Source organism: Triticum aestivum, chromosome 7A (assembly GCF_018294505.1).
Source record: "Triticum aestivum cultivar Chinese Spring chromosome 7A, IWGSC CS RefSeq v2.1, whole genome shotgun sequence".
Taxonomy (NCBI): Eukaryota; Viridiplantae; Streptophyta; class Magnoliopsida; order Poales; family Poaceae; genus Triticum; species Triticum aestivum.
Genome location: NC_057812.1, coordinates 611437172 through 611509260, shown reverse-complemented (window position 1 = coordinate 611509260; position 72089 = coordinate 611437172).

Below are 72089 nucleotides of genomic sequence, written 5' to 3'. Positions count from 1 at the left end.
TTGCAATTGCTTCAATGACTGAGATTATATTTTGTCAGAGCCCAATAAGGTTTATGATTTATACTTTTGCATTGTGAATAGATCATCACTCGAACATAAGTAATCATATGACAAAATCTATATATGTTGCTGTTATGAGAATAATCATGATGCCTTCATGTCCGTATTTTATTTTTATCGATGCCTCTACCTCTAAACATGAGGACATATTTATTGTTATCGGCTTTTCCCTTGAGGACAAGCGAGGTCTAAGCTTGGGGGAGTTGATACATCTATTTTGCATCATGCTTTTATATCGATATTTATTGCATTATGGACTATTATTTCACTTTATGTCACAATACTTATGGCTATTCTCTCTTATTTTACAAGGTTTACATAAGGAGGGAGAATGCCGGCAGCTGGAATTCTGGGCTAGAAAAGGAGCAAATATTAGAGACCTATTCTGCGCAACTCCAAAAGTCCTGAAACTCCACGGAACATCTTAAAATAAATAAAGAAAAATCCTCGCCAAAGATGAAGGCCAGGGGGCCCACACCCTACTCATGAGGGTGGGGGGCGCGCCCCCCTCCTGGGGCGCGCCCCCCTACCTCGGGGCCCCCCTGGTGGGTCTCCGACGTCCATCTTCTGCTATATGAAGTCCTTCGATGAGAAAGAATTCAGAAGGAACTTTTTGGGACGAGACTCCACCGCCACGAGGCGGAACCTTGGCAGAACCAATCTAGAGCTCCGGCAGAGCTGTTCTGCCGGGGATACTTCCCTCCGGGAGGCGAAATCATCACCAACGTCATCACCAACACTCCTCTCATCGGGGGAGGGCAATCTCCATCAACATCTTCACCAGCACCATCTCATCGCCAAACCCTAGTTCATCTCTTGTATCCAATTCTTTTCTCAAAGTCTGGGATTGGTGCTAGTAGGTTGGTAGTAGTGTTGATTACTCCTTGTAGTTGATGCTAGTTGGTTTATTTGGTGGAATATCATATGTTCAGATCCTATATGCATATTATTACCCCTCTGATTATGAACATGAATATGCTTTGTGAGTAATTACGTTCGTTCCTGAGGACAAGGGAGAAGTCTTGCTATTAGTAGTCATATGAATTTGGTATTCCTTTGATATTTTGATAAGATGTATGTTGTCTAGCCTCTAGTGGTGTTATGCGAACGTGGACTACATAACACTTCACCATTATTTGGGCCTAGAGGAAGGCATTGGGAAGTAATAAGTAGATGATGGGTTGCTAGAGTGACAGAAGCTTAAACCCTAGATTATGCGTTGCTTCGTAAGGGGCAGATTTGGATCCATATGTTTCATGCTATGGTAGGTTTAACTTAATACTTTTGTTGTAGTTGCGGATGCTTGCAATAAAGGTTAATAATAAGTGGGATGCTTGTTCCAGTAAGAACAACACCCAAGCACCGGTCCACCCACATATCAAATTATCAAAGTATCGAACGCGAATCATATGAACGTGATGAATACTAGCTTGACGATATTCCCATGTGTCCTCGGGAGCGATTTTCCTATTATAAGAGTTTGTTCCGGCTTGTCCTTTGCTACAAAAGGATTGGGCCACCTTGCTGCACTTTACTTACTTTTGTTACTTGTTGCTCGTTACAACTTATCCTATCACAAAATTATCTGTTACCACTTATTTCAGTACTTGCAGAGAATACCTTGCTGAAAACCGCTTATCATTTCCTTCTACTCCTCATTGGGTTCGACACTCTTACTTATCGAAAGGACTACGATAGATCCCCTATACTCGCGGGTCATCAAGACTCTTTTCTGGCGCCATTGCCAGGGAGTGTAGCGCCTTTGGTAGGTGGAATTTGGTAAGGAAAAATTTATATAGTGTGCTGAAATTTACTGTCACTTGTTACTATGGAAAGTAATTCTCCGAGGGGCTTGTTCGGGGTATCTTCACCCCGTCCCCCTCATGCTATATTATCATTGATATCTTTTATGATTGGGAGCACTCATTAAAATATGACATGCTAAAAAGTTGATGTTGGACAAGGAATACAACGTAATGAGTTATGTCTTTCTTATATCTAAGATAAAGTATGTTGTCATGGATCCTCTAACTTGTTGAGCTTGCCTTTCCCCCTCATGCTAGCCAAATTCTCAGCACCAAGTAGAAATACTACTTGTGCTTCCAAAATCCCTAAACCAGTTTTGCCATGAGAGTCCACCATATCTACCTATGGATTGAGTAAGATCCTTCAAGTAAGTTGTCATCGGTGCAAAGAAATAAAAATTGCTCTAAATATGTATGATTGATTGGTGTGGGAGAAATAAGCTTTATACGATCTTGTGGTGTGGAAGTAATAAAAGCGATGGACTGCATAATAAAGGTTCATATCACAAGGGGCAATATAAAGTGACATTCTTTCGCATTGAGATTTTGTGCATCCAACCATAAAAGCGCATGGCAACCTCTTCTTCCCTCAGCAAAGGGCCTATCTTTTATTATTATCTTCTACCTTATGCAAGAGTCACGGTGATCTTTACCTTTCCTTTTTCATTTTATCCTTTGGCAAGCTCAGCATGTTGGAAAGAACATGATATATATATCTAATTGGATATAGGGAAGCATGAATTATTATTGTTGACATTACCCTTGAGGTAAAAGGTTGTGGGGTAAAACTATAAGCCCCTATCTTTCTCTGTGTTCGATTAAAACTTCATAACCACAAGTATTGCGTGAGTGTTAGCAATTATGAAGGACTAAATGATAGTTGAGTATGTGGACTTGCTTTTTAGCTCTGACATAGACTCTTTCCAATGTTATGATAAATTGCAATTGCTTCAATGACTGAGATTATAGTTTGTCAGAGCCCAATAAGGTTTATGATTTATACTTTTGCATTGTGAATAGATCATCACTCGAACATAAGTAATCATATGACAAAATCTATATATGTTGTTGTTATGAGAATAATCATGATGCCTTCATGTCCATATTTTATTTTTATCGACGCCTCTACCTCTAAACATGAGGACATATTTATTGTTATCGGCTTTTTGCTTGAGGACAAGACAGGTCTAAGCTTGGGGGAGTTGATACATCTATTTTGCATCATGCTTTTATATCGATATTTATTGCATTATGGACTATTATTTCACTTTATGTCGCAATACTTATGGCTATTCTCTCTTATTTTACAAGGTTTACGTAAGGAGGGAGAATGCCGGCAGCTGGAATTCTGGGCTAGAAAAGGAGCAAATATTAGAGACCTATTCTGCGCAACTCCAAAAGTCCTGAAACTCCACGGAACATCTTAAAATAAATAAAGAAAAATCCTCGCAAAAGATGAAGGCCAGGGAGCCCACACCCTGCTCATGAGGGTGGGGGGCGCGCCCCCCTCCTAGGGCACGCCCCCCTACCTCGGGGGCCCCCTGGTGGGTCTCCGACGTCCATCTTCTGCTATATGAAGTCTTTCGATGAGAAAGAATTCAGAAGGAACTTTTTGGGACGAGACTCCACCGCCACGAGGCGGAACCTTGGCGGAACCAATCTAGAGCTCCGGCAGACCTGTTCTGCCGGGGATACTTCCCTCTAGGAGGGCGAAATCCTCACCAATGTCATCACCAACACTCCTCTCATTGGGGGAGGTCAATCTCCATCAACATCTTCACCAGCACCATCTCATCGCCAAACCCTAGTTCATCTCTTGTATCCAATTCTTGTCTCAAAGTCCAGGATTGGTGCTAGTAGGTTGGTAGTAGTGTTGATTACTCCTTGTAGTTGATGCTAGTTGGTTTATTTGGTGGAAGATCATATGTTCAGATCCTATATGCATATTATTACCCCTCTGATTATGAACATGAATATGCTTTGTGAGTAATTACGTTCGTTCCTGAGGACAAGGGAGAATTCTTGCTATTAGTAGTCATGTGAATTTGGTATTCGTTTGATATTTTGATAAGATGTATGTTGTCTAGCCTCTAGTGGTGTTATGTGAACGTCGACTACATAACACTTCACCATTATTTGGGCCTAGAGGAAGGCATTGGGAAGTAATAAGTAGATGATGGGTTGCTAGAGTGACAGAAGCTTAAACCCTAGTTTATGCGTTGCTTCGTAAGGGGCTGATTTGGATCCATATGTTTCATGCTATGGTTAGGTTTACCTTAATACTTTTGTTGTAGTTGCGGATGCTTGCAATAAAGGTTAATAATAAGTGGGATGCTTGTTCAAGTAAGAACAACACCCAAGCACCGGTCCACCCACATATCAAATTATCAAAGTATCGAATGCGAATCATATGAACATGATGATAACTAGCTTGACGATATTCCCATGTGTCCTCGGGAGCGATTTTCTTATTATAAGAGTTTGTTCCGGCTTGTCCTTTGCTACAAAAGGATTGGGCCACCTTTCTGCACTTTATTTACTTTTGTTACTTGTTGCTCGTTACCACTTATCCTATCACAAAACTATCTGTTACCACTTATTTCAGTACTTGCAGAGAATACCTTGCTGAAAACCGCTTATCATTTCCTTCTGCTCCTCGTTGGGTTCGACACTCTTACTTATCGAAAGGACTACAATAGATCCCCTATACTTTTGGGTCATCAAGACTCTTTTATGGCACCGTTGCCAGGGAGTGTAGCGCCTTTGGTAGGTGGAATTTGGTAAGGAAAAATTTATATAGTGTGCTGAAATTTACTGTCACTTGTTACTATGGAAAGTAATTCTCTAAGGGGCTTGTTCGAGGTATCTTCACCCCGTCCCCCTCATGCTATATTATCATTGACATCTTTTATGATTGGGAGCACTCATTAAAATATGACATGCTAAAGAGTTGATGTTGGACAAGGAATACAACGTAATGAGTTATGTCTTTCTTATATCTGAGATAAAGTATGTTGTCATGGATCCTCTAACTTGTTGAGCTTGCCTTTCCCCCTCATGCTATCCAAATTATCAGCACCAAGTAGAAATACTACTTGTGCTTCCAAAATCCCTAAACCAGTTTTGCCATGAGAGTCCACCATATCTACCTATGGATTGAGTAAGATCCTTCAAGTATGTTGTCATCGGTGCAAAGAAATAAAAATTGCTCTAAATATGTATGATTGATTGGTGTGGGAGAAATAAGCTTTATACGATCTTGTGATGTGGAAGTAATAAAAGCGACGGACTGCATAATAAAGGTTCATATCACAAGGGGCAATATAAAGTGACATTCTTTCGCATTGAGATTTTATGCATCCAACCATAAAAGCGCATGGCAACCTCTTCTTCCCTCTGCGAAGGGCCTATCTTTTATTATTATCTTCTACCTTATGCAAGAGTCACGGTGATCTTTACCTTTCCTTTTTCATTTTATCCTTTGGCAAGCTCAGCATGTTGGAAAGAACATGATATATATATCTAATTGGATATAGGGGAGCATGAATTATTATTGTTGACATTACCCTTGAGGTAAAAGGTTGTGGGGTAAAACTATAAGCCCCTATCTTTCTCTGTGTCTGATTAAAACTTCATAACCACAAGTATTGCGTGAGTGTTAGCAATTATGAAGGACTAAATGATAGTTGAGTATGTGGACTTGCTTTTTAGCTCTGACATAGACTCTTTCCGATGTTATGATAAATTGCAATTGCTTCAATGACTGAGATTATAGTTTGTCAGAGCCCAATAAGGTTTATGATTTATACTTTTGCATTGTGAATAGATCATCACTCAAACATAAGTAATCATATGACAAAATCTATATATGTTGCTGTTATGAGAATAATCATGATGCCTTCATGTCCGTATTTTATTTTTATCGATGCCTCTACCTCTAAACATTAGGACATATTTATTGTTATCGGCTTTTCGCTTGAGGACAAGCGAGGTCTAAGCTTGGGGGATTTGATACATCCATTTTGCATCATGCTTTTATATCGATATTTATTGCATTATGGACTGTTATTTCACTTTATGTCACAATACTTATGGCTATTCTCTCTTATTTTACAAGGTTTACATAAGGAGGGAGAATGCCGGTAGCTGGAATTCTGGGCTAGAAAAGGAGCAAATATTAGAGACCTATTATGCGCAACTCCAAAAGTCCTGAAACTCCACGGAACATCTTAAAATAAATAAAGAAAAATCCTCGCCAAAGATGAAGGCCAGGGGGCCCACACCCTGCACATGAGGGTGGGGGCGCGCCCCCCTCCTAGGACGCGCCCCCCCCTACCTCGGGGGCCCCCTGGTGGGTCTCCGACGTCCATCTTCTGCTATATGAAGTCTTTCGATGAGAAAAAATTCAGAAGGAACTTTTCGGGACGAGACTCCGCCGCCACGAGGCGGAACCTTGGCGGAACCAATCTAGAGCTCCGGCAGAGCTATTCTGCCGGGGATACTTCCCTCTGGGAGGGCGAAATCATCACCAACGTCATCACAAACACTCCTCTCATTGGGGGAGGGCAATCTCCATCAACATCGTCACCAGCACCATCTCATCGCCAAACCCTAGTTCATCTCTTGTATCCAATTCTTGTCTCAAAGTCCGGGATTGGTGCTAGTAGGTTGGTAGTAGTGTTGATTACTCCTTGTAGTTGATGCTAGTTGTTTTATTTGGTGGAAGATCATATGTTCAGATCCTATATGCATATTATTACCCCTCTGATTATGAACATGAATATGCTTTGTGAGTAATTACGTTCGTTCCTGAGGACAAGGGAGAAGTCTTGCTATTAGTAGTCATGTGAATTTGGTATTCGTTTTATATTTTGATAAGATGTATGTTGTCTAGCCTCTAGTGCTGTTATGTGAACGTTGACTACATAACACTTCACCATTATTTGGGCCTAGAGGAAGGCATTGGGAAGTAATAAGTAGATGATGGGTTGCTAGAGTGACAGAAGCTTAAACCCTAGTTTATGCGTTGCTTCGTAAGGGGCTGATTTGGATCCATATGTTTCATGGTATGGTTAGGTTTACCTTAATACTTTTGTTGTAGTTGCGGATGCTTGCAATAGAGGTTAATCATAAGTGGGATGCTTGTTCAAGTAAGAATAGCACCCAAGCACCGGTCCACCCACATATCAAATTATCAAAGTATCGAACGCGAATCATATGAACATGATGAATACTAGCTTGACGATATTCCCATGTGTCCTCGGGAGCGATTTTCCTATTATAAGAGTTTGTTCCGGCTTGTCCTTTGCTACAAAAGGATTGGGCCACCTTGCTGCACTTTATTTACTTTTGTTACTTGTTGCTCGTTACAACTTATCCTATCACAAAACTATCTGTTACCACTTATTTCAGTACTTGCAGAGAATACCTTGCTGAAAACCGCTTATCATTTCCTTCTGCTCCTCGTTGGGTTCGACACTCTTACTTATCGAAAGGACTACGATAGATCCCCTATACTTGTGGGTCATCAAGACTCTTTTCTGGCGTCGTTGCCAGGGAGTGTAGCGCCTTTGGTAGGTGGAATTTGGTAAGGAAAAATTTATATAGTGTGCTGAAATTTACTGTCACTTGTTACTATGGAAAGTAATTCTCTGAGGGCTTGTTCGGGGTATCTTCACCCCGTCCAGTAGGGCAAAGAGTTGCTCCTCAACCTACTGAACCTATTGAAAATGAAATTCCTTATGAGTGTCCTTCGGGTATGATAGAAAAACTGCTAGCTAACCGTTTTACAGGAGATGGAACAAAGAATCCTGATGAGCACTTAATATATGTAGATGAAGTTTGTTGATTATTTAAGCTTGCAGGTATACCCGATGATGTTGCTAAGAAGAAGGTCTTCCCTTTATATTTGAAGGGATACGCATTGATATGGAATAGGCTATGTGATGATATGAGATCATGGGCCTATAAAAGATTGAAGCTGGAATTTCATCAAAAGTATTACCCTATGCATCTTGTTCATCGTGATCGCAAGTATATATATAATTTCTGGCCTTGCGAAGGAGAAAGCATCGCTCAAGCTTGGGGGAGGCTTAAATCAATGTTATATTCATGCCCCAATCATGAGCTCTCAAGAGAAATAATTATGCAAAGTTTTTATGCTCGGCTTTCTGAAAACAATCGCACCTTGCTCGATACTTCTTATGTTCACTCTTTTATTATGAAGACTATTGAATTCAGATGGAATTTATTGGATAGAATTAAACGCAACTCTGAAGATTGGGACCTCGACAAAGGTAAGGAGTCAGGTATGACACCTAAGTTTGACTGTGTTAAATCTTTTATGGACACCGATATTTTCCGTAATTTTAGCACTAAATACGGACTTGACTCTGAGATAGTAGCTTCTTTCTATGAATCTTTTGCTACTTATGTTGATCTCCCTAAGGAGAAGTGGTTTAAATATCATCCTCCCATAGAAGTAAAAGTAGTTGCACCTATTAAATTTGAAGAAAAGACTGTCACTTATAATGATCCTATTGTTCCTACTTCTTATATTGAGAAACCACCTTTCCCTGTTAGAATAAAGGATCATGCTAAAGCTTCAACTGTTGTTCGTAAAAGCAATATTAGAACTTATACACCTCCTGAGCAAGTTAAAATAGAGCCTAATATTGCTATTGTTAAAGATCTCTTGTCTGATAATATTGATGGGCATGTTATTCAGTTCGAAGGTGAAACTGCTAGAATTGCTAAACCTTGTGATAAAGATAAACATAGACCTGTGGTAGGCGTGCCTGTTATTTCTGTTAAAATAGGAGATCATTGTTATCATGGCTTATGTGATATGGGTGCTAGTGCTAGTGTTATACCTCATGACTTATACAAAGAAATTAAGAATGAAACTGCACCTGTTGAGTTAGAAGATATTGATGTCACAATTAAACTTGCCAATAGAGATATTATTTCACCAATTGGAATTGTTATAGATATTGAAGTCTTGTGTGGGAAAACTAAATATCCTGCTGATTTTCTTGTTCTTACTTCTCCGCAAGATAGCTTTTGTCCCATTATATTTGGTAGACCCTTCTTAAATGCTATCAATGCTACCATAGACTGCACTAAGAATGTTGTTACTGTTGGCTTGGATGATATGGTTCATGAGTTTAATTTCTCTAAATTTAGTAAACAACATCGTGAGGAAGAATTACCTAGTAAGGATGAAATTATTGGTCTTGCTTGTATTGCAGTACCTCCTAGTGATCCTTTAGAACACTATTTGCTAGACCATGAAAATGATATGTTCATGAATGAAAGAAGGGAAATAGATGAAGTATTCTTTAAACAGGAACCTATTCTGCATCACAATTTGCCTGTTGAAATTTTAGGGGATCCTCCTCCACCCAAGGGTGATCCCGTGTTTGAGCTTAAACCTTTGCCTGATAATCTTTAATATGCTTATCTTGATGAAAAGAAGATATATCCTGTTATTATTAGTGCTAACCTTTCAGAGCATGAAGAAGAAAGATTATTGAAAACTCTGAAGAAGCACCATGCTGCTATTGGATATACTCTTGATGATCTTAAGGGCATTAGTCCCACTCTATGTAAACATAAAATAAATTTGGAAGCAGATGCCAAACCAGTTCGTGATCCTCAAAGACGTCTAAATCCTAAAATGAAAGAAGTGGTAAGAAAAGAAATACTAAAGCTTCTGGAGGCAGGTATAATCTATCCCGTTGCTGATAGGGAGTGGGTAAGTCATGTCCATTGTGTCCCTAAGAAGGGAGGTATTACTGTTGTTCCTAATGATAAAGATGAATTGATTCCACAAAGAATTATCATAGGTTATAGGATGGTAATTGATTTCCGCAAATTAAATAAAGCTACTAAGAAAGATCATTACCCCTTACCTTTTATTGATCAAATACTAGAAAGATTATGCAAACATACACACTATTTCTTTCTAGATGGTTATTCTGGTTTCTCTCAAATACCTGTGTCGGCTAGAGATCAATCAAAGACTACTTTTACATGCCCTTTTGGTACTTTTGTGTCACACCCTAGCTGGTTCATGCATTAGAGTGTTGCATCATGTCTACTTCCACAGAAACTTGAAATGGGGATGACAGAACCCCCAGCACCCACCTGGAAACAACTAGGGTTTACTAAAATTATTTCCAATGAACCCAAAATGCCCTTCACAAAATGTTCATCATTTTTGGGTTGGGCTAAAACCCCTGGAAAAAATGGTGCACTTTTTTCTAGGACATTCTGGATTCTTTGAATTAAATCATAAGTATTTGAATTTGGGCATTTAAATGCTATAAAATATTTTAAATGCCCAAATAATTCTGGATTTAAGTGAGGGCTGTTAGGAATAATCCCAACAGAGCCCACAATTATTTTCAGGATTTTAGTAAGTGCCTAAGTATTTTTAATAAAGCCCTAAAGTTACAAAAAATTAGAAAAAGAAAACAAACAGGAAAAGAGAGAAAGAAAAAGCTTACCTGGCGCCCACCCAGCAGGCCCACCTGTCGGCCCAGCCCAGCCAACGCTCCAGCGAGCTGCTTGGCTTGGCCAGGCTGGCAGGCAGTTGCTCGACGCCGGCACCAGCGCGTGCCATGCAGCCGCCCGCCTCCCTACTTCCCCCCCACGTCGCGCACCGACCCCCCTAGACATGTCCATTCCCCCAGCGTCTTTCCCTCGCTCCCCTCCGCCATGGCCGACGCAGCCGCCGTCGTTCCGCCGCCGTAACGGTGCCCACCGTCGTCAACGCGCCGCTCCACCGTGTCCTGAAGCTCCGCCACTCCCTCCTCGACCGTCCCACCGAGCCACGCCCCGCCGGAGGCCCCTGAGCATCTTCACCGAGCTCGTCTTCAACCTCCTGCCGGCCAGATCGCCTCCGCCGCCCCGCTTGCTCCGGCTCGTCCCCGACCTCGCCGTCAACTCCGTCGCAACCGCCGTGAGCTTAGCCACCTTCCTATCCTATCCACTCTCCTTCTCGTGCACCACAGCGAGCACACGGAGTTCACCCGCACGCGCCGCCGTGGAGCTCGTCGTCGACGAGGCTCCGGCCATGCCACGGCCACGCCACTTAGTCCACTAACTTCACCACATCCCAGGAGCACAACGCACCACGCCCGTGCCTCGCCTTGCCTCCAAGTGACGGGTCCGAGCTCACCCAAGCTCCGGCCGCCGCCAAACTCGTCGTCAGCGCCGTTTCCGGTGACCCCGAGCCCAACCACCGCACCAACCACCGCGACTCGCTCCCAGCTATCCATAGAGCCCAACGGCGCCCCGAACGGTGCCCTGTAGGTGAAACCAGCACCTGCACCGCCGCGTTTGGCCTCGCCGGCGGCTAAACCCCGGTAAGTTGACCCCGATGACCCCGTTTGACCACTGGTGGGCCCAGTTTGACCCCCCCTGGGTCAATGACAGGTAGGGCCTAGCCCTGCTGACTAATTAGGATTAGTATTAACTAATATCTAGTTAAACTAATCACATTGACACGCGGGACCCACTGTCAGGTTTGACCTGGACCGTCCCGTTGACCACTGATGTCACCCTAACACACTGCTGACGCAATAACTAATTTCTGGATTTATTTTTATACAAAAAATTCCAGAAATTGTTGCAAACTTCAAAAATTCATAGAAATTATTCTGTAACTCCAAATGCAAAGATTTATATATGAATTTTGATCAGAAAAATTCAATCTATCCATTGGTAATGGTTTCATGCATGAAAGAAGAAGTTAACCTTGTTGTTTAAGCAAAATAATATAATGCTCTAAAATGGCTATGTTAAATGAACTAACATTTGAATCTTTGATTCAAATGAGTTCATTCCTTTCTGTTTTAGCTTGCACTAGGCCAAGACACATTCATATTGCCATGTCATAGCATGCATCATATTGTTGCATATCGTCATGTATTGATTATGTTCGGTGTGTTTTTCGTGGTAGGTTCTGTCTCCGAGGATAACCTCGAATATCCGTCTGAAGGGTAGTACCCTACTACCACTACATCAGGCAAGCAGCCCCATTGATCATATCAATACAATCCCATGTTCTCGCCTCTGCTCTCATTTACTGCATTAAGACAACATCGTTTCAAACTACTGTGTGCTATGGTAGTTGAACCCTTAACCTCTGCATGACCTGTCATTGCCACAGTAACTAGATGAAACCCACTAGCATGTGTAGGAGTTGATTGAGCCATGTTTGTGTTTCCTACCTTCCTATGCCTGCTATGCTTAGAGTTGTGTCAGGTCTGGTTCATCTGGGTGATGGGCTAGAGTGAAATGATTATGTCGGTAATGTGAGGGATGTGTTGAACATGTTTTGGTAAAGGTATCCATGAGAGGCCATGTAGGAGTACATGGTGGGTTGTTTCATTGAGGCCGTCCCTAAGAACTGAGATCTGTATGTGTGATTTAAGATTCAGTTACTACCATACATTGGGCCCGAAACCAATGGACCTCTCGGCTTCTTAATCACCCTAGTACTCTGTCCAGGAGTTGCAATTAGTTTCTGGTGTTTGTAGGTTATGTGTTGGCGGTCGTGCATAGCGCTGACCCTAGGGGTGGGCTATGTTGCGGTAGATACACCATGGCACGGTGTACCGAGTCACCCGTTTGGTGTCTCGGGAACCCTGTTCACATCGTTCGGGGCCGTATGTGGAAACCTCGGCCGGACTCCCTGCGGATGGAACCTGGATAGGCCATAAACCTAGACTAGAGACTTGAGTGTTTAGGTAGGCCGTGGCCGACACCCTCGTTGGGCTTCGGCTTGAAGGTTGCCGAGTACATGTCGTGTAAACGGCGGTAAGTGGTGAGAGCATGTATGAAGAAGTACACCCCTGCAGGGTTAACATCATCTATTCGAATAGCCGCGTCCGTGGTAAAGGACTACTTGGTTACCTATACAGTTCATAGACAAGTTAATGGATACTACTAAAAGACTCAAGATAAATGTGAGTACCGAGGATGGCTCTCTCGTAGGATGACAAGGGAGGATCCCCGGTGGAGTATTGTGTTGGTGATTAGTTGACTCGTGTGCGAAAACTATTTTACTAGTGGTGTCCCATAGGATAGCTTAGCCAAGAGTCAAAGTTGGCTTGCTGCAATAACTCCACCACCTTCTTGAGAATGAGCATGTATAGTAGGTTCTGATGTAAGACTTGATGAGTACCTTTGTACTCATGTTTGCTTAATTACTGTTTTCAGACGACAACACCGCCCCCTTCGATGGGTTTTATGTAGATCTCGACGTCGATGAGTGACTTGCCACCCAGGTAGTGATCCTGGCCATGGAGGGCCCTATGTAGATAGACAGGCTTCGAGAGGCCTTCTTTCTTTCTAGTGTATGTACTCAGACTAAGTTGCTTCCACATGTGCTTGTATGATTGTATGACTTGAGTGTCGGGTCGTGTGACCCCTACCTGTATGAATATGTTATGTATGGCTCCTCGGAGCCTTTTTAAATAAAGTACTTGAGTTGTAGAGTTTTGTTGTGATGCCATGTTGTATGTACTCATATCGGGCATATTGTGTGTATGATTGAAATGCTTGGTATGAGTGGGACCCGACAATCTAGTTGTTTATCCTTGGCAGCCTCTCATATGGGGAAATGTAGTCTAGTGCTTCCTGAGCGATAGTAGTCCGCTACAGCCCGGTTCACCGGAGTCCTGCTAGCCCAGCACTACTGCTCTGGACACTTGACTGGCCGGCATGTGTTTCACTTCGTTCCTGTGTCTGTCCCTTCGGGGAAATGTCACGCGGTGACATCCGGAGTCCTGCCTAGCCTGCTACAGCCCGGGTTACCGGAGTCCTGTTAGCCCAGTGCGACAGCCTGGATTCACACGTTGATGACCGACATGCTCGATGTGATTCATGTATGCCTGTCCCCATATGTCTGTGCCGCTTTGGGTTCTCGACTAGCCATGTCAGCCCAGGTTCTCTATCATATGGATGCTAGCGACACTATCATATATGTGAGCCAAAAGGCGCAAACGGTCCCGGGCCATGGTAAGGCGACACCCGTGGGGATACCGTGCGTGAGGCCGCAATGTGATATGAGGTGTTACCGGCTAGATCGATGTGACTTGGAATCGGGGTCCTGACATTTTGCTTATAGATGTATGCCTTTTGGTTTATGTAATGCACCTGCTACCTTTCAAAGATGCCTGATGGCTATATTCTCTGACTTTTGTGAAAAGATTTGTGAGGTTTTCATGGACGACTTTTTCGTCTATGGTTCCTCTTTTGATGATTGCTTGAGCAATCTTGATCGAGTTTTGCATAGATGTGAAGAAACTAATCTTGTCTTGAATTGGGAAAAGTGCCACTTTATGGTTAATGAAGGTATTGTCTTGGGGCACAAATTTTCTGAAAGAGGTATTGAAGTTGATAAAGCCAAGGTTGATTCTATTGAAAAGATTCCATGTCCCAAGGACATCAAAGGTATAAGAAGTTTCCTTGGTCACGCCAGATTTTATAGGAGGTCATTATGGACTTCTCAAAAATTTCTCGGTCCTTGACTAATTTTTTGCAAAAAGATATACCATTTGTTTGATGATGATTGTGTAGAAGAATTTGAAATACTTAAGAAAGCATTAGTCTCTGCACCTGTTGTTCAGCCACCTGATTGGAACCTACCCTTTGAAATAATGTGTGATGCTAGTGATTATGCTGTAGGTGCTGTTCTAGGGCAAAGAGTTGATAAGAAATTAAATGTGATTCATTATGCTAGTAAGACTCTAGACAATGCTCAAAGAAATTATGCTACTACTGAAAAAGAGCTTTTAGCAGTTGTATTTGCTTGTGATAAGTTCAGATCTTATATTGTTGATTCTAAAGTAACTATTCAAACTGATCATGCTGCTATTAAATATCTTGTGGAAAAGAAAGATGCTAAACCTAGACTTATTAGATGGGTTCTCTTGCTACAAGAATTTGATTTGCATATTGTCGATAGAAAGGGAGCTGAGAACCCCGTTGCAGACAACTTATCTAGGTTAGAAAATATTCTTGATGACCCACTACCTATTAATGGTAACTTTCCTGATGAACAATTAAATGTTATAAGTACTTCTCGTAGTACTCCATGGTATGCTGATTATGCTAATTATATTGTTGCTAAATTTATACCACCTAGCTTCACATACCAACAAAAGAAAAAGTTTTTCTATGATTTAAGACATTACTTTTGGGATGACCCACATCTTTATCAAGGAGTAGATGGTGTTATTAGACGTTGTGTACCTGAGCATGAACATGAACAGATCCTACGCAAGTGTCATTCCGAGTCTTATGGAGGACACCACGCTGGAGATAGAACTGCACATAAGGTATTGCAATCTGGTTTTTATTGGCCTACTCTCTTCAAGGATGCCCGTAAGTTTGTCTTGTGTTGTGATGAATGTTAAAGAATTGGTAATATTAGTAGACGTCAAGAAATGCCTATGAATTATTCTCTAGTTATTGAACCGTTTGATGTTTGGGGCTTCGATTATATGGGACCTTTTCTTGCCTCTAATGGATACACACATATTCTAGTTGTTGTTGATTACATTACTAAGTGGGTAGAAGCTATTCCAACTAGTAGTGCTGATCATAACACTTCTATTAAAATTCTTAAGGAAGTTATTTTCCCGAGGTTTGGAGTCCCTAGATATTTAATGACTGATGGTGGTTCACACTTTATTCATGGTGCTTTCCATAAAATGCTTGCTAAATATGATGTTAATCATAGAATTGCATATCCTTATCACCCACAGTCTAGTGGTCAAGTAGAGTTGAGCAATAGAGAGCTCAAATTAATTTTGCAAAAGACTGTTAATAGGTCTAGAAAGAATTGGTCTAAGAAACTTGATGATGCGTTATGGGCTTATAGAACTGCATACAAAAATCCTATGGGTATGTCTCCGTATAAAATGGTTTATGGAAAAGCATGTTACTTACCTCTCAAACTAGAACATAAGGCATATTGGGCTATTAAAGAGCTCAACTATGATTTTAAACTTGCCGGTGAAAAGAGGTTATTTGATATTAGCTCACTTGATGAATGGAGAACCCAAGCATATGAAAATGCCAAGTTGTGTAAAGAAAAGGTTAAAAGATGGCATGACAAAAGGATACAAAAGCGTGAGTTTAATGTAGGTGATTATGTATTGCTATACAACTCTCGTTTAAGATTTTTTGCAGGAAAACTTCTCTCTAAATGGGAAGGCCCCTATGTTATCGAAGAGGTCTATCGTTCTGGTGCCATAAAAATCAACAACTTCGAAGGCACAAATCCAAAGGTGGTAAACGGTCAAAGAATTAAACATTATATCTCAGGTAATCCCATAAATGTTGAAACCAATATTATTGAAACCGTAACCCTGGAGGAGTACATAAGGGACACTTTCTGGAGCGTTTCAGACCCCGAAAAGGAATAGGTATGTGGTACGGTAAGTAAACCGACTCCAAAACAATTTTTTAGGCAATATTTCTCCGTTTTGGAATATTTAGAAAAATAGACAAATAAGTAGCAGTCCGGGAAGGACACGAGGGCCCCATGAGGGTGGTGGGCACGCCCTACCCCCTGGGCGCGCCCCCCTACCTCGTGAGCACCTCGTGTGCCTTCCGGACTCCGTTTTCTTGCACGTGACGTATTTTGCTCGGTAAAAATTCATTATATAATCTTCCGGGGGTTTTGACTCCCGTATCACGCAAAAATCTCCTGTTTTTGTTTTCGAGCTGTTGCTGCTGCAGATTAGATCAAGATGTCTTCTCAAGAGTCAATCGGGGAGAGCCGGGTATCTAATCCGGCACCGGAAGTAAGGGCAAACAACGACGCTGACCACTTTGGGCCAGCAACGGAGGAAAGATGGAGGCTGACTTGATGAGAGTAGATGCTATGGAGGATCAAGAAGTCACCTCTCGCCTCCGAGCTGGGTTCACGATGGGGGGACTACAGAGCTCAGCTATTCCAAGCTCGGTTATCCCTTCTAATGTTAGATTTCTTACTTATGAAAATATGAAGAGGAGTGTCACTTGTTCTCCCGCAGCTATGCAACACCCTTGGGTGCAAGGAGCTTTAGCTATCATAGGAAAGCTTCGTAAGGAAATCATGGACCTCAAGCGGCAAGTCAATAAGCTCGAGGAGGAGAACCGTATCCTGAGAGGAATAATCGCCAAGAATATTACACCAACAACAAAGAAGGAGACATGATCACATGGGTATGGGCACTCCCCTTGGCAACTGCCTAGCATGGGGGAGGTGCCCCGGTATCGTATCACAATCACAACTCCTATCTTCACCGTTTTTCTTAGTTCGATCCTATTAGTAGTATCTTGATCTAGTAGAATAAAGTTTATGGCATGATCTAGTTCTGAGTTTTGCTTTATGATCTCTCTATGTAATCGAGTCCGTGAGCTATATATAATAAAGATTAGTGTTGAGTTAAGGGCTTGATTATTTTTCCATGATCTTGGGTGAATAAAAGAAAGAGAAAAGAAAAAAAGTTCATATTGATCTTATTGAGAGCAATGACTTCACATAGAAAGAGTATGATGATTAAAAGTTGTTGGGAGTTGGCAGACATAGCATTGGTCATTGTTGCAATTAATAGGAAGTAATAAGGAAAGAGAGGTTTTCACATATAGATATATTATCATTGACATCTTTTATGATTGGGAGCACTCATTAAAATATGACATGTTAAAGAGTTGATGTTGGACAAGGAAGACAACGTAATGAGTTATGTATTTCTTATATTTGAGATAAAGTATGTTGTCATGGATCCTCTAACTTGTTGAGCTTGCCTTCCCCCTCATGCTAGCCAAATTATCATCACCAAGTAGAAATACTACTTGTGCTTCCAAATATCCTTAAACCAGTTTTGCCATGAGAGTCCACCATATCTACCTATGGATTGAGGAGGATCCTTCAAGTAAGTTGTCATCGGTGCAAAGCAGTAAAAAATTGCTCTAAATATGTATGATTGCTTGGTGTGGGAGAAATAAGCTTTATACGATCTTGTGATGTGGAAGTAATAAAAGCGACGGACTGCATAATAAAGGTTCATATCACAAGGGGCAATATAAAGTGACGTTCTTTCGCATTGAGATTTTATATATCCAACCATAAAAGGGCATGGCAACCTCTGCTTCCCTCTGCGAAGGGCCTATCCTTTATTATTATCTTCTACCTTATGCAAGAGTCATGGTGATCTTCACCTTTTTGTTTTTTATTTTATCCTTTGGCAAGCTCAGCATGTTGGAAAGAACATGATATATATATATCTAATTGGATGTAGGGGAGCATGAACCATTATTGTTGACATTACCTTTGAGGTAAAAGGTTGTGGGGCAAAACTATAAGCCCCTATCTTTCTCTGTGTCCGACTAAAACTCCGTAACCACAAGTATCGCGTGAGTGTTAGCAACTATGGAGGATTAAATGATAGTTGAGTATGTGGACTTGCTTTTTAGCTCTGACATAGACTCTTTCCGATGTTATGATAAATTGCAATTCCTTCAATGACTGAGATTATAGTTTGTCGGAGCCCAATAAGGTTTATGATTTATACTCTTGCATTGTGAATAGATCATCACTTGAACATAAGTAATCATATGACAAAATCTATATATATTGTTGTTATGAGAATAATCATGATGCCTTCATGTCCGAATTTTATTTTTATCGACACCTCTACCTCTAAACATGAGGGCATATTTATTGTTATCAGCTTTTCGCTTGAGGACAAGTGAGTTCTAAGCTTGGGGGAGTTGATACATCCATTCTGCATCATGCTTTTATATCGATATTTATGGCATTATGGACTTTTATTTCACTTTATGTCACAATACTTATGGCTATTCTCCTCGTTGGTTCGACACTCTTACTTATCGAAAGGACTACGATAGATCCCCTATACTTGTGGGTCATCACGAAGCCCTACGACAGTAGCTTCATCATCACCGTCACCACGTCGTGGTGCTTACGAAACTCTCCCTCGGCCTCAACTGGATCAAGAGCACGAGGGACGTCACCGAGCTAAACGTGTGCAGATCGCGGAGGTGCCGTATCTTCGGTGCTAGGATCAGTTGTATCGTGAAGAGGTACGACTACATCAACCGTGTTGTCATAACGCTTCCACTTTCGGTCTACAAAGGTACGTGGACAACACTCTCCCCTCTCGTTGCTATGCATCACCTAGATGGATCTTGCGTGTGCGTAGGAAATTTTTGAAATTACTGCGTTTCCCAACAGTGGCATCCGAGCCAGGTCTATGCGTAGATGTTATATGCACGAGTAGAACACAAAGAGCTATGGGCGATAATAGTCATACTGCTTACCAGTATGTCATACTTTGATTCGGCGGTATTGTTGGATGAAGCGGCTCAGACCGACATTACGTGTACGCTTACGTGAGACTGGTTCTACCGACGTGCTTCGCACACAGGTGGCTAGTGGGTGTCTGTTTCTCCAACTTTAGTTGAATTGAGTGTGACTACGCCCGGTCCTTGTTGAAGGTTAAAACAGCAAACTTGACGAAAAATCATTGTGGTTTGATGCGTAGGTAAGAACGGTTCTTGCTAAGCCCGTAGCAGCCACGTAAAACTTGCAACGACAAAGTAGAGGACGTCTAACTTGTTTTTGCAGGGCATGTTGTGAAGTGATATGGTCAAGACGTGATGAGATATAAATTGTTGTATGAGATGATCATGTTTTGTCAAATTTATCGGCAACTGGCAGGAGCCTTATGGTTGTCTCTTTATTGCATAAGATGCAAGCACCATATAATTGCTTTACTTTATCGCTATGCGATAGCAATATTTGCAAAAGCAATAGTTGGCGAGATGACCATGTGACGACACATTGGTAAAGATCAAGATGATGGAGATCATGGTGTCATGCCGGTGACGATGGAGATCATGATAGTACTTTGGAGATGGAGATCAAAGGCACAAGATGGTAATGGCCATATCATGTCACATATTTTGATTGCATATGATGTTTATCTTTTATGCATCTTCTTTTGCTTAGTACGACGGTAGCATTATGAGATGATCCCTTACTAAAATTTCAAGGTATAAGTTTTCTCCCTGTATGCAGCGTTGCGACAGTTCTTCGTGCTGAGACACCACGTGATGATCGGGTGTGATAAGCTCTACGTTCACATACAAAGGGTGCAAGCTAGTTTTGCAAATACAGAATACTTGGGTTAAACTTGACGAGCCTAGCATATGCAGATATGGCCTCGGAACACTGAGACCAAAAGGTCGAGCGTGAATCATATAGTAGATATGATCAACATAGTGATGTTCACCATTGAAAACTACTCCATATCACGTGATGATTGGACATGGTTTAGTTGATATGGATCACGTGATCACTTAGATGATTAGAGGGATGTCTATGTAAGTGGGAGTTCTTAAGTAATATGATTAATTGAACTTAAATTTATCATGAACTTAGTCCTGATAGTATTTGCATATCTATGTTGTAGATCAATTAATCGCATATAGTTCCCCGTTTTATTTTTGATATGTTCCTAGAGAAAAATAAGTTGAAAGATGATGGTAGCAACGATGCGGACTAGGTCCATGATCTGAGGTTTATCCTCATTGCTGCATAGAAGAATTATGTCCTTGATGCACCGCTAGGTGACGGACCTATTGCAGGAGCAGATCTAGACGTTATGAACGTTTGGCAAAGCTCGATATGATGACTACTTGATAGTTTAGTGTACCATGCTTTACGTCTTAGAACCGGGACATCAAAAATGTTTTGAAATGTCATGGAGCATATGAGATGTTCTAAGAGCTGAAATTGGTATTTCATACTCATGCCCGAGTCAAGAGGTATGAGACCTTTGATGACTACTTTGCCTACAAGATGGAGGAGAATAGCTCAACCAGTGAGCATGTGCTCAGAATATCTGAGTACTCAATCGCTTTAATCAAGTGAGAGTTAATCTTCCAGATAAGATAGTAATTGACAGAGTTCTCTAGTCACTATCACCAAGTTACTGGAACTTCGTGATGAACTATAATATGCAAGGGGTGATGAAAACGATTCCCATGATGAAAACGATTCCCCGAGCTCTTCGTGATGCTGAAATCGGCGAAGGTAGAAATCAAGAAAAGCATCAAGTGTTAATGGTTGACAAGACCACTAGTTTCAAGTAAAAGGGCAAAGGAAAGAAAGGGAACTTCAAGAAGAATGGCAAGCAAAGTTGCCACTCCCATGAAGAAGCCCAAAGCTAGACCCAAGCCTGAAACTGAGTGCTTCTACTGCAAAGGAAATGGTCACTGAAGTGGAACTGCCCTAGATACTTGGCGGATAAGAAGGATGGCATAGTGAACAAAGGTATATTTGATATACATGTTATTGATGTGTACTTTACTAGTGTTTATAGCAAAGCCCTCGGTATTTGATACTAGTTCAGTTACTAAGAGTAGTAACTCGAAATGGGAGTTGCAAAATAAACAGAGACTAGTTAAGGGCGAGGTGATGATGTGCGTTGGAAGTGATTCCAAGGTTGATAAGATCACCATCGCACACTCCCTTTACCTTCGGGATTAGTGTTGAACCTAAAATAAATGTTAATTGGTGTTTGCGTTGAGCACGAATATGATTGGATCATGTTTATTGCAATACGGTTATTCATTTATGTCAAAGAATAATTGTTGTTCTGTTTAAATGAATAAAACCTTCTATGGTCATACACTCAATATAAATGGTTTATTGAATCTCGATCGTAGTGATACACATATTCATAATATTGAAGCCAAAAGATTCAAAGTTAATAATGATAGTGCAACTTATTTGTGGCACTGCCATTTAGGTCATATTGGTGTAAAGCGCATGAAGAAACACAATGCTGATGAGCTATTGGAATCACTTGATTATTAATCACTTGATGCTTGCGAACCATGCCTCATGGGCAAGATGACTAGGACTCCGTTCTCCGGAACAATGGAGTGAGCAACTGACTTATTGGAAATAATACATACTGATGTATGCAGTCCGATGAGTGTTGAGGCTCGCGGCGCGTATCGTTATTTTCTGACCTTCACAGATGATGTATCTACTTGATGAAACATAAGTCTGAAACATTTGAAAAGTTCAAAGAATTTCAGAGTGAAGTGGAAAATCATTGTAACAAGAAAAAGTTTCTACGATCTGATCGCGGAGACGAATATTTGAGTTACGAGTTTGGTCTTCATTCGAAACAATGCAGAATAGTTTCGCAACTCATGCCACCCAGAACACCGCAACGTAATGGTGTGTCCAAAAGTCGTAATCGTACTTTGTTAGATATGGTGCGATCTATGATGTCTCTTACTGATCTACCACTATAGTTTTGGGGTTATGCATTAGAGACAGCTGCATTCACGTTAAAAAGGGCACCATCTAAATCCGTTGAGATGACACCGTATGAACTATGGTTTGGCAAGAAACCAAAGCTGTCATTTCTTAAAGTTTGTGGCTGCGATGCTTGTGTGAAAAAGTTTCAAGCTGATAAGCTCAAACCCAAATCGGAGTAGTGCGTCTTCGTAGGATACCCAAAAGAAACTGATGGGTACACCTTCTATCACAGATCCAAAGGCAAGATATTTTGTTTCTAAGAATGGATCCCTTCTAGAGAAGGAGTTTCTCTCAAAAGAAGTGAGTGGGAGGAAAGTAGAACTTGATGAGGTAATTGTACCTTTGTCAGGACCCCGATTCCAAGTCACATCGATCTAGCCGGTAACACCTCATATCACTTTGCGCCGACAATTGATCACGTGGATCAATCGATGAAGATATTATCTTTCTTCAACATAGATACAAGATATCCCTTAGGGATGAGCGTGGTAGGACAAGCTTTTATCTTCCAACTCTCCAAGTTGTTGTTAAGCTTAACCAACTAGCTCAGGGGTATCCAACACAGATTCCTGGGGAAGAGGGTGGCTACAAGAAACCAACTTGATCACGAACTCAACATAGCGATCAGGTGACAGCCGGGTGATACCTCCGAGAAGATATTCAGAAAATCACGAACCACCGATATGTTATTAAGCTCGAGAACAATCTTGCTTTTCAGGGCAAGACGATATGATCAAGGAGCGAGGGATTATCACAGTCCTAACTCATTGGTCGATGAGTGCACCCGGAAATATGGACTAGGTAGCACGATCAATCTTAGGATGGTGATTTAATTACCAACACGCTAAGAATGAGAGTATTGTCCATTAACTACCAAGCAACAGAGTTGCTAGGAATATTGCTTTCACACATCACGGTTCACTTGTCGGCATTCCGGTTATAATAACACGGAACTGAGGAATGAACAATGATGGCAAGAAGTATTACTGCGTCAAGAATTTATAAGAGGTGGTGCAATTCTCATGAAAGTCCTGACATAAAAGGGGTAATACTCCAGGGTAGAACAGAGCAAAAGCTGGATGGCATTTGATCTGTAGAACACAACTACTTTGACCCAATCCTGGATATGGATGAGGTACTGGAGTTTGTTTCTCCTAGTCATTCTGAAATAGAATGGCTTGACGGACCACAAGAATAATAGGCATCGATGAACACGAATGCACAACTATTCCTGACTATCAATTTATAGATGATGGTCGAAATACAGCTGAGAATGGACAACTCAAGGAGCATATAACATTTTGAGTTGTGGGTTCATGGGTTAGTATGTCGAACGAGTTCAACATTTTTCTTCCAGATAACCCATGCAGAAAGGTAGAACTGGCAGAATCACAATTATGAATGGAGAACTCCTCAGGAGTACTCTAATAGTGATCTTTTGGTTCAAAGAACATCTGCCTTAATGGTTCATGGTATTTGGAAGAAGGAAATACCACGGACCTCGAGGACTATCGCAAAGGTTACTAATATCTTAAGGGAACTAGCAAATACTAACGACATGAAGTAGGGTGAATCTCGGGTTCAAAAACCCAGGAATAGAATATCTACTACTAAATGGCATCACAGGATGCTTTCAAGAATGGTGGCCAGAATCATCACATTGGGGATGTAAAGCATTGCTAGATTACCAGGTGATACTCTAGACACCTAGGGTCATAATAATAGCTCCAACATATATGTCGAGGCAACAGAGTACCTCAACTCACCGATTAGTGTGGATAAACTGGCCCAAAGGAACGTCGGTAACGGAAGAAGGAACTTGCAAATGCATCAAACTAGTTATAAACATGGGATGACTCGGATAGCATAACGGCTGTAATTGCTCAAATTGATTTGAGATATCCTGCGAAATGGTGGCATAACCACTCAGAAGCACAATATCAAGGTTCCGAGACCAACTATGAACACACAGAAGTAGTAGAGACTGAACTGGGCTTGAATCCAACAATCTTAAGAGTCTACAGATTAGTAACACTTGATCCTGATAGAAAGATGAGAAGCCTAGTTCTTAATCCCCATAGAAGAGAAGAGGATGACTCAGATTAGAAGGCCATAGGGTAAAGGAGTAAAAAGAGCCTTACGTTCCCTTCCATAATCAATTCCCTTACATAACTAAAGCATTTCTACACTCGACTTTGTCCAGTTTGGCTTGGTAATCCTACAGGCAGTCAGGCTCTGATACCAAAGCTGTCAGGACCCCGATTCCAAGTCACATCGATCTAGCCGGTAACACCTCATATTACTTTGCGGCCTCATGCACGATATTCCCATGGGTGTCGCCTTACCATGGCCCGGGACCGTTTGCGCCTTTTGACCCACGTATATGATAGTGTCGCTAGCATCCATATGACAGAGAACCCGGGCCGACATGGCTAGTCGTGAACCCAAAGCGGCACTAACCTATGGGGACAGGCATACATGAATCACATCGAGCGTGTCAATCAGCAGCGTGTGAATCCGGACTGTAGCACTGGGCTAACAGGACTCCAGGAACCCAGGCTGTAGCAGGCTAGGCAGGACCTCGGATGTCACCGCGTGACATTTCCCCGAAGGGACAGACACAAGAACGAAGTGAAACACATGTCGGCCAGTCAAGTGTCCTGAGCAGTAGTGCTGGGCTAACAGGACTCCGGTGAACCGGGCTGTAGCGGACTACTATGGCTCATGGAAGCACTAGACTACATTTCCCCATAAGAGAGGCTGCCAAGGATAAACAACTAGATTGTCGAATCCCACACATACCAAGCATTTCAATCATACACACAATATGCTCGATATGTGTAAATACAACATGGCATCACAACATAACTCTACAACTCAAGTATTTATTCATTTGGCTCCGAGGAGCGAGATATTACAAACATGGGTCTCATGACCCAAAAATCATAGCATACAAATCAAACACATGCGGAAGCTTAACATGTCTGAGTACAGACATCTACAAATGGAAAAAAGGCTAAGAAGCCTGACTATCTACCAGATCCTGCTGAGGGCACAATATCGTAGCTGAGGTATCAAGCTAACGTCGAAGTCCATGCGGAACTACTAGCGAGACTGAAGTCTCTCTCTGCAAAACATAAATTAAGCAAACGTGAGTACAAAGGTACTCAGCAAGACTTACATCGGAACTAGCTACATATGCATCGATATCAACAAGGGGGGTGGAGTTTAACTGCAGCAAGCCAGCTTTGACTTAGTAGCTAATCTGAACTACGACTGCAAGCAACTCTTTTGAGGTGGCGCACACGAGTCCACATATTCACCATTCAATACACCACTATGGATCCGCTCCCGTCTCCCTACGAGAAGGCCATCCATAGCACTCACACTTATCTTGCGAGTTTTAGAGTATCCACTTTCACTTGTCTATGAACTGTTATAGGCAACCCAGAAGTCCTTTACCGCGGACACGGCTATTCGAATAGATCATTTATAACCCTGCAGGGGCGTACTTCTTCACACACGCTCTCACCACTTACCACCGTTTACACGACATGTACTCTGCAACCTTCAAGCGGAAGCCCAACGAGGGTGTCGGCCGCGGCCTACCTAAACACTCAAGTCTCTAGTCCAGGTTTATCGCCTATCCATGTTCCATCCGCAGGGAGTCCGGCCGAGGTTTCCACATACGGCCCCGGATGATGTGTACAGGGTTCCGAGACACCAAACAGGCGCCCGGCATGCCCTGCCACGGTGTATCTACTGCATCATAGCCCACCCCTAGGGTCAGCGCTACTGCCGGCCGCCAACACATATCCTATAAACACCAGAAACTAGTTGCAACTCCTGGACAGAGGACAAGGGTGATCAAGAAGCCGAGAGGGTCCATTGGTTTCAGGCCCAATGCATGGTAGTAACTGTTTCATGGATCACAAACACAGAACTCAGTTCCTAAGAACGGTTTCAATGAGACAACCCACCACGTACTCCTACATGGCCTCTCACCGCCACCTTTACCAAATCGTGTTCACACACGTAGCTCTCAACAGTAGGACATGTTTACACACCTCTGATTCATCCCCGGTGAATCAGACCTGACTCAACTCTAAGCAGTAGCAGGCATGACAAACAAACATGAATGAGTAGGCACATCAGGGCTCAAACAACTCCTACTCATGCTAGTGGGTTTCATCTATTTACTGTGGCAATGACAGGTCATGCAGAGGAAAAGGGTTCAACTAACGCAGCATGTAACAATTGAATCGTCATTGTCCAAATGCAGTAAAAGAGAGCAGGAGCGAGAGTGGGGTTGTATTGGAATGAACAAGGGGGTTTTCCTTGCCTGGCACTTCTGAAGATATCATTGGGTCTTCATCAGTGTCAACGATCACAGCGTCGGTACAACGTCTATCGAGAGGGGACAACCACCGGCAACAGAGAATGAGCACAATCAATGCAATGCACAATATGATGCATGATCATGACATGTCAATATGCTGCGTTTTGAGCTAATGCAACTAGCAACATGTTAAATGGAGTTGGTTTGAACCCTAGGTTCAAATTCAAACTCCATATGTGAGAGTTTAAATTCCATTTATGTGAATTGGCCTAAACAGCAGCCATTAGTTGTTCTAACATGCATGAAAATGCCAAAAACAGATTCCTTGAATTTTTCTGATAATTTTTCATATATAAATTATTTCATTCTGAGTTACGGTTGATTTTATATGAATTTTTGAAGTTAGCACTATTTTCTGAAATTACCTGAATAAGAATAAATCGAGAAAAGCCTATTACTGCGTCAGCATTGCGTCATGCTGACCTCAGCAGGTCAACAGGCGCTGGTCCAGGTCAAACCTGACCAGTGGGGCCCATTGGTCAGTGTCACAAGCTGGCTTGGGTCACTGACGGGTGGGGTCGGTCAGGGGCCACGTCAGCCAGGTCAACACTGACGCGTGGGGCCATGGTGATTAGTTGAAACTAACAAGAATTTAAACTATGGTTAACTAAGGGCGTGGGGCCCGTGTGTCAGTGGGTCAGGGGGTAATTAAGTTGGTACTTAGTCCCTAATGACGGTGCCACGTCATCACCACCGGTGTGTGAACGCTGGCGACCAAATCCGCGGCGGGTGTGCACCGGAGTGGCTCGGGTTTCACCTACAGGAGGTTGCTTGGGCCGCGGGCGGTCCCGTTGGAAAGCTGGCACTCGGCCGCATCCAACGGAGGTGGAGGGAGGCCCTGGGGTTGCTGGAGTTGGGCTCAGCGATGAGGTCAAGCGGCGGTGGGGCTCGGGTTCCATGGGCGCAGGGCTGCAGTTTGAGGGCGAGCAAACGGAGGTGCTAGGCAGCACCTAACGGTCATCAGAAACACGCCGGAGCATCTAGTAGGAGCAGAGGGGCTCGGGGGCACGGGGCTCGCCGGCCATGGCGGACGGCGGCTTCGGGTGCTCGCGAGGCAGCGGCTACGGGGTGTGTGCGAAGGAAAAGGCGGAGAGGAGAGGTTCAGTGGCTCACGGTGAGTCTTCAAGTGCAGATGGCGGGGCCGGGGAGGTGTCGGAGTGAGCGGGGCGGCGAGGCGGATCTCCAGCGACCCGAGGAGGATGAAGGGTCGGGGACGGTGCTTCGAGGCGTCCGGCGGGGCGTGGCTCGGTGGAGAGGAAGGGGAGGACGCGGCGGTGCTTCTGGGCTGCTCGAGGGGACGAGGGGGAGGCGATGGCCGCAGTGGTGCTCGTCGTCGACGGCGGGCGCGTTCAGTCCGAGGTGCAGAGGCGAGGGAGAGAGCAGGGGGAGAGTGAGAGAGGTCGGGCAGATCGGGACGACGCCGGAGCGTTCACCCACGCGTCCAGAGGCTCGGCGGCAAGCAGGAGTAGGCGTGGCACCTCGCACGCGTGTGCGCTGTCCCGCCTCTGCCTACTGGCAGAGGTTAGGGATGACTGGCACCATGCCAGGTGGGCTCGGCCAGCACAGATGAGGCCCAGGTGGCGCCATGTTTGTTTCCTTCTCTCTCTCTCTCTTTTATTTAGTTTCTATTTTCTATTTTTCTGTAATTGTTTTGACTTAATTAAAATGCTAAGGCATTTTCAAAAACCCTGAAAATAATTGTGGGCTCTGTATGGAATATTTCCAACAGCCCTCACTTAAGTTCAGAATTATTTGGACATTCAAGATATTATATAGCATTTAATTGTCCAAATTCAAATACGTATGAATTAACTCCAAAATCCAGAAATGTCCTAGAAATGTGTGCATCATTTTTGGAAGAAGTTTTCACCCATTCCAAAATTGATGAACTTTTCTAAAAGCCATTTTGGGTAGATGGGAAAGATTTAATTTGACCCTAGTTGTATTTCACTTGCTGCTAGGGTTTATCAGTCCCCATTTCAAAATTAATAGAAGTTGAAAATGATGCATGGATGCAATGCCACTAATTACAAGAAGATTTCTAGGGCTGTGACAACCTTCTCCTGAATTGGAAAGTAGTTCATCACAGAAATCAGTTTCAGTGATGCCTACACTGATTAGTGAGGAAGTTAATGATGATGATCATGAAACTTCAGATCAAGTTACTACCGAACCTCGTAGGTCAACCAGAGTATGGTCAGCACCAGAGTGGTACAGTAATCCTGTTCTCGAAGTCATGTTACTAGACCATGACGAACCTACGAACTATGAGGAAGCGATGATGAGCCCAAATTCCACGAAATGGCTTTAGGCCAAGAAATCTGAGATGGGATTCATGTATGAGAACAAAGTATGGACTTTGATTGACTTGCCCGATGATCGGCGAGCCATTGAGAATAAATGGATCTTCAAGAGGAAGACGGATGCTCATAGTAGTGTTACGATCTACAATGCTCGGATTGTCGCAAAAGGTTTTCGACAAGTTCAAGGTGTTGACTACGATGAGATTTTCTCACTCGTAGCGATGCTTAAGTTTGTCCGAATCATGTTAGCAAATGCCGCATTTTTATGAAATCTGGCAAATAGATGTCAAAACTACATTCCTTAATGGATTCTTTAAAGAAGAGTTGTATATGATGCAACCAAAAGGTTTTGTCGATCCTAAAGGTGCTAACAAAGTGAGCAAGCTCCAGCGATCCATCTATGGACTAGTGCAAGCATCTCGGAGTTGGAATATATGCTTTGATAAAGTGATCAAAGCAAATGGTTTTATACAAACTTGTGGTGAAGCCTGTATTTACAAGAAAGTGAGTGGGAGCACTACAATATTTCTGATAAGTATATGTGAATGACATAATGTTGATCAGAAATAATGTAGAATTTTCTGGAAAGCATAAAGGAGTGTTTGAAAGGAGTTTTTCAAAGAAAGACCTTGGTGAAGCTACTTACATATTGAGCATCAAGATCTATAGAGATAGATCAAGACGCTTGATATATTTTCAATAGTACATACCTTGACAAAATTTTGAAGTAATTCAAAATGGAACTGTCAAAGAAGGAGTTCTAGCCTGTGTTGCAAGGTGCAAAGTTGAGTAAAGACTCAAAACCCGACCACGGAATAAAATAGAAAGAGAATGAAAAGGCATTCCCGATGCCTCAGTCATTGGTTCTATAAAGTATGCTCTGCTGTGTACCAGACCTATTGTGTACCTCACCATAAATTTGGCAAGAGGGTACAATAGTGATCCAGGAGTGGATCACTGGACAGCGGTCAAAAATATCCTTAGTGGAATAAGGAAATGTTTCTCGGTTATGGAGGTGACAAAGAGTTCGTCGTAAAGAGTTAAGTCGATGCAAGCTTTGACACCGATCTAGATGACTCTAAGTCTCGATCTAGATACATATTGAAAGTGGGAGCAATTAGCTAGAGTAGCTCCGTGCAAAGCATTGTAGACATAGAAAAATTGCAAAATACATACGGCTCTGAGTGTGGCAGACCCGTTGACTAAATTTCTCTCACAAGCAAAGCATGATCACTCTTTGGGTGTTAATCACATAGCGATGTGAACTAGATTATTGACTCTAGTAAACCCTTTGGGTGTTAGTCACATGGATATGTGAACTAATCACATAAAGATGTAAACTATTGATGTTAAATCACATGATGATGTGAACTAGATTATTGACTCTAGTGCAAGTGGGAGATTGAAGGAAATATGCCCTAGAGGCAATAATAAAGTTGCTATTTATATTTCCTTATATCATGATAAATGTTTATTATTCATGCTCGAATTGTATTAACCGAAAATGTACATGTGTGAATACATAGACAAACATAGTGTCCCTAGTATGCCTCTACTTGACTAGCTCGTTAATCAAAGATGGTTAAGTTTCCTAGCCATGGACATGTATTGTCATTTGATGAACAGGATCACATCATTAGAGAATGATGTGATGGACAAGACCCATCCGTTAGCTTAGCATAATGATCATTCAGTTTTATTGCTACTGCTTTCTTCATGACTTATACATGTTCCTCTGACTATGAGATTATGCAACTCCCGAATACCGGAGGAACACTTTGTGTGCTATCAAACGTCACTACGTAACTGGGTGATTATAAAGATGCTCTACAGGTGTCTCTGATGGTGTTTGTTGAGTTGGCATAGATCGAGATTAGAATTTGTCACTCCGTCTATCGGAGAGGTATCTCTGGGCCCTCTTGGCAATGTACATCACTATGAGCTTTACAAGCAGTATGACTAATGAGTTAGTTGCGGGATGGTGCATTACGGAACGAGTAAAGAGACTTGCCGGTAACGAGATTGAACTAGGTATGATGACAAAGGGAACAACGTAGGTTGTTATGCGGTTTGACCGATAAAGATCTTCATAGAATATGTAGGAGCCAATATGAGCATCCAGGTTCCGCTATTGGTTATTGACCGGAGATGTGTCTCGGTCATGTCTACATAGTTCTCGAACCCGTAGGGTCCGCACGCTTAACGTTCAATGATGATTGTATTATGATTTATGTGATTTGATGTACCGAAGGTTGTTCGGAGTCCCGGATGTGAACAAAGACATGACAAGGAGTCTCGAAATGGTCGAGACATAAAGATCGATATATTGGAAGGCTATATTCGGACATCGGAAAGGTTCCGAGTGATTCGGGTATTTTTCGGAGTACCGGAGAGTTACGGGAATTCGCCGGGGAAGTAATGGGCCTTAATGGGCCATACGGGAAAGGAAAGAAGGGCCTCAAGGGGTGGCTACGCGGCCCCCATGGGCTGGTCCGAATTGGACTAGGGAGGGGGCGGCGCCCCCCTCTTTCCTTCTCTCCCTCTTCCCCTTCCTTCTTCTCCTACTCCAACTAGGGAAGGGGGAAACCTACTCCTACTAGGAGTAGGAATCCCCCTTGGGGCGCACCATAGAGAGGGCCGGCCCTCCCCTCGTCCACTCCTTTATATACGGGGGAGGGGGGCACCCCATAGACACACAAGTTGATAGTTGTCTTAGCCGTGTGCAGTCCCCCCCTCCACAGATTTCCACCTCGGTCATATCATTGCAGTGCTTAGGCGAAGCCCTGCGCTGGTAGCTTCATCATCACCATTACCACGCCGTCATGCTGACGAAACTCTCCCTCGGTCTCAACTGGATCAAGAGTACGAGGGACGTCACTGAGCTGAACATGTGCAGATCGCGGAGGTGTCGTTTCTTCGGTGCTAGGATCGGTCGGATCGTGAAGACGTACGACTACATCAACCGCGTTGTCATAACACTTCCGCTTTCGGTCTACGAGGGTACATGGACAACACTCTCCCCTCTCATTGCTATGCATCACCTAGATGGATCTTGCATGTGCGTAGGAATTTTTCTGAAATTACCGCGTTTCCTAACAATTTTTCACTTTTCTAATCTACCTACACGATGCCGGTATACTCCTACACTCCTACAGTCCTCCTAGTTATTTAGTTTCAAAATTTCTGAGTAGCCATCACCCTGAAGGTTCACCGATAGAGAATCATCAAATGCTTTTCACAACTCTTTAGGTATCAGGTCGCTGCAAATGCAATGTTCACCAAATCAAAAACTAACTTCCATATAATATTCTATGGGCAGTCTAGGCCAGGGCTCCTCTGGCCTACCTTCACCAGTCCACCATCTTGGATTAGTTCAAGACTAGCTTCAACCAGTTCATCCTCGATAGATCCTGGAACATTTCTCGGTAAAGTTCGCTCCCCTACTCTTATCATTGCTCTCTGGAACGTGTGGAAAAGAAGGATGCATAGTCTAGGTTAGGGCTATGTCCTGAACGAGAGAGGAGCTCTTTAGGTTCAGGGGCGTGCCTAGGATTTCCAGATTAGGTTATATCCTTCTAGCAACATGATGCATTGTTTTTGACATATAGCTTATAGATTTGTTAAAAGAAACCATAGAGTACTAATTGATCAGCATATTGAATTGTAAGTATATAACTGATCGTAACATTACAACTTCCAGACATATAGTAACATTGTACTGCACTAATTGTTCAACATATCAAGGTGCCAATATCTCAAATAATTTAGAGGATAAAGAATGATAAGAAAGCTTACAAGTTACATGACAACTTTCCCATACTTTGTTTAGGGTTTATAAATGAGTGATGATATTGTCATCCTTAACTCCCCCATTTATTTTGTTTCTTAGCTTGTTATAGCTTCTTTATAAATGATAGTTGCTGCCGAGAGAATCGCATTGTACTATCGCCGACTTACTGCAAAAGCATAATAGCTACTAAATATAGGGGATTTAATTCAAATTGAATGTATCATCATTGACTCGCTGTTTGTCAATTTGTGGACTGGTGCATGCTGGTCTGAAAAGGCGAGGTGCACTGGTTGTTGGAGGCTTGGAGGAGGGCATGTTGGAGGACAAGGAGGAGCTGAGGCAGGGACTGGTCCACGGGTGAGCTTTCTCAACTCATTGCTTGTTGTCGTCGGGTTCAGAGTCTGGTCTACTTTAGACCGAAGCAGGGACTGGAGCTGGTCCACTTTAGACTGAGGGTTTTCTGGTAGGCCGCGGCCATTCTGATCTTTGCGATCGGCAGCGGCCAGGAATCGGGCGATGCAGATGGAAATTTGTTTGGGCTTTTTTCCTTCTTTCGATGGAAACGTTTTTGGCCACTAGGCCACGTCGGAGGGAGGTGGGCTACTACAGCTTAACGGCCGAATTATTGAATACTTTTCAAGCTTAGCCCAATTTTGATAACCCATAATAATGTGCATCATCTTATTTTTTGTACAATGATGCACAGCTAAAATAAAATGTTTAAAGTCACCAATATTATCAGTGCGAATCATAAAATATATGATTTTTATGCATCAGGTGTAGGTATTGAATTTTGTAGAACAATGGGTTGCTTTCCTTAAATGTTCATTTTCCTTGCTGATATAGAAAATGCTCACGTTCTATTTGTCTAGTCAAACATTTTTTATTACATTGCATGATGCCAGGTATCAATGGACTCAATCTTTCTTAAACGGAAGCAAATCAATCATTATCCAAAAGAAAAAAATCTAGTCTAACCTAAATGATCTTGCAATTATTCTATAATATAAATTCAAGACATTTGAGAATCTTCCTAGCTGGAAATGACAAGAAACACACAGTGCGCTGTAAAATCAGATATGGAATTTTCTAAAAGACATGCACTCACAATGTAAGAACATAATCCATTCCAAGTGCAAAACAATGCACATCATTAAGGTATTTCTACTGTAGAACATTCTATTCTGTGAGGAGATAGTTTTAAAATACAATAAGGTAACACAACCACAAAATTTGTTTCCGCAACCAACATTCAGGGCAGACTGAGATAGTTATATACTCCTTTCTCCTTTGTCTCTTCAACTCATCCTAGGTGGTGTTGCATATTGTTTGAAGCATGCCTTCCCTAGTTCACATGCCAATTAAATAAAATAAGTATCAGAGTGACTGGGCATTTAAGCAAGAGTCCAAGGAAAGAAAAAGTGCCATGTAAAACCGCGTATAGATGAAAGAATGGTACTTTTCTTGTATCTTGTAATAGTGCATAAAGATGAAACAATGGTACTATTGTTATATCTTATAATGGAAAATAGGACATTGTTTCTCCTTTTATGACATACTAGCAAACATGCACGTGTGTTCAACGGGAGAAAAGAATCATATGCCACTACCATAATAAGCATGTCTCAAGGACCCCCTCCCCCAGTCCCTGTCCTCTATTTCAATAGTGCCACATCCGTGTCGTCGCTAATCCTCCTTTCTGCCCTTGCCGAAGATGGATGAACTGTCCACCTAATCACTAGTGTCTTCTTGTGTATGGACCGTGACAGTGCAAAGGAATATCTAAGCCAAACTCTTGATCTGGCCGTGAGGGCCACCCTCCGTGAATCCCTCTCCACACATGTTCCATACACCATACCCTGCACCTGGTCCATACACCGCCCCTCATACTTCCGCTCGCTTTTGACTATCACTAATAGGAAAAGGGCTATAGATGGAAATGACACTAATGGCGCACCAGACATGTGGTGCGCCATTACTCTATACTAATGGTGCACCATCTGTTGGTGCGCCATTAGTGTGGAAGACACTAATGGCGCACCAGGCACACGGTGCGCCACTAGTAACAAAATGTTTTTTTCATTTTTTCAAACATACTAATGGCGCGTCTGGGCAGAGTGTGCCATTAGTAGTTAGAACTACTAATGGCGCACCAGCCATAGAGTGCGCCACTACTGTATTTTTTTTACTTTTTTGCAAAACTACTAATAGCGCACCGTTGCATAGTGCGCCATTACTAGTTTAAACTAGTAATGGCGCACTGTGCCACGCTGCGCCATTAGTATAAAAATTATTTTTTTACTTTTTTGCAAAACTACTAATGGCGCATGTCTGTGTGGTGCGCCATTAGTATGTTAGGTTACTAATGGCGCATGTCTCTGTGGTGCGCCATTAGTAACCTGTGACCAGCTAGATATTTTTGGACAGCCACACCTACACACTCACTTTCCCCACTTCATTCCCCCACCTCCTTCTCTAAGCTTGTCGGCTGCCTCCTCCTCCTCACCTCATTTGCACCATAGATTCATCAAAATTAAGTGTTGAAATTACCTTTTTTTGATAGGTAAGTAAGGGGAAAGCTATCTTCATGTTATAGATCTACTTTTTTTCTCCCTAGCTCGCTCCAACAATGTGCACATGCACTTTTTGTGGCCTAGCTAGATCTATGTATGTTTGTGGTGTTGCATATGTTTGTGGTGTTGCATATATGTTTGTGTTTGCAGGTACCGGTATTTTAAATGTGATAGTTGCCAATATTTTGCCAAAATGTTGATTCATTTCCGTTTCGGCGAGAATTTTGGCACTATGCATTCTTTTTGGTCCTATTTTTAGGGAAAGTCATGCCAAATTATTTCTTGGTTCTAAAATATCGTTTTGCTCTACCCCGCAGGCGACCATGGTCTGCACGATGACCGAAGGCATCGTGAATAGATTTTTGAGCTCCGCGAAGGCCGAGATGCTTCAAAAGAACGAGACAAAGATAAGATGTCTGTGTTGAAGATGCAAGCTGAAGAGCCTTATTGCGGACCCGGATTCTAGGTAGGTGCGGGACCACCTGCTCTTGCGTGGTTTCATGGATGGCTATCGGTGGCAAGGTGATGAAGATGACTATGAAGTCATCCGTGGGGGCCGGGCAAGAAATGAGGAAGGGCAGCAAGACAACCACCGCGGCTCGGGCGGGCGAGAAGACGAAGAATCTCCAAGACATGATCATGACGGTGATGCTGTACATAGTCATCATGTAGAAGATGCCGGACATGATGATGAGGAAGATGCCAGAGCAGACGAAGGGCATGATCATGAAGATCTAGATGCCGGAGGAGCAGACGACGATGGACCATCGATGGGCTGGGTGCAGGACCCTCATATTCAAGAGCTGCTTCTCAAGCAGACGGATAACGCAAGAGCTGCCGCTCGAGAGAAAGCCAAGCTGGATCAACTGGAGATAGACGTGGTTACTCCATTGTATGAAGGATGCAGACCCGAGGATACCCGCCTGAAAGTAACCCTCATGGCTTTGAGATGAAGGTAAAACACAAAATGACCGACGCATGCTTCGACGAGAACATGTCATTCTGGCACGAACGTCTTCCCAAGGGGAACAAGTGCCCGACCAGTTTCGAGGAGGCGAAGAAAGTCATGTGTCCTCTGGATTTACAGCACGTGAAATACCATGTGTGCATGAACAATTGCATCATTTATCGGGGCGAGCACGCGGAGTCTACCATATGTCCGGTGTGCGGTGTCACTCGATACAAGAAGAGGAAGAAAGCTCCTCGAAAAGTGGTGTGGTACTTTCTGATCACTCCTCGTCTGCAGCGGTATTTCACGGACCCTAAGGTAGCAAAGCTCCTACGTTGGCGCGCGCATAGGGAGGAGAAGAAGCGAGAAGATGACGCAAATGATCCGGAGATAAATAAAAAAGACAAGATGCTGAGTCACCCTAAGGATGGGAGCCAGTGGCAAGCATTGAACTTCGAACACCCAAAATTTGGGAAGGATCCAAGGAACATCGTGCTGGGAGCGAGCACCGATGGAGTCAATCCGTTTGGCAGCCAGAGAAGCACACATAGCACCTGGCCTGTGTTTGTGTGGATGTACAACCTTCCCCCCTAGTTGTTCATGAAGAGGAAGTACACTCACATGAGTATGCTAATTGAAGGACCAAAACAACCAGGCAACGACATCAATATGTATCTGGGGCTGCTGAAAGAGGAGCTAGACACGTTGTGGAAAATGCCAGCCAATACGTGGGACGCCGCAGAGAAATAATATTTCCCTATGAGAGCCGTACTGCTCACGACGGTGCACGACTATCTCGGTTACAGATATCTCGCGGGGCAGGTGGTCCACGGATTTTCTGGATGCGTCAGGTGCATGGATGACACAACGTATTGCCAGCTAGATAGAGATCCCGGGTCTTCGAAAACCGTGTTCATGGGACATCGAAGGTGGCTTCGCGACGATGACCCGTGGAGGAAACACAAGGATCTGTTCGATGGTGAAACCGAACTCCGAAGACGCCCGCGTACGAGGAGCGACGAGGAAATAGACGGGCTATTGAAAAATTGGAAAGATTGCCTACTGCTGGGAAAGAAGCAAAAGGTGCCAGAGCCGGGAAAGAAGAGAAAGGCGCCAGAGCCGCTACTGAAGGTATGGAAAACGAGGTCTGTTTTCTGGGACTTGCCGTACTGGAAGATCCACCGTGTGCCTCACAGCCTTGATGCCATGCATATCACGAAGAACGTGTGCGAGAGTCTACTTGGTACCCTGCTCAACATGCCAGAGAGGACCAAAGGTGGGCTGAAAGCAAGGGCAGACTTGAAATCAATGGGCAGCAGGCAGGAGCTTCACGCTAATGATGATGATGATGATGAGGCGAAGCAGGACACAGAAAGTTGTCGCAAAGGCAAAAAGGCCAAGAAGACCGGAAATGACTACCCTCCCGCGTGCTTCACTCTAAGTCAGGAGGAGATCGAGCAGTTTTTCACCTGCCTCGTATGAGTAAAACTTCCTTACGGTTACGCGGGGAAGATAAGCAGATACCTAGACCCAGCGAAGCAGAAGTTCAGCGGGATGAAGTCTCACGACTGTCACGTGCTGATGACGCAGATACTTCCAGTTGCAATCCGTGGGATCATGGACGCGCATGTCCGTGAAACGCTATTTGGCCTATGCAACTTTTTTGACGTCATCTCTCGGAAGTCGGTTGTCATGAGGAAACTCAGAAGGCTACAGGAAGAGATCGTGGTGATACTATGCGAGCTTGAGATGTACTTCCCGCCCGCATTCTTCGACATTATGGTGCATCTGCTGGTCCATATCGTGGAGGATATCATCCAACTCGGGCCGACGTTCCTGCACAGCATGATGCCGTTCGAAAGGATGAATGGTGTCATCAAAGGATACATTCGCAACATGTCATGTCCAGAGGGAAGTATAGCCAGGGGCTTTTTGACCGAAGAGTGCATCTCCTAATGCACGAATTATCTAGGCATCGAGAACCCCGTTGGTCTGCCCGTCAACAGGCACCTCGGCAGGCTCGCTGGGTGGGGTCACCGTGAGGGTCTTCGCGAAATGCATGTCGACTTCAAGGGTCAACTCGCCGACTTTGAAAGAGCAAACCTAGTCGCGCTACAACACATAGACGTGGTCGATCCTTGGGTGGTAGAGCACAAAACCTTTATTGAGAAGACGTACAATGATCGAGGACAACAGAGGACGGACGGAGATATAATCAAAGAGCACAACTCATGTTTCACGCGTTGGTTCAAGCAGAAGCTTCTGCCGTACCCTTTACATGAGGATTCTTCCGCGGAAGAACAACTCATATTCGCCTTGTCACAGGGTGCCGAGCACAATCTGATGACCTATGAGGCGTACGATATCAATGGATACACATTCTACACCGAGGACAAGGACATGAAGAGCGATGGTTATCAGAACTCCGGGGTAATGATGGAATCCTACACCGGTAACGACAAAGACAGATACTACGGAAGGATCAAGAAGATCTGGGAGCTGAGCTATGCTAGAGAGAAGGTCCCGATGTTCCATGTCAGATGGGCCAAGAGCGTCCTAAAAGAAGACCAATATTTCACCACCATGGTTATACCCGAAGCCAAATCCAAGACCCGGGCGCAAACGTCACCGCGAAAAATGAGCCATGGGTACTGGCTTCCCAAGTGGACCAATGCTTCTTCATTACCGACCCGTCAAAGCCCTGTTGTGTTGTCGTGAGGAGAGGCAAAAGGAAGATCATCGGAATGGATGGAGTAGCCAATGGGCAAGACTTCGACAAGTACGGCGACCCGAAGATCGAACATGACGACGACGATGAAGTAGCAGCATACACCACAAGAAGAAGCAGGACCACCCTACCTAAAGGACGTCCGTTCCACAGAAGAACTCCATTTGCGAAAAAGAAGGGCAAGAAGATTATGAATAGATAGCTAGCTAAGATCGACTGTATTTAAATCGTAGTCTTCATTTCTCGGTTGTATTTCATGGGCACTTTTTGATATCATGAATATTTTTAAATTTCATGGGCACTTTTTGATATCATGAATATTTTTAAATTTCATGGGCACTTTTTGAATTCATGAATATTTTTTCAAATTTAATGATATTTTTTCATATTCAATATGATAAAATATTGAATATTCATGAGGACACTCGATCTCGATCCCCCTCCATCTCGATCTCGATTCCCCCTCCATCTCGATCTCGATCCCACCCGCGCCTCCTCTCCCCTCTTCATTTTTTAAAAAATAATAATAAAAAGTGTAGACTACAATTGTTGTTAAACAACAATTATTACTGTTTTTATAAAAAAAATATTACTGTTTCATATTCATATTCATTTTCTAAAAAAAATATTACATGCAACAAAAAAAATTACTTATGGCGCACCTCTGGCTGGTGCGCCATTGCTATGTAAAAAAAAGATTACTAATGGCGCACCTCTGCCTGGTGCGCCATTGCTATGTAAAAAAAGATTACTAATGGCGCACCGACCGCAGGTGTGCCATTAGTAAGATTCCCCCCTAGCTAATTCCCTCCCTCTCGCCAGATCCCCTTCGTCCCTCTCCCTCGCCCCCTAGCTAATTCCCCCCGCTGACCAGACCCACGCCGCCGCCGCCCTCGCGCCTCCGTCTCCGTCGCCGCCCCCGCGCCTCCGTCTTCGTCGCCGCCCCCGCGCCTCCGTCTCCGTCGCCGCCCCCGCGCCTCCGTCTCCGTCGCCGCCCCCACGCCGCCTCCATCTCCGTCGCCGCCCCCGCGCCTCCTCATCGTGGTCAGGTAACCCTCCTCCCTCTGCCTCTCTTCTCCTCTCTTCCTCCTCTCTTCTCCTCTCTTCCTCCTCCCTCTGCCTCTCTTCCTCCTCTGCCTCTCTTCTCCTCTCTTCCTCCTCTCCTCTTAGGTAACCCGAACTTAATTTTGTGATGGTGCATTAGGAGGATTAGGAGGCAAGTTGCAGTGCTGGAAGTGGCAAGAAGAAGAGCAGAAAGCATTAGATGCTTGCACTCCTGCTCTTATTTGCTTTTGAAGCAAAGTTTTTTTTCCTAGCTGGAATAACACAGTAAAAAAGAAGTATCTGAACCAGTTGTTGCTTTTTGCTGTGAATGTGCAGGTGTTCTTGGGCTGAGGGAGAGGATAGAGGCACGAGGAGGAGAAGACCACCTGGACCAGAGGTGAGAATGAATGAGCCGGTGTTTAAACCATGGCTAACTTAATTTGTATTTGGGGTTGGAGCTGGGAAAGAGAGACAGAGGGATAGGAGGGGGGAGGGGAAAGAGAAATGTTTATTTTAGGGTTTAATTAGACTCAAGATTCTGGTGTTTAACACTGTTGTGTTGCTTCTAGAAATAATATAAAAGCTGTGTAAAAGAAATATGTGGAGTTGGCACTTTACATAAGGTTGTAGATCATTGTAGTGTCCTAATGTCTAAGACTGTTGCATTGGAGGTTCATCTTGCAAACATATCAGAACTTGCAAACATTTTATTACTTGTCGCATTGGAGGTTCATCTTGTCTTGAGGCAAACAAATTAGCATTGGAGACTCATCTTTGAGGCTCATCTTTATTACATATCAGAACTTGCAAACAAATCTGTGAAAGACTTGTAAAGTTGTTGGGTTTTGTCTCCGACCATTGTGTCGTGATAAATTTGCAGGTTCCCCGAGAGGCCCTTGAGTTTGCCGGAATGTCGCTTAACTTCCGTTCCGGCAAATTCGGGTACTCCATATGTCCTATTTTCAGCAAAGGTCATGCTGAAATTTTCCGTGAATTTTAGCATTACTTTGCTAAAAATAGGACATATGGGGTACTTGTGACTAATGCATGGGCCGGGGTATCTTAGTACTTAGTTAAGTAGGATCAGCTGCCCCACCATTCTTGCTGCATTAAACCATAGGTGGCAATAGAGCCAAGTGATTAGGCCCTAAACCCTAGATGATAAACCCAACATAGGTGGCAATAGAGCCAAGTGATTAGTGCCAAGTGATTAGGCCCAACCTAGGGTGCCTCGGCATCGATAAACCCTAAATGATGAAAACTTAACTTGGCTTCTATAGGGTGCCTCGGTGTCGATGAGAACCTAAATGATGTACGCTTAGGCTTTTAGGGTGCCTCGGCATCGACAAAACCTAAATGATGAAAGCTTAGGCTTTTAGGGTGCCTCGGCGTTGACAAACCCTAAATGATAAAACCTTGGCTTTTAGGGTGCCTCGGTGTCGATAAGAACCTAAATGATGAAAGCTTAGGCTTTTAGGGTGCCTCGGTGTCGACAAACCCTAAATGATAAAAGCTTAGCTTTTAGGATGCCTCGGTGTCGACAAACCCTAAATGATGTAGTTTTGAATTATGAACGTAGGATATGTCGTCATCATCATCGGACGACGAAAGGGACGACGAAAGTCTCCCGGCGGAGTGCGACTGGTGCCACGACGATCGAGGTCTGTGCGACATGCCTCACCTGGACGATGATCGACGCTTCAGCGTTAAGCTCGAGGAGACCTTCGAAGTTGAAATGGTACACAACGACGACAAGTGTTATTTTCATAATTAAGCATGACTTCAACTATTTCAACTTGTAATTTTCATCTTTTACAATTCGAGTATAGCTTATCCCATGCCATGCAAGACGCTATGTCTTGGAGAGGATGGATTTTGAAGACCATGAAATTTCTGAAACAAAGAAAATTCACCTAAGGACTCATCACGATGTGGACTTTCAAGTAAATCTATATAATTCTGAGAGCGTAACCCATTTTAGTTGCAAAAATTGGGAAGCATTTTGCAAGATGTATGGTTTTGATGAGGGTACGCTTATCACCATGGATCTTGGTAATCCTGACATCAACCAAGACAATATGGACATTTGGGTCCTTGTTGATATGCCTCCAGTTCTACCGCTATGTGAGTTTCTCAAACATAGTTATTAGCTAATTTATATTGTTTATTTCAAAATAGTTGACAGCTTATTTCCATTGACAGCTTATTTTTATTGTTCAACGAATGTGTGGGAGATGGTAGACAAAACCCACTACACCGATGGCTCCGAATTAACAACTTACAAGGAGAAAAATCATCTGGTCAGATTTTGTACTGACATTGAGAATTACATTATCCATAATCAAACTCCTCAACATTATGGTAAATACGTGCCACTAGTGCATGTGTTCAACTACGGTAACTACCATGGAGATACCCTGATAAGATTTTTACTATTACGACATCCGTGCATCTTTTGCATACTTCTAAAACTAGTACATCATTGCTAACTATGAAGTTATTACTATGTTTTTCAACAGATAATCCCAGAGAATTGTGTGCCTCATATGATGTATCGGAAAGGTAGTGTTAATGTTTTGAACATACAGCCAGGTCGTCCTACGAATCTCAACTGTTCATACGAGATTTCTAAAAGAAGTGGAGACATGAAAATCAAAGGATGGAAAAAATGTATGGACAGCCGTAAGGAGCTTCTTGGAAGCAAAAGGAAGCGAAGCGCAAGAATTGGAGACAGGATCTTCTCCATTCTCCGTAATGGAGAGTCAGGGTCTATATTGTTTTATGCTATTTTAGCTTAAATAGGGTATTTAGGTCCTGCCTAATACTGATGATCATGTGCTAAGAACAATTAAGTAGGGTTGGTTCGATGACTATCAAGATGATGATCGTATGACTTGTTATGAATAACGAGTAGAAGTTGTATGATGATGATTAGTAGGACTTGTTAGGATTAGTATTACTTCCGACAAACTCGATACTCACGGTCTCGAGACTTGTAATGTTTTACCTTTGTTCGGTCTTTTGAATTCGGAGACTAATATGATGAATTGTATTCGGAGACTAATCTTCTATTGTATTCGATGAATCTGCTGTTGCTGTGTGCTACTGTCTATATTCTGTCAAATAATATATTTTGTAACATGTGCAAAAAATCAGAAAAGTAAAAAAAACCTAATATTCATACTAATGGCACATCACTAAAGAGTGCGCCATTAGTATGCCAAGTATACTAATGGCGCATCCATCCGCAGTGCGCCATTAGTGTGCCAAAGCACATGGTTAAATATGGCCCTGGAAGGCATACTAATGGCGCATGGTGTTATATACTAATGACGCACTGGGTGGTGCGCCATTAGTATACCAGATACTAATGACGCACCAGTGGTGTGTCATTAGTAAAAAATACTAGTGACGTGATACTAATGGCGCACCAGTGATGCGCCATTAGTAGGCAAAACTGGTGCGCCATTAGTAGGCCTTTTACTAGTAGTGTATTGACTTATTCCATGGGTGGGCGGGTTGCTCGTGTCCCTACATGCCACCTTCCCATCATGCATGTTCCCAACTAATATATATTAAGAAATACATTACAATGGCAATCAATAATGAATGTTTGGTAAGAAAATACGCGTGCTTCTCTACGGAGCAAACACCAGTTGCCTTGAACCAAGCGACAAATGAATAAAAGAATTAAACATATGATTAAGTGGTATGCATAAGGTCAATAAAACCTTCGAGAGTAGCAACATTCAGGAGGTTGAGGATTCATGACCGATAACTTAAACCCAAATAAGTAGAATAGACACATAACAAAAGTTTTGTTTGCCTTCTATGTTCATTACGTACCCCAGCATGGCAACAAACAAAAATCTCAGAGTTCGTCGTCCGTCATCAAGCTAGTCGGTGGATTTTGAAGGACCCGAGCTACTCCTCCCCATTGGCGCCAGGCCACGTCACACGCCTCCATAGATTTGCTGAAAACAAGAGCCCCAACGCATGGAGCTAATGCAGCTGCCAGTCACGGGCCTCACCACCAGATCCCTACAACGTCGCCGCGACCATCCTTGCGAACGGGGCTCACTACAATTGAAGTTGGGTAATTTGCCGTCCTTGCGACCCAAGGGTCTGTTTGGATTGGTTCCTAGAGGTGTCCAGCCAAGTAATCGGCGTTGTCCAGGCGATGGGTGTCTATTGGGCATTGATAAATTGGCTTGCCCACCGCTTCTCAGCTTTCTGCGTTCATTTTGCGCCGAATCATTGGCGAGGCGTGGGTGGCTGAAATGTTCGCCAATTTTTTGGTGAGCCCATGGTTTGCGGGGCAGGCATTGGCGGAATCCAAACAGCCCCTGAGGGTCCCAGGCAAATAATCGGTGTTGTTTTCATAATCACAAGTTGGGTGTGTAATAATGGACTAGTTTAACTGCCCCCGCGTCGTCTGGACGGGCGACACGGGTGGTGGAATCGATCCGTTTTCTGCGGCCTCCCTTTCCGATCTCTTTCCCCTCGCCGTTGCTGGACGTCGCCGCCGGGCAAAGCCCGTGCGGCCGACGGTGGCGGCGGGGCCCTAGTGGTCTGCGGCGGCTACTTGGAGTGAGCAACCGCGATGGTAAAATACGGTGACTCGGCATTGATCCCTGATCCTAAGCGGCGGTTCATGCATCCGAAATAGGGGTTGCAGCAGCTGGCTAGATGCAGCTGATGCGGGAGTGGGACGTGTGTTGCTCGCCTTGATCTCCTGCACACGGACTGCTAGCATGGGCGCGTTGGCCGGTTGAGCCATGCCGCGTTGTGGTGCCAGTGGCAGCTGCAGGCGATGGGTTCTGCTCTGGTGTGCTGCATGCCGCGTGTGCTAGGCTAGGGTGCCACGGCGCTGGGCGGAGCTCGAAGGCGGCCGGTCCTCGGTTCTTCGTCCCGATCGTGGCGGCAGATCTTGCCTGATTTGGCGGGGGCGCTGCCCAAATCCGGCCCATCAGGATCCAGGGAAGTCCCAGGTGGTTGGCCCTGTTGTTTTTCGTGCTCCAAAACCTCGATCTGCTGCATGCCAGCCTTCTCGATCTCGACACCAACGGGTTCCAGTCTTCCTCTCGGATATCTCAGTTTTTGGCGCATGGCGCCACTAGATATCCAGATAGGAATTGATCTGGTCGGATGCGCCCTCATCTTCGGCCAGAAAGGCATTCATGAGGGCATGGCGCGAAGCTTGGCTGTATTGCCGGTGCCATGGAACATGTCTAAGTCTAGATTTCATGACGTTGACCGTGGTGAAGAAAGTCATGGTGGTTGTGATCGGAGACTTGTAATGACGGAGAAGAGTTCTGGTTGCATTGAAGAATGACGACATTGTTTTTCCCCTATGTGTCGGGTGTTGATGACTTGCAGCGGCGACCTTGTGCATTGTTTCCTTGTTGGAGGCGTCGCTTTTGGAGAACCTCTTCTGTAGTCCAGGTGTTGTCTTTGATGGTAATTAGTGCGTTGTTGTTGCCAGTGTTGCATCACTGCGATGGGGTCTTTGTTTTTATATTTCTCTTTTTTTATTTTTGTTTTTGACTGTGTGCATTTTTGATGTCTTTCGATATCTTGTTAGTGCAGAGGTTGGATGTAATTGATATCTTTATGATATTAATATATTTCCTTTATCGAAAAAATAATCGGTGTTGACCAGGCAATGAGCGTTTGTTTGGATAGGTGCCGATAAATTGGTTCACCCGCCGCTCCTCAGTTCTCTCCGTTCGGTTTTGCACTAAATCGTTGACCAGACATGGGAGGCCGAAATGTCCACCAATTTTTGGCAAGCCCATGGTTGGCAGGATAGGCACTGGCAAAATCCAAACAGCCACGAGCCTCCTTTCACGGTGTTTTGCCGCCGTAGGGTCTTTACTTCAGTGATATGATCGTTTCATCTCTTGCTCTAGCGCCTGGCTCTACAAGCTCACCATCTCGTAGTCCAACGTGCAGTCGTACAGGGTGCGGATCTTCCCGTCCAACAGTGCTATGTCGGGCATGTGGTGCTCAGAGGCTGGCTTGTGGGAACGGGGCACCTGGGCTTGGTGTGTACATGCAGGTGATGCCAGAGAGCAGATAGCCGGAGAGCATGCACCGCAACTGAATCAAGGGCTCGGTGAAGGCACTGTGCGTGTGCATCTGCTGCACAAACAGTGTCTGCACGATGAGCGGGAGCGCCATCCAGTCACTGCATTGCACGCCTCTCCTCTTTGGACAAACCGAGTCTTGAGATGACACAGAATTAGTAGCTTGCTCTCGTTAAGGACAATTGAATATTTACCAAAAAGGGCTTTCACCTCGCTTTATAAATTAAGCAACCACCATGGACATACAACGTATAGAGGTAATAACATAGACAGATGAAATAAGAATATAGAAAAATAAGGTTCTGCTGAAGGCACAACTCAACAAGCCCAGACATAAATAGAAAAGGCCAACAGGCCACATACTAGGAGCCACAGCTCTAGTCTGGCCTCGACGGTGGTGGGGGGAGGGGTGGCGCCAGTCGAAGGGCCAAAGTCCTGAGGCCGAGGGTGAGATCGTCGACGGTGCCACGATCCTGGCCGCGGCTCAGTGTCTTTGACAGCTGCAAGAAACCACAAAGTTGAGAAATTGCATTAGACACAGAGTAGAATGCTCGATCACTAGCTTGTTACAAATAGCCCATGCATCCAGACAAGAACCTCTATGCCCGGCCACCTAATGTGGCGAGATCCCTCTACACCAGCTTGCAATTCCTCAAAGAGGTCAGGAAAGTTCGTGTGTTACTACCCACCGCCCACCACCTCCCTGAAGGAACTCCTAAGGAATTGAGCCATTACACACGAGAAGAACATGTGGTTGGAATCCTCAGCCACATAGCAAAGCCGGCAAATGGCATCCCAAGGTCTATGGCATTTAAGTACCTCCACCATTGTGGGTAACCGACCTCGGATCCAGAGCCAAAGGAAGATTTGAATCTTCAGGGAAGCCTAGTTGCCCAAATCGCCGTGAGGGGGCCAGCCCCAGCGAGGGGGCAATAGCCTTGTAGATCGACCTAGAGGAGAAGCAACCGCTCGGCTCAAGATGCCAGGATACCTTGTCCGACTCTAGGTTACAGGTGTGGAGCGCCACACATTATAGGAGCTCATACAAGGAAGCTAGTTTAGGGGTCAAAGGCCCTCCAAAAGGCAATGCTCCCAAGATCAAAGAGGGCAACCTCGATCGAAAAAGGAGTGAAGACACTAATGGAAAATAGCTCCAAAAAGCGAGACGTGAAGGGAAGGTTATCGGCCCAACGATCAAGCCAAAACAAGGTCGCAGATCCCGATCCCACCAAGATTGAGAAACCAATCCGAAGTACAAGGAGTTGGATTATGGATTGCCAGAATTGGGAGCCCCTTGAGTGTTTGCAAAACGCAAGAGGTTGGCCCTTAGATATTTTGCTAGCATAATATCGAACCATAATCCACCTTCGTTATTCGCAATGCGCCACAACCATTTGGTAAGGAGGGCAATGTTCATGTGTTTGGACGACATGATCCCAAGACCGCCCTGGTCCTTAGGTTTGCAAATATTGGTCCATCGAACTATGTGGTATGTCTACTTATCCCCATTGCCGGTCCAGAAGAATTTGGATTGAAACTTTTCAATCTCATGGTGCAGGGTTTAGTGAAGGTAGTAGGAGCTCATGACAAATAGGAGGCAAATAGGGAGGAGTTAATCAACACCGTTCTAGCCACCTTGGATACACACCAGCCTTGCCAAGGCTCGATCCTATGTTGGATCTTGTCCAGGTCTAAGATCCGCCAGCGAGAGTCTAGAATCACTAATGGGAATCCCCAGATAAGAGGAGGGGAAAGTCCCAAGTCTACAATTGAGGCAGTCAGCAATATAAAAAATATTGGGTGAAAGAAGTACCAGAGGGGGCCACCCACCGTCCACGAGGGTGGGGGCACGCCCTACCCCCCTAGGCGTGCCCCCTGCCTCGTGGGCCCCCTGGCAGCCCTCTGATGCCCATCTTTGGCTATATGGAGTCTTTCGTCGAGGAAAAAATCATAAGCAAGCTCATGGGACGAAACTCCGCCGCCACGAGGCGGAACCTTGGCGGAACCAATCTAGGGCTCCGGCGGAGCTGTTCTGCCGGGAAACTTCCCTATGGGAGGGGGAAATCATCACCTTCGATCCTCTCATTGGGAGGGGGTCAATCTCCATCAACATCTTCACCAGCACCATCTCCTCTCAAACCCTAGTTCATCTCTTGTATCCAATCTTTGTCCCAAAACCTCAGGTTGGTACCTGTGGGTTGCTAGTAGTGTTGATTACTCCTTGTAGTTGATGCTAGTTGGTTTACTTGGTGGAATATCATATGTTCAGATCCATTATGCATATTAATACCCCTCTAATTATGAACATGAATATGCTTTGTGAGCAGTTCCGTTTGTTCCTGGGGACATGGGAGAAGTCTTGCTATAAGTAGCCATGTGAATTTGGTATTCGTTCAACATTTTAATGAGATGTATGTTGTCTTTCCTCTAGTGGTGTCATGTGAACGTCGACTACATGACACTTCACCATTGTTTGGGCCTGGAGGAAGTCATTGGGAAGTAATAAGTAGATGATGGGTTGCTAGAGTGACAGAAGCTTAAACCCTAGTTTATGTGTTGCTTCGTAAGGGGGTGATTTGGATCCACATGTTTCATGTTATGGTTAGGTTTACCTTAATACTTCAGTTGTAGTTGTGGATGCTTGCAATAGGGGTTAATCATAAGTGGGATGCTTGTCCAAGGAAGGATAGTACCCAAGCACCGGTCCACCCACATATCAAATTATCTAAGTACCGAACGCGAATCATATGAATGTGACAAAAACTAGCTTGACGATAATTCCCATGTGTCCTTGGGAGCGCTTTCCTTTATATAAGAGTTTGTCCAGGCTTGTCCTTTGCTACAAAAAGGATTGGGCCATCTTGCTGCACCTTATTTACTTTTACTATTTGTTACCCGTTACCAATTACCTTATCACAAAACTATTTTTTACCGATAATTTTAGTGCTTGTAGAAAATACCTTACTGAAAACTGCTTATCATTTCCTTCTGCTCCTCGTTGGGTTTGACACTCTTACTTATCGAAAGGACTATGATAGATCCCCTACACTTGTGGGTCATCAAGACTCTTTTCTGGCGCCGTTGCCGGGGAGTGAAGCGCCTTTGGTAGGTGGAATTTGGTAAGGAAAATTTTATATAGTGTGCTGAAATTTACTCTCACTTGCTACTATGGAACATAATCCTTTGAGGGGCTTGTTCGGGGTATCTTCACCCCGACCAGTAGAGCAAAGAGTTGCTCCTCAACCTATTGAACCTACTGAAAATGTTTACTTTGAAATTCCTTCGGGTATGATAGAGAAACTGCTAGCTAATCCTTTCACAGGTGATGGAATATTACATCCCGATTTGCACCTAATCTATGTGGATGAAGTTTGTGGATTATTTAAGCTTGCAGGTATGCCCGAGGATGTTATCAAGAAGAAGGTCTTCCCTTTATCTTTGAAGGGAAAGCATTGACATGGTTTAGGCTATGTGATGATATGGGATCATGGAACTACAGCCAATTGAAATTGGAATTTCATCAGAAGTTTTATCCTATGCATCTTGTTCATCGTGATCGTAATTATATATATAATTTTTGGCCTCGCGAAGGAGAAAGCATCGCTCAAGTTTGGGGGAGGCTTAAGTCAATGTTATATTCATGCCCCAATCATGATCTCTCAAGAGAAATTTTTATTCAAAAAATTTATGCTTGGCTTTCTCTTGATAATCGCTCCATGCTCGATACTTCTTGTACTGGTTCTTTTATGATGAAGACTATTGAATTCAAATGGGATTTATTGGAAATAATTAAATGCAACTCTGAATATTGGGACCTCGACGAAGGTAAGGAGTCAGGTATAACACCTAAGTTTGATTGTGTTAAAAAATTTATGGATACCGATGTTTTCCGTGAATTTAGCACTAAATATGGACTTGACTCTGAGATATTAGCTTCTTTCTGTGAATCCTTTGCTACTCATGTTGATCTCCCTAAGGAGAAGTGGTTTAAATATAATCCTCCCATTGAAGTAAAAGTAGTTGAACCTATTAAAGTTGAAGAAAGGACTATCACTTATAATGATCCTATTGTTCCTACTGCTTTTATTGAGAAACCACCCTTCCCTGTTAGAATAAAGGATCATGCTAAAGCTTCAACTGTAGTTCGTAAGAATAATACTAGAACACCTACACCCTTTGAGCAAATTAAAGTTGAACCTAGTATTGCTATGGTTAAAAATCTCTTGGCTGATAATATTGATGGGCATGTTATTTACTTCTGTGATGAAGCTGCTAGAATTGCTAGACTCGATACTAAAAATAAACATAGACCTGTTGTAGGCATGCCTGTTATTTCTGTTAAAATAGGAGATCATTGCTATCATGGCTTATGTGATATGGGTGCTAGTGCAAGTGTAATGCACAATTCCTTATATAAAGAAATTATGCATGATATTGCACCTGCTGAGATAGAGGAAATTGATGTTACAATTAAGCTTGCCAATATAGACACTATTTCCCCAGTTGGGATTGTTAGAGATGTTGAAGTCTTGTGTTGGAAAGTTAAATATCCTGCTGATTTTCTTATTCTTGGATCCCCACAAGATAACTTTTGTCCCATTATATTTGGTAGACCCTTCTTGAATACTGTTAATGCTAAGATAGACTGCAATAAGGATATTGTTTCTGTTGGTTTAGGGGATATGTCTCATGAATTTAATTTTGCTAAATTTCATAGACAACCCCATGATAAAGAACTGCCTAGTAAAGATGAAATTATTGGTCTTGTTTCTATTGCCATGGCTCCTAGTGATCCTTTAGGACAATATTTGCTAGACCATGAAAACGATATGTTTATGAATGAAAGAAGGGAAATAGATGAAGTATTCTTTAAATAGGGACCTATTTTGAAACACAACTTACCTGTAGAAATCCTAGGGGATCCTCCCCCACCCAACGGTGATCCCATGTTTGAGCTTAAGCCTTTACCTGATACTCTTAAATATGCTTATATTGATGAGAAAGGGATATATCATGTTATAATTAGTGCTAACCTTTCAGAGCATGAAGAAAAGAAATTATTGAAAACTCTGAAGAAGCACCATGCTGCTATTGGATATACTCTTGATGATCTGAAGGGCATTAGTCCCACTCTCTGCCAGCACAAAATAAAATTGGAGAAAGACGCGAAACCGGTTGTTGATCACCAATGACGGTTAAATACTAAGATGAAAGAAGTGGTAAGAAAAGAAATACTAAAGCTTCTGGAGGCAGGTATAATTTATCCCGTTGTTGATAGTCAGTGGGTAAGTCATGTCCATTGTGTCCCTAAGAAGGGAGGTATTACTGTTGTTCCTAATGATAAAGATGAATTGATCCCACAAAGAATTGTTACAGGTTATAGAATGGTAATTGATTTCCGCAAATTAAATAAAGCTACTAAAAAGGATCATTACCCTTTACCTTTTATTGATCAAATTCTAGAAAGATTATCCAAACATACACATTTTTGCTTTCTAGATGGTTATTCTGGTTTCTCTCAAATACATGTGTCAAAACAGGATCAAGAAAAGACAACTTTTACTTGCCCTTTCGATACCTTTGCTTATAGACGTATACCTTTTGGTTTATGCAATGCACCTGCTACCTTTCAAAGATATATGATTGCTATATTCTCTGACTTTTGTGAAAAGATTGTTGAGGTATTCATGGATGATTTTTCTGTTTATGGAACTTCTTTTGATGATTGCTTAAGCAATCTTGATCGAGTTTTGTAGAGATGTGAAGAAACTAATCTTGTCTTGAATTAGGAGAAGTGCCACTTTATGGTTAATGAAGGCATTGTCTTGGGGCATAAAATTTCTAAAAGAGGTATTGAAGTTGATAAAGCTAAAGTTGATGCTATTGAAAAGATGTTGTGTCCTTGAGGACATTAATGGTATAAGAAGTTTTCTTGGTCATGTCGGTTTTGATAGGAGGTTCATTAAGGAATTCTCAAAAATCTCCAGGCCTCTGACTAATCTCTTACAAAAAGATGTTCTATTTGTCTTTGATGATGATTGTGTAGAAGCATTTGAAATACTTAAGAAAGCTTTGATTTCTGCACCTATTGTTCAGCCTCCTAATTGGAATTTACCATTTGAAATTATGTGTGATGCTAGTGATTAAGTTGTAGGGGCTGTTCTAGGACAAAGAGTTAATAAGTAATTAAATGTTATCCAATATGCTATTAAAACTCTAGACAGTGCCCAGAGAAATTATGCTACTACTAAAAAAGAATTTTTTAGCAGTTGTATTTGCTTATGATAAGTTCAGACCTTATATTGTTGATTCTAAAGTAACTATTCACACTGATCATGCTGCTATTAAATATCTTATGGAAAAGAAAGATGCTAAACCTAGACTTATTAGATGGGTTCTCTTGCTTCAAGAATTTGATTTGCATATCATTGATAGAAAGGGAGCTGAGAACCCTGTTGCAGACAACTTTTCTAGGTTAAAGAATGTTCTTGATGACCCACTACCTATTGATGATAGCTTCCCTGATGAACAATTAGTTGTCATAAATGCTTCTCGTACTGCTCCATGGTATGCTGATTATGCTAATTATATTGTTGCTAAGTTTATACCACCTAGTTTCACATACCAGCAAAAGAAAAAGTTCTTCTATGATTTAAGACATTACTTCTGGGATCACCCACATCTTTATAAAGAAGGAGTAGATGGTGTTATTAGGCGTTGTGTACCTGAGCATGAACAGGAATAGATCCTACGCAAGTGTCACTCCGAGGCTTATGGAGGACACCATGCTGGAGATAGAACTGCACATAAGGTATTGCAATCTGGTTTTTATTGGCCTACTCTCTTCAAGGATGCCCATAAGTTTATCTTGTCTTGTGATGAATGTCAAAGAATTGGTAACATTAGTAGATGTCAAGAAATGCCCATGAATTCTTTACTTGTTATTGAACCATTTGATGTTTGGGGTTTTGACTATATGGGACTGTTTCCTTCTTCTAATGGGTATACTCATATTTTAGTTGCTGTTGATTACGTTACTAAGTGGGTAGAAGCTATTCCAACTAGTAGTGCTGATCATAACACCTCTATTAAGATGCTTAAAGAAGTTATTTTTCTGAGATTTGGAGTCCTGAGATACTTAATGACTGATGGTGGTTCACATTTTATTCATGGTGCCTTTCGTAAAATGCTTGCTAAGTATGATATTAATCATAGAATTGCATCCCCTTATCACCCACAGTCTAGTGGTCAAGTAGAACTGAGCAATAGAGAGCTTAAATTAATTTTGCAAAAGACTGTTAATATATCTAGAAAGAATTGGTCCAAGAAACTTGATGATGCATTATGGGCTTATAGGACTGCATACAAGAATCCTATGGGTATATCTCCGTATAAAATGGTGTATGGTCAAGCTTGTCACTTACTTCTTGAACTAGAACATAAGGCATATTGGGCCATTAAAGAGCTCAATTATGATTTCAAACTTGCCGGTGAGAAGAGGCTTTTTGACATTAGCTCACTTGATAAATGGAGAACCTAGGCCTATGAGAATGCCAAACTGTTTAAAGAAAAAGTTAAAAGATGGCATGATAAAAGGATACAAAAACACGAGTTTAATGTAGGTGATTATGTATTATTATACAACTCTCGTTTAAGCTTTTTTGCAGGCAAACTCCTCTCTAAATGGGAAAGTCCTTACGTCATCGAGGAGGTCTATCATTCCGGTGCCATAAAGATCAACAACTTCGAAGGCACAAATCCGAGGGTGGTGAACGGTCAAAGAATCAAACATTATATCTCAGGTAATCCCATAAATGTTGAAACTAATGTTATTGAAACCGTAACCCCGGAGGAATACATAAGGGACACTTTCCAGAACGTTTCAGACCCCGGAAAGGAATAGGTTCGTGGTACGGTAAGTAAACCGACTCCAAAACAGTTCTAATGGCAATTTTTCTCCGTTTTAGAATATTCAAGAAAATAGGAAAATGAGAATTAGTCCGGAAAGGACACGAGGCTTCCACGAGGGTGGAGGGTGCGCCCTACCCCCTGGGCGCGCCCCCTGCCTTGTGGGCACCTCGTGTGCTCTCCGGACTTTGTTTTCTTGCACGATACTTCTTTTGGTCGATAAAAATTCATTATATAATCTCCCGAAGGTTTTGATTACCGTATCACGCAAATATCTTCTGTCTTTGTTTCGAGCTATTTTTTTGACAAATCTAGATCGCCATGGCGTCTTCAAGTGCCCCCAAGGACAAGTTCTTCGAGAAGGTCATCAACCCCTACCTCGCGGAGGTGCTACAACACCCTCAAACCATTGAGATGTGTGAGGGGTTGCTGCACATCCGTGATGTTGAGGGACCAAGGAGGACCGGAAGCGTAGAGACAAGGCTTGAGGTAATGGATCAACAAGTTTTCAAGTGCCAGGAGATGGTGGAACGTGGACTCGACTCCAATCATATAATGATCACGAAGTTCACCAACAACCACAAGCTGGATGACAAGAACATTGGGGAGGCCATCTTCAAGCTTCACGAGAAAATTGAGCGCCTCCAAGCCCAGATCTATGACCTGAAAAACCAAAACTGTGAGTATGAATATAGATTCAAGAGGATGAGTTTGGCTGCATATTTGAGGATCCTGGAGACTCGATCATCCTTCTATGATGTTGAGCCTATGCCTTGGAAGATGGATGACAAGCCCACATCATCAACAACTCCATCATCACCACCTCCGAGGACGGAGACATAAACACATGGGTATGGGCACTCCTCTTGGCAACTGCCAAGCTTGGGGGAGTGCCCCGGTATCGTATCACCATCACACTTTTATCTTTACCATTTTTCTTAGTTCGATCCTTTTGGTAACATCTTGATCTAATAGAATAAAGTTTTAATATGATCTATTTTTTAGTTTTTCTTTATGACCCTTCTATGTAATCGAGTGTGTGAGCTATATATAATAAAGATTAGTGTTGAGTCAAGGGCTTGATTATCTTACTATGATCTTGAGGGAATGAAATAAAAGAGAAAGAACAAAAAGAAATAAAGAGATCATATGGATCTTATGGAGAGTAATGACTTTACATATAAAGAGTATGATGAATAAAAGTTGTTGAGAGTTGACAAGCATAGTTTTGGTCATCGTTGCAATTAATAGGAAGTAATAAACAAAGAGAGGTTTTCACATATAAATATATGATCTTGGACATCTTTTATGATAGTGAGCACTCATTAAAATATGACATGCTAAAGAGTTGACGTTGGACAAGGAAGACAACATAATGGGTTATGTTTTCTTACATCTGAAATAAATTACATTGTCATGGATCATCCAGCATGTTGAGCTTGCCTTTCCCTATCATGCTAGCCAAATTCTTTGCACCAAGTAGAGATACTACTTGTGCTTCCAAATATCCTTAAACCTAGTTTTGCCATGAGAGTCCACCATATCTACCTATGGATTGATTAAGATCCTTCAAGTAAGTTGTCATCATTGCAAGCAATAAAAATTGCTCTCTAAATATGTATGATTTATTAGTGCAGAGAAAATAAGCTTTATACGATCTTGTGATTTGGAAGAAATAAAAGCGACAGACTGCATAATAAAGGTCCATATCACAAGTGGCAATATAAAGTGATGTTCTTTCACATTAATATTTTGTGCATGCAACCATAAAAGCACATGACAACCTCTGCTTCCCTCTACGAAGGGCCTATCTTTTATTCTTGTCTTATACTTCATACAAGAGTCCTGGTGATCTTCACCTTTCCTTTTTACAATGTATCCTTTGGAAAGCACAATGTGTTGGAAAGATCTAGATATATATAGCTAATTGGATGTGAGTTTTCATGAACTATTATTGTTGACATTACCCTTGAGGTAAAAAGTTCGGAGGCAAAGCTATAAGCCCCTATCTTTCTCTGTGTCCGGCTAAAACTTCATACCCATAAATATTGCGTGAGTGTTAGCAATTGTGAAAGACTAAATGATAGTTGAGTATGTGGACTTGCTAAAAAGCTCTTATATTGACTCTTTCCGATGTTATGATAAATTGCAATTGCTTCAATGACTGAGATTATAGTTGGGAGGCAAAGCTATAAGCCCCTATCTTTCCGATGTTCTAAGAATGATCATGATGCCTCATGTCCGTATTGTATTTTATCGACACCTCTATCTCTAAACATGTGGACATATTTTTCGATATCGGCTTTCGCTTGAGGACAAGCGAGGTCTAAGCTTGGGGGAGTTGATACGTCCATTTTGCATCATGCTTTTATATTGATATTTATTGCATTATGGGCTGTTATTACACATTATGTCACAATACTTATGCCTATTCTATCTTATTTTACAAGGTTTACATGAAGAGGGAGAATGCCGGCAGCTGGAATTCTGTGCTGGAAAAAAGGAGCAAATATTAGAGACCTATTCTGCACATCTCCAAAAGTCATGAAACTTCACGGGAGCACGTTTCAGAATATATAAAAAATATTGGGCGAAAGAAGTACCAGAGGTGGTCCACCCATCGTCCACGAGGGTGGGGGACGCGCCCTACCCCGCTGGGTGCGCCCCCCTGCCTCGTGGGCCCCTGGCAGCCCTCTAATGCCCATCTTTGGCTATATGGATTCTTTCATCAAGGAAAAAATCATAAGCAAACTCACGGGACGAAACTCCGCCGCCACGAGGCGGAACCAATCTAGGGCTCCGGCGGAGCTGTTCTGCCGAGGAAACTTTGCTCCGGGAGGGGGAAATCATCACCATCGTCTTCACCATTGATCCTCTCATCAGGAGGGGCTCAATCTCCATGCTTTGTGAGTAGTTCCGTTTGTTACTAAGGACATGCAAGAAGTGTTGCTATAAGTAGTCATGTGGATTTGGTATTCATTCGATATTTTAATGAGACGTGTGTTGTCTTTCCTCTAGTGGTGTCATGTGAACATCGACTACATGACACTTCACCATTGTTTGGGCCTAGAGGAAGGCATTGGGAAGTAATAAGTAGATGATGGGTTGCTAGAGTGACAGAAGCTTAAACCATAGTTTATGTGTTGCTTCGTAAGGGGCTGATTTGGATCCATATGTTTCATGCTATGGTTAGGTTTACCTAAATACTTCTGTTGTAGTTGCTGATGCTTGCAATAGGGGTTAATCATAAGTGGGATGCTTGTCCAAGGAAGGACAGTACCCAAGCACCGTTCCACCCACATATCAAATTATCAAAGTACCGAACGTGAATCATACGAACGTGATGAAAACTAGCTTAACGATAATTCCCATGTGTCCTTGGGAGCGCTTTCCTTTATATAAGAGTTTGTACAGGCGTGTCCTTTCCTACAAAAAGTATTGGCCCATCTTGCTGCACCTTATTTACTTTTACTATTTGTTACCCGTTACCAATTACCTTATCACAAAACTATCTGTTACCGATAATTTCAGTGCTTGCAGAAAATACCTTACTGAAAACTGCTTATCATTTCCTTCTGCTCCTCGCTGGGTTCGACACTCTTACTTATCGAAAGGACTACGATAAATCCCCTACACTTGTGGGACATCAGGGACCACCCCTCGGATGTGGCCGGCTCCCTTCGCCGCATCAAAGATGGTGGCAAGTGCATCGACCACCATGTTGAAGACGAAGGGGGAGAAGGCGCCCCCCTGCCGAACCCTACAAAAGGTGTGGAAGAACGGTCCCACTTCACCATTAATATTAACAACGGTGTGACCACTAGACACCCACTGCATGACCCTGGTAACCCAGCGGTCGTCAAAACCCTTCCGAAGCAACACTTCCCGAAGGAAGGACTAGTGGACTGTGTCATACGCTTTATGGAAATCGATCTTAAGAAAGACCGCCTTTTGGCATTTTATTTTGACCTCATGGAGTGCTTCATGAATGACTAGGACCCATTCTAGGATGAACCGACCTTGAATTAAGGTAGATTGGTTTGGATGTGCCAGCCGATCTGCCAGAAGTGCAGCCCTATTGGCGTACACCTTGACCAGGGTACGGAAGATCACGTTAATCACTATGATCTAACAAAACTAGCGAGTGTCGGAGGCACCCAAAGCTTTAGGAATAAGTGTAATAATCCCAAAGTTGAGCTAAGAAAGATCCATGATGCCTACATAGAAGTCCTGAAACATAGCCATCATCTTAGTCTTAATAGAGGTCCAAAGCACCTGAAAGAACCCCCACCGAAAGGCCATTGTGGCCAGGCGCCGAGTTGGTGTTCACGCCTTTGATAGCGGCAAAGACCTCCTGCTCCGAGAAGGGAGCCAGGAGGTCCTCATTGTCTAAGTCCAACACTAGCTGGGGACCCGACCACTTGTGAAGGGCCAGCGCTGCGCCACCCTGCAAAAGTTGGAGAGAAGAGATTCTGGTAGAAACCATCGACATGCTCGCGAATGTCGTCACGATGCTACAAAAGTCCATCACTGTCCTAGAGAAGCGGGATGGTGTTGCGGCCGCGACAACCATTAGCGATCGCCTAGAAGTAGGTCGTATTGGCATCCCTCTACAATACCTTCTGGGTACCGTGCTGGAGCTAGTTGCACTCATTGGAAAAGATGAGCATGAGCTCCTCCTCGAGTTCGTATCGGTGCATCCGCTCATCGGGTGAGAGGCCGGAGGAGTCAACCCTCAAATCAAGAGCCTAAATGGCCGAGAGTAGGGTCTTCTTATGGTCGAAGGTCACGAATGATGTTAGCCCCAACCCTTCATTAATTTACACCCACGCTTGGCACAATATTGCGAAGAGCCAACTGACGATGAGGACCGATGCGGTTCCACCCTAGCGGCGGTCCACCTATCTCTAACAGCCTCCATGAAACCACGATGGTTCAACTAGAGGTTTTAAAGCGAATTGCGGCGGTGTACGTGGCCGGTCCTCCAGTCCTCTATAGAGGACAAGTGAAGCGGCACATGGTCGGAGCCAATCCACATAATTGCGCGGAGGAAGCGAGGGGACACCGGAGTTCCCACTCCGGCGACATGAAGACGTGATCAATCATGTACCGAGTAGGATCCATCTACTTATTTATCCAAGTGAAACGAGCGCCGATGCGGTCGATCTCTTGCAAACTGTAACGCCCCGGACACACCCGCCGGTGGTCGTTACTCCTGGCGGGATCTAAACTAGCCCCACAGATCAATACTAGTCTTTTCTGCGTACTTTGTCCTGACTCATGCGCACCCGGGAGCAACTTCCCGGTTGGTCACCCATCCTGACACTACTCCAAGCTGAGCATGCTTAACTTTCGAGTTCTGTCCGAACGGGCTCCCGAAAATGAAAAAATTCCTTATTGATATGAGTAGTCTATCATCCCTAATAAGCCAGGCCATCACATACACCCCCACTCAGAGGAACCGACGTCCTTGTCGGGCCACAGGAACGTTCCCTCTTGGCACATATGTCTGTGCTTCCAGTCTAATACATGTGCCATGTCGTGTGCCACGACGGGTCACAAACGTCATGAACAACATGACCACGTACCTGTCCGCAACCATCTGTGTAACCGCGAGGGTCGGCTCTGATACCAACTTGTAATGCCCCGGACACACCCGCCGGTGGTTGTTACTCCTGGCGGGATCTAAACTGCCCCCACAGATCAATACTAGTCTTTTCTGCGCACTTTGTCCTCACTCATGCGCACCCGGGAGCAACTTCCCGGTCGGTCACCCATCTTGACACTACTCCAAGCTGAGCACGCTTAACTTTGGAGTTCTGTCCGAATGGGCTTCCGGAAAAGAAGGAATTCCTTATTGATATGAGTAGTCTATCATCCCCAATAAGCCAGGCCATCACACAAACCCAAGTCAACTATGCAGTCATTGAAGAGTTGCATCTGGGAGAAATTAATACGGTTGTTGGTTTGTCGCCCGGTTGTTGGATGAGATTGAAATCACCCCCATCACCACTGGGAGAGTGGAGTTTGAGATTTTCCAATGGAGCTCGTCAAGAAGGCCTTGGAATGACGGTGGTCAACGGGGCCATAGACGATTACAATTTCTGACTTGAAGTTGACATCACGCTCGAACAGCTCCATACTAACGAAGAATTCTCCCATCTCCATGCCTTCTACCTCAAAGGTCACTGCCAGAAGGATGTCTCTGTAGACGTTGGCCGTCCCACTAGAAGGGAGCCAGTGCCAGGCAAAGAGATGGATGCTAAGCCGTTCGAGTTCGGATAGAGAGAACTCGAAGCGTTTGGTTTCTTGAATCTCCACAATGTCAAACCGCTCATCACACCTATAATCGATTAGCCGTTGGACACATTAAGAAACCGACGGAGGGGACCTATTACCCGGGACAAGGGAGGCACTATGGGTCCTGCATAACGTGGCAGTGCACGACCTAGTACGGGGGGATCCTCTTCTCCCATAAACACTATCGCCGAGTCTCTAGCTAGCTTAGCCAAATGTCCCAAGGGGATCTATTCCAGCGCAGAGAATGAGCAGGAACGAGCAGCGGGTGGTGTGGTACTTGCATCCAAGTTTCGGGCCGCGAACCGGAGCTGAGCTTGCTCTGATCGTCGGGGTAGAGGCTCCCATCGGCTTAGCGGCATCGATGCGGGCACTCCGGCTTCCATTATGGCATGTTATCAATAGCAGCAGTGAAGTAGAACGCCGCCGTGAGAGCACTGTTCGCCTCCAACTGGAGCACCTCAAACATGTCCTGCAGAAAACATCGACTTAAGCTAGTTGGATGTGCTCCGTCATCGCAAGTGCGGACGGCCTTGCTGATGACGTGGTACAGGCTCTATGAACGAATGGATCCCTGATGGCATGGGAATCGCTAGCATTGCCCTCGACCATTGTTGCAGACTTGAAGTCGGCTTCGGCGCGGCCGAGATCTCACAACTGGTTAGGAGAGGAGGATGATGTTGTGGGCTTTGTCACCATTGACCTTGGCGCGGCTCCTCCGCCATGCGAGATCTCACGTCTAGGGTAGGAGAGGAGGTGACGGAGGGGGATGTGTCCCTGTCGGCCTGGTCACAACTCTTCCTCCATGGCAACCAAGGCGGCCCACCATTCTGCTTGCCCTACTTTGACGCTCTCGTCGGAGGCATCTGTGATGGTACACGATGGTCTGACCATGTCGAATGTACTGGGATCAGAATAGCCTTGTAGGATTAGCCTTGCTCCGTCTGGTGGCTCGTCTGGCGCTTCTTGCCTCCTCACCAACGACATATTCATGGGAGGTGTTAGGATGGGTTCGGTTCCAAGCGAGGGTCCATATTGTGAGGGAAGTGGAGTTCGGTTCCAACCAGGGTTTTGGCTCTCATGGACGAAAAAAAAACCAGAAGACATGCGTGCTGACTGTGGCTAAGTATGAAATTTTATATGGCAGAAACAAACCTCTTAAGTGTAAGTTGATTACCAAGAAAGTAGTGGGTTTTCTGTAAAATTACATGACAAACCAAGAATATCATCTCCCAGTATTAATAGGTACTCCCTCCATTTTTATTTACTCGGCATATTAGGTTTGTTTAAAGACAAACTTTATGTACTTTCAACAAATTTGGTAGAAAAGTATATTAACATATGGGATTTTTATTTACTCTGTTAACTTTTGCTCACTTTTCCCCACTCCCTTACCCGAAACCCTCATAACTGGTTATAACGGACGTTTTTGTCGGGTCAATGCCTTTGACTGTTAGCTGATGAGTGGGGTCGCATATATGTGGGCGCATGCAAGACCGCGGTCGTGGGGTAGCACTTGTCCATGGACATGCCCGAAATGTCCCAGGGCAACCACCTTCATCGCCTGACCCATTTTGACGGCGCCAACAAAAAAACTGTGCATGCATATTTAAAATAAAAAAAACTTAATTAAACATTGAAGCCGGCCAGGAAGGCCGGCGAGAGTCCACGCGTCCACATTAGCATTGAAAGGAATTAAAAACAACCTAACTACGAGGCGGCGTGCTGCCCAGCGCGCCCTAGGCGTCGTCATCGTCGTCCTTGGGGTGGGTGAGGTCTATGAGCGTCGGCGCAGGGCCGGCCCAGGGGAACGTCGTGTTCCAGGCGACGGCGATGTATGTCGTAGGCAGCTGCTCCGGCGGGGGCAGTGCCGGTGCGGGGGGCTATGCGGCCGCCTGTGCAGCCACGGCTTGGCGCGCCTCCTCCTCAGCCTCGCGCGCCTCCTCCTCGAGGTCGCGCTCGAGCATCTCCTCGTACTCGCCGCGACGGCGCTCCTCGGTGAGCCGTCGCTAGCGCCACATCTTGAGGTACGCCTCCTCCTGCTCTGGGGTCGCCCCCAGCCAAACCGGTGGCGCGGACACCCACTCGTGCACCACTCCCGTCCAGGAGAAGCGCGCGATGGGCTCCGGCTCCGGCTGCGGCTCCGGGTCGGCCTTGACGAGCCGTCGGGGACGGAACGGCGGGGCCACTGGTGGCACGATGCAATCGCCGGCCGCGAAGAGGGCAACAGCCTGCGCCATGACCGCCTCGTAGCGAGCCTCCTCTTCCTCCACCGCCTCCACCCTGCGCCGCTCGTCCTCCTCGCTCTCGCGGTAAACCGCCACAAGGGCCGCCTGGTCTTCCTCCCATACGACGAGCGGGGGCGGAGGCACGCTGCGGTCGACCTCCCGCATGCCGCGTCGCCTCGCCTCGTCGTGCTCGAAGGCGAACCACCTCACCCAGTTAGGCGAGTTGGTGGTGTAGATGGCGTCGCGGCGCTGCTTCGGCGTCAGCATTGCCACCGGCGCCGCACCTCCTCCGCGTGCGCCCTAGTCGACCACGGCACCGCTGGCACTAGGATCCTCTCTAGATCCAGATGCCAGTCGTGCGGTAGGGTGACATCGGGGTACGACAGAGGGACGCGGTGCTGCCAGTGCCACTCTGCCTGGTGCACTGGCACGCTCACTCGCACCCTCTGCTGGCGAGCCGACGCTGGCATAGGCAGTACGAACTCAGAGGGGAAAGGGACGGCGGGGGCCTTGCCCTTGGACTTGCTGCTGCCGGCGCCGGAGAACAGCCCCATTTGGCTAGGGTTTCCCGGCGACGGGGGAGCGAGTTTGGATGAGGATGGCCTGCCGCACGGTCGGCTTAAAAAAGGGCGACCCCCGTCGCTGATGCGTGGGCCCGTGGTCATAAATTAAGCTGACCGCGAGTGGGCGGCCGCTAGGTGGGGACGCGGTCGACACATTTAGGGCGCAAATTTGAAGTGATTTAGAGGAGGTCAACTAAATTTGAATTTGAGAAAATGTGCTCCAAATGAGCTCCCAGGCTAGGGTAAACATCCCATTTGTAATCAAGTTTTTTTGAACCTACTCTAAATGAGCCAAATGTTTTTTTATTAACACATATTCACTTTCCATAGTGTAGATTCGAAGTCACACTGTTTTTTGGTTTTTTTGATTTTTTTAAAAGAAAATCAAAAACAGAAGGTAACACAACCTCCTCTCCTTGAACTCTAAGTAATCATGTACATGATAGCTCATATGTGTGAAGGTTTTCTCATGAAAATGACCATAGAGCAAGTTTATGATTTTTGGTTGGTAACATGTCACATAAGGCAACATTGTGCGCAGGTTTTATTTTTTTTATTTTTTAAATTAAAGGTGCTCATTTGACCTTGATCATGCCAGCTAGGGTTTTTCATGAAAATGACCATAGACCAAGTTTAGTATTTTTCCTCATTAGTTTGTCTTATAAAACGACGAACGGCAAAGGTTTCATATTTTTTCGATTTTTTTAAATTAGTTATTCTCAGTCAAAGCCTTCGAAACCCCGTTCACCAGCTCAAAACCCCTCTAAACCCCGCGGGGTTTTGCCTAACCCTAGCTCCCAACGTCAGCCATCCGATCATATCCTCACACCAAGCGACATCCCTCAGATCTGGCCTTCTATAAGGAACTAGGTGGGTTGGCTGTGTGCAGGCTCCGCGCCGTTGGATCACAAGGACGGCTCCGCACCGTTGGATCGTGGGGCGATCCGCGAGAGGTGATCCTATTGGTTGTGCTCGGCTGCTTGGCCACCACTGACTCCATGAAAAAAAACGTTGTTATTGGGCCTAAAAGGAAACCAAGCTTTGGGTTGTCGAATTGCGTCGTTTTTTGCATTACTCTGTTTTTTTTAACGTGGTTGCTCTGTATTTTTGCATCATTTTTTGCATCATTTGCTCTGTTTGTTGCATCGTTCTTTTTGTTCTATACAAATGTAAAATGACCAAATTTATATGGGCTAAATTTATTTTTATCATGTAAAATGGACACAAACTATCAAAAATGGGTCATTTTGCATTTGTATAATGGCCACAAACCCTCTATCTCTTTTTATCATGCAAAATGACCAAATTTTCAAGGGACAAATTTATTTTTATCATTCAAAATGGCCACAAACTCTTAACAAATTGTCTCTTTTTGTTCACATAATATAGGGTATGACCAGGGATTCCCACACGTGCAATTAGCTTCTTTTTCTTCTTCTTTTCAAACCATCGTTTCCCACGCATGTACACTCCCGATGCTGCGGTGGGTTTGAAAACGGGCTACTAACTTCACATTTGAACCCGTTATTGCCACGGCCAAATAACACATAGGACTATGGCTATTTAAGCCACCCTCTGCCTCTGCCATCCCTCATCAATCTGCCCTTCTTACTATTCGACCCCTTACGTATTGGGACTGCATATTTGTTGATTATTTTCTTAGAGAGCTCGGCTTGTTAGTAGGTTTCCCTTGTTAGTAACCACCTAGCTACATATTGGCATCGGTGCATGCAGGCTCGATCGACGCATGTAGGCAGGGTTTGCTGGGTGCATGCATAGCAGGCTTCTGTCCTGGCGATGCGCGCATACATTTAATGCAAGGGACCCAACAAAACCACGGCCCAATGGTCGAACAGCGACACCACCCAACGCGGCATAGTCCAGCGTGGCCCCACTAGTCAGAGTTAACGGCCAAGCCTTTGACCCGACGGCAACATCTGTTGTGCCCTATTATGAGGGTTTCTGGCAAGGGAGTGGGGAAAATTGAGCAAAGGTTAAGAGCGCGGGGATGAATGAGTAGAGCTAAGGAACCAGGGGCATAGATGTAAAAATCCCTTAACATAGACACCACCAAATCAATACCATTAAACTCATCAGTGCAAATATTTTCACATCATATAAATTTGTTACTATAAATGTTCATATTATTTTCTACAAACTTGGTTAAACTTTATAGACTTGAGTCAAATCAAATATGCGGAGTAAATGAAAATGGAGGGAGTATAGATATAGATGACGGAGAAGAAATTAAGAAGCCTCCCAGATAAATCATATTCAAAAGGAATGAATGATAAGAACTAAGAGCATATTTACACTTTTCTAATGTAACCTACACAATGTCGGTATACTCCTAGTCCCACTCCAAATGTGTGAATTAACTTTTGCTCCAAAAAGGTAATTCTGCTATGGGTGGCTGGTTTTGCAGGGATATTATCGCTGTAGAAATTAGCTTTTGAGGGGACAACGTCTGTTTAATTTCCTGTTTGATCCGGTTCGAGGTTTAGGACTAGCTTGCTTGCACATTCCCATCTTTAGTGAATTTGAGAGCTCCCGCCAACTTTATTATAGTGTAAAAATGTTGTAATTTTCCATATATTACCAATCTGTCAACAGTACCAAATTGCTTGGTCAATGTCTTTGTGTACTTCAATCTGCTAGCTGTTGATAAATGTGTTTTCTACTGTAGATCATATCACTGTTTATTCCTCATGTCAGTTACATGGAACAAATATTACAATTAACTTTGTTTAATATTTTCTGTGTTAGGATGGGTTTAGGATAATGTATGATCCAATTGATAGTATATGTCATGTGCGGCCTTGTTATATGAGGAAGTAGTTGCAAGCCAATAATTTATGTGAATTACACTTACATACATGAGTGAATAATATATATTGTTAATTATTGCAGGGAGGTTAGACTATAGAAGCGACTTGCCTACAATACTAAAATCCTTCTAGGATGAACAAGAAACAAAAAACATCTTCAGGGAAGAGTGCTGACTTGATGGAGGCAGGTGCTCACTTTGATTCTCGGTTAGCAACAGCTATAGGAAGATTCATCATTGAGGCTAGACTTGGGTAGGATGTTCTCAACTTGACATCTTTCAAGAAGATGCTTCAAGTGGCTTCCAACAGAGATCAGGTTGATATTCCTATGTATGATTCCATTCTGCAGGAGGAACTAAAAGAAACTGAGCACCGTGCAATGGAACTCAAGAAAGAATGGAAAAAAGTGGTTGCAGTTTAATTATGCATAGTTGGAAGAGCCAATGTGCTAAAGAAGCTTCATAAGTGCTTCGGTGCATTACAGCAAAGGTATGTGTTTCCTGAGATCAATTGATATCTCTGGAATCACCAAGGACATGGATGAGCTAGTTGTAGTGTTTTCTCGTGTGGTTGATGATGTTGGCGCCCGCAACATAGTTCAAGTTGCCACAAATGATGTGTCACCACATATGCAAATTGCATGTCATTATGTGCAAAAGAAACATGACCATTCATTCTTTGCTCCACTTTGTGCTGACTTCTGCATTAACCATCTGCTTGAGAAAATAGCAGCACTGGAACATGTCAGTGAGGTCATAACAAAGGCAAAGGAAATAACAAGGTTTATATATGGCCATACACTGACAATGGAACTAAACGGAAGTTACATCCAGGAGGAGATTCCGAGCAGTTCTTATCTGAAATTTGTTGTTATGTTTATCACATTAGAGAGGTTAGTTTCTGCAAGATCCAATCTTGTACATATGTTTAGCTCACCTGAATGGGTTTCCTCTGGTTGGGCTTCTCAAGGTTTGTTCAGGCATATCCTTGGCATAGTAAAGATAGATGATGTGTTTTGGTGTACTGCTGATGATGGTTTAAAGGTTACAAAACCAATTGTCGATGTGTTATTTATACTAGAATCTGAGGACTGTCCAATGGGTATCCTATATGATGCCATGGATAGCGCAAAAGAAGATATTAAGCGCAATCTTGGAGATAATGATGGTCCTTATTGGGATTTAGTTGACAGGATATGGGATTCTTACCTGCACAGCGAACTCCATGCTACTGGTCATCTACTAAACCCAAGGGTCTTCTACAAAGATCCTTCACATGATGATCCTGAGGTCAGAAGCGGTATTGAGGCATGCGCAACCGGAATGGCCAAAGGGCATTATGATCTAGGGAAATTGGAAGCACAAATTGAAGTATATAAAGGAAAATCGGGTACTTTTGGTTCAGATTCAGCAAGTCAGCAAATAATGGAGATACCACAAGGTAAAGTACAGCCTATCCCCTCATAGTCAAGTTAAACTTCCCTTCGCATTTCTATTCACTTTGATTTCCAAAATAGTAAGATATCCACTGCGATCATCAGTGCTTCATTAGTATTATAAGAAGGGAAGTAAATTCTGAACCTGTCTTGTTTCAATTTGCAGTTGATTGGTGGGCGTCCCGTGGTACTGGCACACCTGAGTTGCAAAGCTTTGCAACTCAAGTCTTAAGCCAAACTTGCTTTGGCACTGAAAGGTACAACATCAACTGGCAGGTATCCGAGGAGGTGCATAAGACAAGGCCATGTATAATCCAAGAGCTGTACCATGGACTGGAGTATGTCCACTACAATAATTACTTTGCCTATGTAGTCCCATTCATACGTGGTCTTTCTGGGGATCAGTTTGATAAACCTGGTAGGCAGTAGGGGAGTGATTGGCTTGGGTATCCACTGCGTCGAGAAGATATAGTAATTGAAAATTGAGTACAATATAGCAAATTTTATTTCTTGAACAGAATGTGGGCACAAACAATCGTTGTTATTTGTGTTGTAACAGAATGTTTTTCCTTGACATTCAGTCATTAGAACAATGGCAGAGAACATATGGAGATACATTTTCGTCACCCCAAAAATCGTGTGTTACCCATATTTTCTTTGTTTCTAAATTTCACTTGCATCAATTATGTCTGTGCATGCATAATATGGCATATTTTTCTGGAGAAAATTATTAGTACCGAGCATGCTATTATCATCCATGAATGCCTAATTGTTTGTGGCTGCATGACCAGTTAAGAGAAGGAAGATCAGGGAATGCAATGTGGCAAGGTTTTATTTCTCATTTGGACCTTCCCCCTCTTGTTTTATGAAAGGATTCAAGGTTTGCTTGCTCTCTAAAGTAGTTTTTTTGCCATGCTAAGAAACAAGGATTGACGAAATAGCGAAGTTACTTTCCTATGGTAAAAAGAGTGATGTTGTGGTCTTTTTTCTTTTGAGGTAAGTGATGATGTTGTCTAATTTTAAGTGACATTCAACATTCAGAATCAAGTCTATGCATGAAACCATTTTGTATGGTGGAACTAGGGATGTACTCATGCTGGAATTTGTGGCAGTCACACATTCCCTTGAAGTTACTAAAGAGGTTGTAAAAAAAAGTTTAGGCAAGCAGAATATACAACCAAACTAAGCCTAACGACAGCAGATTATAATCATGGCTAATGAAATACTTCTTAGTGATAGTTTACAAAGACCCTAGCCCAAGGTGGCAATTGTTTCCCCCAACTTTTAGGTCTAGTTGCACGGTTTGCATTCCCTCCTGCCTACCTTCGCCAGTCCACCATCTGGCGCCCATCTTGTATCAGCTTCGGTCGGTTCATCCTTGACTGATCTTGCTACATTTGCTGGTAAAATTTGCTCCTCTGTTCTTATCTTTGCTCTTTGGAACATGTGGACAAGAAGGAATGCCAAGTTCTTCAGGAATGTGGTTCGATGGATGAGAAGGAATTATATCCGTAGCCTAGGTCAAGGTTTTGTGCTAAATGAGAGAGGAGCTTTTTTGGGCATGCCCAGGATTTCGAGATTGGGTATTCAAACTAAAAAAAGACTTTGTAACAACATTATGCATTGTTTTTAACATATAGTTTATACATTTGATAACAAAATGTAGAGTACTAATTAATCAGTATAATGAATAGAGAGTATAAAGTTGATCATAAGATCGCAACTTCCAGAAATATAATAACATCACAGAGTACTAATTCTTAAAAACATATCAAGGTGTCAATATCTCATATGGAGAGGATTCAGAATGATAAGAAAGCTTAAAAGTTTGAGAGGGAAGTTTTCCGTACTTTAGTTTTTTATAAACGTGTGATTTTTCTAGAAATGAGTTTAGGGTCTATAAATGAGTGACGATATCCTTTCAGTGAATGTCACCAAGCAATCATTTTTTTCCACCGCCATCTTGTTTCTTAGCTTGTTTTTGACACAAGTCATTATTGAAGAAAAGACTCTCGAAACTAGCAGTTGCTACCAAGATAATAGCAGTGTACTGTCACTAACTTACTTCAAAACTTAAAATCTATGAAATATGTGGGATTCGGTTCAAATTGTTACATACTGTCGCTGACTGGCTGTTCGTCAATTCATGGCCTAGTGCCTGCCAGCCTGAAGAGCGTGGAGCATGATAACCCACAAGTATAGGGGATCTCAATAGTTTTCAAGGATAGAGTATTCAACCCAAATTTATTGATTCGACACAAGGGGAGCCAAAGAATACTCTCAAGTATTAGCAGCTGAGTTCTCAATTCAACCACACCTAGAAACTTAATATCTGCAGCAACGTATTTAGTAGCAAAGTAATATGATAGTAGTGGTAACGGTAACAAAAGGTAACAGTAATAAAAGCAATGTTTTTGGTATTTTGTAGTGATGATAGCAATAGCAATGGGAAATTAAATAAGCGAAGAACAATATGTGGAAAGATCGTAGGCAATGGATCGGTGATGGAGAATTATGCCGGATGCGGTTCATCATGTAACAGTCATAACCTAGGGTGACATAGAACTAGCTCCAGTTCATTGATATAATGTAGGCATGTATTCCGAATATAGTCATACATGCTTATGGAAAAGAACTTGCATGACATCTTTTGTCCTACCCTCCCGTGGTAGCGGGGTCCTTACGGAAACTAAGGGATATTAAGGCCTCCTTTTAATAGAGAACCGGAACAAAGCATTAACACATAGTGAATACATGAACTCCTCAAACTACGGTCATCACCAGTAAGTATCCCGATTATTGTCACTTCGGGGTTAACGGATCATAACATATAATAGGTGACTATAGACTTGCAAGATAGGATCAAGAACACTCATATATTGATGAAAACATAATAGGTTTAGATTTGAAATCATGGCACTCAGGCCCTAGTGACAAGCATTAAGCATAGCAAAGTCATAGCAACATCAATCTCATAACATAGTGGACACTAGGGATCAAACCCTAACAAAACTAACTCGATTACATGATAGATCCCATCCAACCCATCACCGTCCAGCAACTCTACGATGGAATTACTCACGCACGGCGGTGAGCATCATGAAATTGGTATGGAGGATGGTTGATGATGACGATGGCGACGGATTCCCCTCTCCGGAGCCCCGAACAGACTCCAGATCAGCCCTGCCGAGAGGTTTTAGGGCTTGGCAGCGGCTCCGTATCGTAAAACGCGATGAATCCTTCTCTTTGATTTTTTCTCCCCGAAAGAAAATATATAGAGTTGGACTTGAGGTGGAGGAGCTCCAGGGGGCCCACGAGGTAGGGGCGTGCCCCCCACCCTTGTGGACAGGTGCTGGGCCCCCTTGTCTTCATCTTTTGCAAGGATTTTTATATTTTCTGAATAGATGTTCCGTGAAGTTTCAGGTCATTTCGAGAACTTTTGTTTCTGCACATAAATAACACCATAGCAATTCTGCTGAAAATAGCGTTAGTTCGGGTTAGTTCCATTCAAATCATGCAAGTTAGAGTCCAAAACAAGGGAAAAGGTGTTTGGAAAAGTAGATACGACGGAGACGTATCAGAGCACTAGTTGCTTGTGGCTTGGGGCGGGACGTGTTGGAGGATCGGGAGGAGCTGAGGCAGGTGTCTTGACCAGGTATATTTTGAATTGGGGATTGTGGCGGGACGCAACCATTCTAATCTTTGTGATGCGAAGTGCCCCGAAAGGGGGCGATGCGGATGGAAATTTGTTTGGGCCTTTTCCCTTTCCTTCTTTTGTTGGAAATGGTTTTAGCCACTAGGCCATGTCGGAGGTGGGAGGAGGGAGGTGGGCTGCTGCAGTTTATCGGCTAAATTTTTTAATATACTCTCCAATCTTAGCCCAGTTTTGCTTCTTACGCGTGTATAGATATATATGTAGAATGTGTAGTATACATAGTTATTTCTTTTTGGTAACAATCATGGGTATTCAACTCAATACCCATGATTTGAGCTGGACCTGGCCAAGTAAATTAATATGAGAACATGCCAGAAATAACTCATCCTCCCCCAACTTTTAATTTATATTTTGGCTGATTAGGAGTGCTGCAAGTGACTCTTGGACACGGATATGGTATGGGAATCTGACTCAGGTTCGGTTTCTGATTCAGGAAAATAAAATGGACGCGAAAAATATCCTACATAGATTCAGGGTTTCTGGTTTGGCAAAATAAATCAGGAGAAGCATTTCTGTGCTTTTTGGGCACATTAAAGCAAATACTGGCATGGCTAGATTTGATTAGCAGAATTCTTTGTTCTTTTGGGTGGCGGGGGCAGTAGCAGACTGGGAGGGTTTAAACTTTGGTTGAGGGCACATATACAAATATAATATGCTTTTGTGGGAATTAACTTTTGCTCCAAAAAGGTATTATGCTACAGGTGACTAGCTTTGCATGGATATTATCACTGTAGAAATTAGCTTTGACGGGACAAGCTAATGGCCTAATGGTACATGGGCTATTTAATTTCCTAGTTGTCCTAGGTTTGCGGTTTAGGACCAGCTTGCTTGCACATTCCCATCTTTAGTTTATTCAAGAGCCTCCACCAATTTTATTTTAGTGTAAACATGTTTTTCCACATATTAGTAATCTATTAATGTTAATCCATCAATTTAATTACATATTATCTTTTTTATGGTGAAGATGGACAATTCTTCAATTGTCGTGCCATAATAACTTCCATCCA